Source organism: Aethalodelphis obliquidens, unplaced genomic scaffold (assembly GCF_003676395.1).
Source record: "Aethalodelphis obliquidens isolate GAN/ISIS:26980383/991018 unplaced genomic scaffold, ASM367639v1 scaffold52, whole genome shotgun sequence".
Classification (NCBI taxonomy): Eukaryota; Metazoa; Chordata; class Mammalia; order Artiodactyla; family Delphinidae; genus Aethalodelphis; species Aethalodelphis obliquidens.
Window position 1 is genome coordinate 14,286,460 of NW_020837996.1, and position 70,693 is coordinate 14,357,152.

The window sequence follows — 70,693 nt, forward strand, 5'->3', positions numbered from 1 at the left end:
ATATTCCCACCAACACTATATATTTGTCAATCCTGTGTATTGTGTTCTTAAAAATTCTTGACAAAGATATACCTTGTTTCTAAAACATGTTTAATGTCTTTACTAGTATGAGCATTTAAAAAATGATAATTGTCCATTTGAATTTCTTCTTTCTTTTTAAAAATATTTATTTATTATTTTTGGCTGCATTGGGTCTTAGTTGAGGCACGTGGGATCTTCGTTGTGGCATGTGGGCTTCTCTCTAGTTGTGGTGCAGGGGCTGCAGAGCACGTGGGCTCTGTAGTTTGCGACACACCGGCTCTCTAGTTGAGGTGCTTGGGCTCAGTAGTTGCGGCACACAGGCTTAGTTGCCCTGTGGCACGTGAGATCTTAGTTCCCCGACCAGGGATCGAACCTGCGTCCCCTGCATTAGAAGGTGGATTCCTTACCACTGGACCACCAGGGAAGTCCCTGAATTTCTTCTATCATGCATGCCTGTTCATCCTTTTCTGCATTTCAGGTATTAGCGTTTTATAACATGTATTGATTTACAATAGGTCTATATAGTAAGATCAACCTTTACCATGTTTGTTAAAAACATTTTCTCCAATTTGTCATTTTCCCTTTTGGTGATATTTGATGTCTAAGTCTCGCATATTTATTAAAATATATATACTCATCCTGGCCTTTTGTTTCTTCCTATGCCTTAAGCTCTAGGCCTTCTCCTCTGAAATAACCTGCGTTTTCTTTTAGTTCTCTTGTGATTTTTTTTTTGGGGGGGGTGTTGATATTTCTTTGTAGTTCTTTGGGTTTGAAAAAGTTAAATTGTATGTTGGGACCCACCAAATGAAGGCTGCCCCAGTGGCCTGGCCTACATCACAAATCTAAACCTAAATCAGCCTGCCCTTATGGGAAACACCTCGCTGTCTAGGAAACCTAACTACACCAATCACAGTCCTCCAGCTCAGTTAAAGCTGGCTCACCTTACCCTAGAAAACAGGACCTCCTAGCCAATCATGCCCTGTTTCCTCATTGCCTCTTCTAATGCTCTATAAAACTCGCTTTTGCCCCAAATCCCTTGGGAAGAATGTTCACCGCTTGTGAGGCACTACACTCTCCCAATTCATGAATTGTTTTCCCTTAAATAAAGAACATCAAACTCATTACTAAATTGTCTTAGTTTTGTCATTTGACAAGTTCTTATATTTATTTTGATGATGCTTTAAATAAATCCCTAGTTTTACTTTTTTCCCCCAAGTTAACTAATTTCCCCTGCCCAATTTATTGAAGAATTTATCCTTTTCCCCTCAAAAGTGAAATGCCACATTTCTCACACAGTTAATTTTTAAGTATGTAGAATGTTTCTAAACTTTCAATTATTCCACTGATACTTATCCATCCATTCTTCTTTTTTTTTTTAATCCATCCATTCTTGTGTCAACACCACTGTTTGAATTATAGCTTTGCAATATGTTTTAAGATTTGGCAATATATAGATCTATACCCCATTTTTAAAATATAAAAATCTTAGCGTTTGCCATAGATATTCCTCCATTTGAGTGTTACAAAAAGTGTCATCCCTCCCCCACCCCCATCTACCCACAATCGTTAGAATTTTATTGAATTAATTTGAGTAAAGTTGATATTTTCACCTATTTCTATTTCTTCAAGCCTTTCTTATTATGTTTAACCTTTATAATTTCTTTATTAAGAGCCTGCACTTATTGTTTATTCTTAGTTTTCACTTTCACAGTAGTTTTTTTTTTTAAACTAGATCCTTACTCTATCTACAATTTCCCCTTTCTTCTTTTGCCTTTAATATTTATTTATTTATTTTTGGCTGTGTTGGGTCTTTGTTTCTGTGCGAGAGCTTTCTCTAGTTGCGGCAAGCGGGGGCCACTCTTCATCGCGGTGCGCGGGCCTCTCACTATCGCGGCCTCTCTTGTTGCGGAGCACAGGCTCCAGACGCGCAGGCTCAGCAGTTGTGGCTCACGGGCCTAGTTGCTCCGCGGCATGTGGGATCCTCCCAGATCAAGGCTCGAACCCGTGCCCCCTGCATCGGCAGGCAGATTCTCAACCACTGCGCCACCAGGGAAGCCCCTCACGGTAGTTTTTTAAATTTATTTTTTATATTAAAACTTCTCTTTAAGCACCTATTGAAGCTTATTAAAGCTGATTTAAAAATTTTTTTTCCAGGTGGGTACTTGGGTACCAGTCAGAAACCAAAGGCTCTTTAGTGGCAGCTATTTGTTGTTTGTTTTATACTTGGCATGGCGATTATCCCTTTATATGAAGTATCTTATTTAATGATTATCTCCAGCAGGTTGGTGCAATTTTTATTCCCAATTTACACATGAGGGTTCCAAGCTTACAGGGTCTGAGGAACATGGCAAAAGTCACCCAGTTGCTAGCTGGATTTGAAACAGATCTGTGAACGTCCAGAAGAATCACAAAAACCAATCAATCTTCTGTGCCATCAGAGGAGCTAATTAAAGGGCGTGCCTTTCCGAAAACAATCAACTCAATTAAAAAGACAATGCCTTCCATCCAGCGGGCCCTCCAAAAAGACTGGTTTTCTCCCAATGTAAGGCGTACAATTTATACCTTGCAGGAGCATAAAAAAATATCCGTTGATTTACTGAGCCTCCTTTAGAATCAGGGACTCGTGAATAATCAAGAGCGGAATTTCTGGCGATTTCGTGGGAACTGTCCGTTTGGAAATCCACCTCCCCATTGCAGGGCCGGTTAAAAAAAAAAAAAAGAAATAAAAAAACAACCAGGTGGAACCGACGGGAGGTTGGCTAGAACAGCGCACGCGGGAGAGAGAACTTTCTGGGGGCATTCTGCCCGCGCCCTTCACGAGTGGCGCGCGCAGGTGGCGCCGCGGTGCCGGCGCCGCGGTCCCAGCGCTGCCCGCGTGAGTCCGCGGGGTGCCCAGGAGGCCACCCGGCGCCCACGCGAAGGTGAGAGGAAGCTTTCCACTGAGGCGGGGGAGGAGGGCTGACAGGAAACGCAGCCAGCGCCGGCGAAAGAAAGACTCCAGTTCCCAGCCCCCCGCCCCGCGGGGTGCGGGGGCCGGCGGCGCATGCGCGAGGCCCGGCCCCCAATTCCCCCGGCGAGGGAGGAAGGCCCCCGGCGGCCCCGAGGCTGCGAGCCGCGGCGGGACCCGAGCGCACGCAGGGGCGCGGCGGTGGCGGGGGCTAGCCGGGCTACGGAGGCGGCAGTCAAGAGCGTGGAGCGCCCAGCGCTAGGGCCCATCCGCGTGCAGGCACCCCAGGGCACAGCCAGCTCGGCCCTGGGCCGGGGGGGCCTGGCGCCCGCAGCCCTCCACGCCCGGAGAGGGATGCGTGAGTTTCGCCCCGGCTGGAGGGCAGGATGTGGGAGCAGGACAAAGGCTGGGCGGCGGGGGAGGAGTTGGGGACGGCGAGCCGGTGGCCGCTGCCTGAGCCCTGGCCTCTGGAGAGCTAGCGAAGTCGGCAACTTTCTCTGTAACTTTTGCAAAAGGGAAGATAAAAATTCTGCAAGTTGTTGCACAGCTCCAGGTCGCCTCAGGTCCCGCGAATAGAGGGGAGGGGGCACTGCAACCTTCCCGGGATGGGAGGCGACCGCCAGCTCCGCTGAGCGGGACAGGAGGGGGCGCCCGGCAGAGACCCCGGCCGAGGACGAGAGAGGATGGGATGCCGGGGGTAGCGCTACGGCCGCTGAAGTTGCCCGTGTCCACACAGGGTGCGCCCTGAGAGCCCGGTAGCCTCGCGTCGCGGCGCTGTAGACTCGATGATGGATGAGCCGTGGTGGGAAGGGCGTGTCGCCTCGGACGTCCACTGCACCCTGCGCGAGAAGGTCAGTCCGTCCCCGCCCTTGTCACTCGCAGGTCTGGGTATTTAAAGTCCCTTTCGCTCTCGACTCCGTATCCTCAGGTCGCCCTGCGTGGGAACTAGGAACTCTCGGTGCTTTTCTTTCCTCCTGCTCTTAGCCTCCTCCTGGGACAGTCGTGAGGTGAGAAACGAGACTGGAGAGCTTAAATTGGTTTTTCTGCTTAGGAGCCCAGAGTTCTCAGACAACTAAACTGTACCCCTTAAGGTGGTATTTCCCATAGTACTGTCACCCGAGATTATTTTAAAGGGTACGTGAATGAACTTAAAAAAAATAATCATCGTGTATTTACTTTAATGTGCAATTTAAAAACATATATATCGAGCAAGTTCTGCATAGGCTAACTGATGATGATTTTCCATATATTGTAACGATGTAGTTCCTTTTAAAATAAATTTAAGTAAAAGTAGTGACTTTACATAAAGAATAATTAGGTAAATGATAGTATAAGGCATACGTAGTTAATGCCCCCACCCCAAATATATCTAGGATGGGACTGAATAAGATTTACGAAACATTGAAGTAGAGGCTACACAGCACTATTTACAATAGTCAGGACATGGAAGCAACCTAATCGACAGATGAATGGATAAAGAAGACGTGGCACATATATACAATGGAATATTACTCAGCCATAAAAAGAAACGAAATTTGTAGTGAGGTGGATGGACCTAGAGTCTGTCATACAGAGTGAAGTAAGTCAGAAAGAGAAAAACAAATACCGTATGCTAACACGTATATATGGAATCAAAAAAAAAAAAGAAAAAATGGTTCTGATGAACCTAGGGGCAGGACAGGAATAAAGACGCAGACATAGAGAATGGGCTTGAGGACATGGTGGGGAGGGGGAAGCTGGGGCGAAGTGATAGTAGCATCGACATATATACACTGGTATATATACATATATACCAGATGTAAAATAGATAGCTATGTGGCTAGTGGGAAGCAGCCACATAGCACAGGGAGATCAGCTCGGTGCTTTGTGACCACCTAGAGGGGTGGGATAGGGAGGGCGGGAGGGAGACGTGAGAGGGAGGGGATATGGGGATATATGTATATGTATAGCTGATTCACTTTGTTACACAGCAGAAACTAACACACCACTGTGAAGCAATTATACTCCGATAAAGATGTTAAAAAATAATAATAATAAATAAATAAAGGAGAGGCTACAAAACTAAGAGAATGTGGGGAGACAACAAACACTCCCCTGCCAGTTTGCCGCTGGTGGCAGAAGGTGGAGGCACCTGAAATGTGATCTCTGCTTTCCCCTCACCTCAAAGGGAGAAGTGCTGATGGGCTCCCGGAAGGTGGAAGAGTCCAGGTGGGTTAGAGATGTGGCCTGTGTGTCTTGTCTCCTGCCCCTGGGTGGTTTGGGGAACAGGTGTGAAATAAAGGTGTGTCTTGGTTTCCTAGGGCTGCTGGGACAAAGTACCATAAACCTGGGGATTTACACAATAAAAATATGCTCTCTCACAGTTCTGGAGGCTAGAAGTCCAAAATCAAGGTGTTGGCAAGGCCATGCTACTCCTTGGCATTCCTTGGCTCGTGAGGCATCACTCCCATCTCTGTCTCTATTGTCACATGGTGTTCTATCTGTATTTTCTCTCCTTATAAGGACACCTGTCATTGGAATAGGGGCTACTTTAATCCAGTGTGACCTCATCTTAATTTAACTAATTACATCTGACAAGACCCTATTTCCAAATAAGACCACATTTTTAGGTTCTGGGTAGACATGAATTCTGGGGGGGACACCATTCAACCCAGTACAGGGAGGGAGAGGTCTTCTTAGTGGATTAGCTGGCTCCCTACACAAACAGGTCTCATCCAGTGCATTTGCACCCGATGTCTATGGAGTTCTGCTTAAAAAGTCACCAGCTTTTCAGGGTTTTTTCCTCATCAGGGGGTAGCTGTCTTCTAGTAAAATTATTTTTTCTTTTTTCCTGTACCTAGTCTATCTCCATCTTGCATTGCTTGTCCGGGCTGTGGCTTTCCTCTGCTCCCCTTGGTCTTCTTCCCAGAACAGAATGGCCCAAGGTGTATGCATATTTTAGGCATCTGGGGAAGAAATCCAGGTCTTGGTGTTTCAATTAAAAAGCTGGGGCAGTGGGATGGTGGACCAGGCAGTAAGGTCTTGGTCCTTTTCTGGAGGCGGGGCTAAATAAATTAGTGAGGCCTGCCGTGGACATTGGGCTTCCTTGTTCATTGTAGGCTCGAGTGGTTGTTAGTTCTGCTCATAGCTTAGGAGGAATGGCTTTGACCTCATTGGTCCTTTCTAGCACGAAGGATTTCTGAGAGCAGTATAAACTCAACCAGCTCCACTACCTGAGAATCCTCAACCTTTTGTATATAAGCAAGATTGTTCTAATCTCTCTTCCAGCCACTCAGAGGAGCAGGGCAGGCAGTTCCCCATTAATTGTGCCTCACCCATGCCATAATGCCATATTGGTTCACTGTTAGGCTGCCTACCTTGAAGGAGGACGGGTTTGTCCAGGTTTTTAAGGTTAGAGATAGAAAACTCACTCGGGTTGATACTCGGGGTCACCTGTGACTTGAAGCTGGTCTTATTAGGGTAAATCCTGGGTTTCTTTTTTTTTTTAATTGAAGTATAGTTGATTTACAATGTTGTGTTAGTTTCTGGTGTACAGGAAAGTGATTCAGTTATACATACATATACATATTCTTTTTCATATTCTTTTCTGTTATGGTTTGTTACAAGATATTGAATATAGTTGCCTGTGCTATACTGTAGGACCTTGTTGTTTATCTACGCTATAGGTAATAGTTTGCATCTGCTAATTCCAAACTCCTAATTTATCCTTTCCTCACCCTCTTCCCCCTTTGGTAACCATAAGTTTGTTCTCTGTTTCTGTGAGTCTGTTTCTGTTTTGTAAATAAGTTCATTTGTATCATATTTTAGATTCCACATATAAGTGATATATGGTATTTGCCTTTCTCTTTCTGACTTACTTCTTTTAGTATTATAATCTCTATGTTCATCCATGTTGCTGTAAATGACATTATTTCATTCTTTTTTATGGCCAAGTAGTATTCCATTGTATATATATGTCACATCTTCATCCATTCATCTGTTGATGGACATTTAAGTTGCTTCCTTGTCTTGGCTATTGTAAACAGTGCTGCTGTGAACATAGGGGTGCCTGTGTCTTTTCTGTTCATTTCTTTTTTTAAAATTAATTAATATTTTATTTTTGGCTGCGTTGGGTCTTCGTGGCTGCACACGGGCTTTCTCTGGTTGCTGCAAGTGGGGCTACTCTTCGTTGCTGTGCGCAGGCTTCTCGTTGTGGTGGCTTCTCTTGTTGAGGAGCATGGGCTCTAGAGCGCAGGCTCAGTAGTTGTGGCGCATGGGCTTAGTTGCTCCGCGGCATCTGGGATCTTCCCGGACCTGGGATCAAACCCGTGTCCCTTGCATTGGCAGGCAGATTCTTTATGACTGAGCCACCAGGGAAGTACTGCATGTATCTTTTCAAATTAGAATTTTCTCTGGATATATGCCCAGGAGTGGGATTGCTCGATCATGTGGCAACTCTAGTTTAAGTTTTTTGAGGAACCTCCATACTGTTTTCCATAGTGGCTGTACCAATTTACATTCCCACCAACAATGTAGCTTTTCTCTACGCTGGCTTTCCTTGCTTATAATGTCATACTCTTTGTTTGTTGAATGCTGCCAGATGAATACAAAGTGTGTTTCCATCTAGGCTGTTGAATTGTCATCACAGAACCAGGAGCAGTTATCCTCACTTGACTGGTGTAGGAAGCAAGCCTGGGATGACAGAGATAGTGGGAGCCCCCCCCTTTGTCAGATATGAGATTCCAGTATAGTGTTATACTATAGTATATAAAATGTGACACTGGGGAAACAAACCTTGGTGTTGAATGCAAGCTACTAATGGCAGTGAAACCTTGAGGTGCTTATTTAGACTCTCTAAACCTCTTTAAACCTGGCCCCATCGTTCATTCTTCCCACAACAGGCAGAACCTAGATTGTGTCACTTCTCTGCTTAAAGACCTCTACCGTCATCCCATTGCAGTTATAATTTCCAGTCCTTATCACCACCTCTGTTACCTGACACAGTCCAGCCCTGGCCTGCTCTCCTGCCTTGTCTCCTACCCCATACCATTCTGACCTCCTTTCTCTTCCTTGAATAAGTCAAGCTCCTTCATGCCTCAGGGCCTTTGCACAGGCTGTTGTTCCCTCTATCTGGAGTCTCCTTTTCTCTATAACTGTTCCTCTGTGTCCCTCAATCGAATCATCCTGTTTTGTTTTCTATATAGCGTTTAACGAGTATCTGGGATTATTTTCTGTTTGCTTATTATCTTTTCCCCCACATGAGAATGTACATTCCACAAGAACAAGCCTGTGTTTGTCGTGTTCAGTGCGGGGCCGCAGTGTCCAGAACAGAGCCCCCCTCTGCAGAAGGATGAGATGAGTGAATCTTCTTTAATTTCCTCTTCTGTAAACTGGGGGAAATGTTTTCTAGGAATGTTAGGATTCAGTGAGAGAACCTGAGAGCCGTGTGAGGCACGTGGCGGCTACTTGCTGTGCTTTTCTATGTTTTTCCACTTAACGACCACTCCGGGGGAGGCCGACAGCCCCTTTTGTGACATGCGTGGTTAGGGTAAGGCTTGGAGTTTGTGACCACCCTCTCTGAGGGGTTCGCGGGTGTGACAGGGTCTTCATATATAATATAATATATATATATATATATCATATATATGATATATATATATCATATATATGATATATATATGATGTGTATATCATATATATATCATATATATGATATATATATATAATATATTATATATATATATATACTTTTTCATATTCTTTTCCACTATGGTTTATTACAAGATATTGAGGGACTTCCCTGGCGGTCCAGTGGTTAAGACTCCACGCTTCCACTGCAGGGGGTGTGGGTTCAGTCCCTGGTCAGGGAACTAACATCCGGCATGCCACGTGGTGCAGTCAAAAAAAAAAAAAAGATACTGAATATAATTCCCTGTGCTCTACAGTAGGTCCTTGTTTATCTATTTTATTTGTAGTAGTGTGTATATGTTAATCCCAAAGTCCTAATTTATCCCTTCCCACCCACCTTTTCCCTTTGGTAACCGTAAGTTTGTTTTCTACGTCTATGAGTCTGTTTCTGCTTCCTAAATAAATTAACTTGTATCATATTTTAGATTCCACATATAAGTGATATCATATGGTATTTGTCTTTCTGTCTTACTTTACTTAGGATGATAATCTCTAGGTCCATTCATGTTGCTGCAAATGGCATTATTTCATTCTTTTTAATGGCTGAGTAATATTCCATTGTATATATATGTACCACATCTTCTTTATCCATTCCTCTGTTGATGGACATTTAGGTTGCTTCCATGTCTTGGCTATTGTAAATAGAGCTGCTGTGACCTTTGGGGTACATATACCCTTTTGGACCATGTTTTTCTCCAGATATATGCCCAGGAGTGGGATTGCTGGATCATATGGCGACTCTATTTTTTCATTTTTTAAGGAACCTCCATACTGCATACTGTTTTCCGTAGTGGCTGCACCAACTTACATTCCCACCAGCAGTGTAGGAGGATTCCCTTTTATCCATACTCTCTCCAGTATTTATTATTTATAGACTTTTTAATGGTGGCCATTCTGACCAGTATGCGGTAATACCTCATTGTAGTTTTGATTTGCATTTCTCTAATAATTAGCAATGTTGAGCATCTTTTCATGTGCCTGTTGGCCATCTGTATGTCTTCTTTGGAGAAATGTCTGTTTAGGTCTTCTGGCCAATTTTTGATTGGGTTGTTTGTTTTTTTGTTATTGAGTTGTATGAACTGTTTGTATATTTTGGAAATTAAGACCTTGTAGGTCTTAATTTGTTTTCAAATATTAAATTACTCCTTTGATCATCCTACCTGGCCTTACTGCTTCTGCTGGAGCAGAGCTAGAGCCCTCCTCCTTTGACTACTTTTCTGCTGGGGCTGGGGGTGCCAGTCAGTACAGGGGAGTCAGGATTCTTCCTTATCACACCTGTGCCCTTGAACTTCTTCACTGAACATGGGGGGAGGAGCAGATCATCCCCACCATGCTGGTGGTGACAATGAGGCTGTTGGTGTTTTCCTAGTAACCAGCTGTATGCCCCAAGGAGTGTTCAGATTAGACTGACAGCCACTTTTTTTTTTTTTTTTTTTTTGCCAAAAGATGCATCCACCCAAGTTTAAAATTAGCAGGTTCTGGGTACACATGATGAAATTAGGTCATGGGATGGCTGTCAACTTGAGGGCCAACTTCCTGGTCCTTCAAGCCTCTCTCCCTTCCCCCATGTGTCCTGGCCCCAACCTCATGCTTCCTTCATTGTCCTTGTCACCTGTGTAGTAACTTGTCCTACTCACTAGATTGTGAGCCCCTCGCAGGCATGAGGTGTGTGTGATATCTCGGGATTCCCAGACCAGTGTGATGAGGTGTGGAGGGAGCACAAGGGGTGTCCATCCCTTCACCTGTTGCAGACACAGCCACTGGGGGAGCACAGAATGGAAGGACGAGGCTTAGGTGGACTTGCGGGGGCATGGTGAACGGTGGTGCAGGAATGCTTCCCAGGAACCCTCCGTTGGGTCTTGGGCATGTCCCAGGAGGTGGTATTTGTCTTTTTGAAGAAAGTAAAATTGCCCCCCACAATCCCACCCCTTGGAAGTAATTTGTTGACATTTTGGTGTAGGTTCTTCTGTTCCTTTGTGTGCCTGTCATCACAATACATTTTTATTTTGGAGTTTTTTTTAGTAAAAATGGAAAATATCTTTTCTCAGAACACTTTGTTGATTTTGTAGTATGTCACGCTCACATTTCCATATCATTCTTCTCCACCCAACTCCTGATTATTGGACTTTAGCAAAAAATTAGAAACGATTGTGTTTATTTAGAATAGACAATATAAGAACATGGCAAAAAGGAAAAACACCCAGGTTATATGAAAGGGTGGATGGTGAAGAGGCTCTAGTTTTCCTCCCTGAAAGGTACCACTGATCCCAGTTTCTCATGAATCCTTCCAGAGTCGTTCTCCGCATGAACAAACCAAGTGTGTGTGTTCTAACACAAGTGGTAGTAGCATTTACACACTTCCCTGTACCATTTGATGTTTTTAAATGTGTACAGTTTAATAATTTAAATATTTTTTATGAAACGACCAAACAGAAGCTCCATGACGAGAAGGGATTTTTATTTTGGTCTTTTCTGCTCATTGTAACAATAAAGGTATAGTGTAGATACTCAATATATTTGTGTTGAATGAATGAACGAAATATTTCTTTTTGGTAATTTTTTATCCAAATATATACATTTTATTTTATATAAATGTTATCATAGTATATTATAGTTTCATAACAATTTTTTTCTTAACTGCATATACTAAGTAACTTTGTATGTCATTAACTATTCTTCTCCGGTATCATGCATAATGTTTTATTGTATGGATACACCATGATTTAACTCATTTCTTTGTTAGATACTTAGATGGAGCTGCGTTTTCATTTTTTTAAATTGAAGTTAATTTATATACAATACAATGTACAGATCTTAAGTGCATATGCAGTTTCGAGTATACAGTGAGTTTTGACAAATGTATATACTCATGTAACTACCACCATAGTCAAGATACAGAACATTGCCATCAACCTAGAAAGTTCCCAGGTACCTTTTCTCAGTCACTCACCCCATCATGCTCCCAGCCCCAGGCAATCACTGATCTGCTTTTCTGTCTGTGTGGATTAGTTTGTGTTTTCCAGAGTGTCATATAAATGGAGTTATATGTATGTGCTCTTTTCTGTCTGCCTTTTTTAACTTAGAGATTTACTTTTGAGATTCACTTTTTTTTTTTTTTTTTGCGGTACGCGGGCCTCTCACTGTTGTGGCCTCTCCCGTTGCGGAGCACAGGCTCTGGACGCTCAGGCTCAGCAGCCATGGCTCACGGGCCTAGCCCCTCCGCGGCATGTGGGATCTTCCCGGACTGGGACACGAACCCGTGTCCCCTGCATCGGCAGGCGGACTCTCAACCACTGCGCCACCAGGGAAGCCCGTGAGATTCACTTTTGAGAACATTTTTGAGATTCACCTATGTTGTATCTATTAGGAGTTTATTTCTTTTTTATTGCTGAGTAATATTCCACAGTCTGTGTATTACATAATTTGTTCATTCATCTCCCTCTTGATGGTCTTTTGGGTCATTTCTCCTGTACCATTTGATTTTGCACAGCACTGCAGTGGTGATCCTATTCTTCTGTCTGCGAGTGTGCTCATGAGAATAAATGCCTGAAAGGGAATCGCTGGTCTTGGGGTGTGATTTTAAGAACTTTGAGTTTCACCAGTTAATAAATTATCAAAACTTGCACCAGCCTGCACTTGCACCAGTGATGTGGGAGGGTGTCAGCTTCCCAGTAACTTTGCTAACCCTGGATATTAGCCTTTAAAAAAAAAGAAAAGTCCATGCCGGGCTTCCCTCGTGGCTCAGAGGTTAAGAATCCACCTGCCAGTGCAGGGGACACGGGTTCAAGCCCTGGTCCGGGAAGATCCCACATGCTGCAGAGCAACTAAGCTCGTGCACCACAACTACTGAGCCTGCGAGCCACAACTACTGAAGCCCGTGCGCCTAGAGCCCATGCTCTGCAACAAGAGAAGCCACCTCAGTGAGACGACCACACACCGCAATGGAGAGCAGCCCCCGCTCACTGCAACTAGAGAAAGCCGACACGCAGCAACAAAGACCTAACGCAGCCAAAAATAAATAAACTTATTAAAAAAAAAAAATTCCATGCCATTTCAGTAGGTCAAAATGGTGTCCCTTGGCTATGTTTAAAAGAATCAGGAACCCAGAATGGGAAAAGCGCTAACGGATGGAAAGGAAGGGGTAGAGAACTCTGAATACTTTCCAGGATCTGGGGAGGCCCATATGCAGCAGGGAACCAGCCTGAGTCCTGTGTCAGGCTGGGTGAGGGCTGCTGACCTTCGGCCCTGGCCAGAAAACTCCCCAGGCTCCCTCTGAGCCCCATTGTTGCAGTGTGTGCTTCCCTCTACCCCCAAGTGGCAGTTACTTGGAAACTTGAATCTTGAGGCGGAATTTGAATTGTCCTGCGGCACTGGCTCCCTTGCAAGGTCACTGGAGCAGATGGTACCAGGGCCTGGGCCTTCTTTGTGGTAGGGACATCTCCCCTGGTAGCACCAGCTACTTACTTAGTCCAAAAACAGTCATCCATTGACTTGCGTGGGTGGGTTGGGATGACAAGGAGTGAGGTGGATTGTAAGAACAGAGAAAAGCATCAGGAATTGGATGGATTCAGTTATTGTAAGGAAAACTTGGAGAAAACCTAAATGCCCATCAGAGGGGAATTGGTTTCACTGTGGTTCATGCATACACTAAACTAGGTGGAGTTATCAAATATGATGAGGTAGATAACTTTCTGCTTAATAACAATTAAATTCCTGATCCTTGTAAAAAAAAAAAAATGCAAGTAAATCAGTACTGCTGACTGTTTGGAGTGCACCACTGTGTTTTCCTTTTTATTATAGAAATTTAAAAAGATACACAAAAGTAGAAAGAAAAGTGGAATGAATCCCCATGTACCCTCCACCCAGCTTCAGTACCTGTTTCATCTTCCCCAGATAGCATGTTATTTCACCCATAAATATCTACTAAGCAATAAAAACCTCTTTTTTTTGACATAACAACTATGCCATTATTACAAAACTCACTGTCATTCATTAATAATATATTGCTCAGTCCATAATTCAGTTCTCACAGCTGTCTCAGAAATGGCATTTATAGTTGCATTGTTCAAAATCACAATCCAGATAAGATCCATGCATTATATTTTTTTTAATTGAATGTAAGTTTCTTTAAATTCTATAGTGCTTTATAATTTTCAAAAGTTTCACATACATGATTTCATATAATCCTGTAATAACCCTTTTTTTAAATCCCCTGCTTCTATATTGTCCCACCCCCTTTCCCTCTCCCCACTGGTAACCACTAGTTTGTTCTCTATATCTGTAAGTCTGCTTTTTTGTTATATTCACTAGTCTGTTGTATTTTTTAGGTTCCACATATGATATCATACAGTATTTGTCTTTCTCTGTCTGACTTATTTCACTTACCATAATGCCCTCCAAGTCCATCCATGTTGCTGCAAATGGCAAAATTTCATTCTTTTTTATGGCTGAGTAGTATTCCGTTGTATATATGTACCACATCTTCTTTATCCATTCATCTGTTGAAGGACACTTAGGTTGCTCCCATACCTTGGCAATTGTAAATAACACTGCTATGAACATGGAGGTACCTGTATCTTTTTGAATTAGTGTTTCTGTTTTTTGGGTTTTGTTTTTCCACATATATACCCAGGAGTGGAATTGCTGGGTCATATGGTAGTTCTGGTTTTAGTTTTTTGGGAAATCTCATACTGTTCTCCACAGTGGCTGCACCGATTTGCATTCCCACAAACAGTGTAGGTGGGTTCTCTTTTCTCCACATTCTTGCCAACATTTGTTATTTGTGCTCTTTTGATGATGGCCATTCTACAGGTGTGAGGTGATAATCTATTTCGTTGTGGTTTTCATTTACATTTCCCTGATGATTAGTGATGTTGAGTGTCTTTTCATGTGCCTGTTGGCCATCTTCATTTCCTCTTTGGAAAAATGTCTGTTCAGTTCTTCTGCCCATTTTTTAATTGGATTGTTTGTTTCTTTGATGTTGAGTTGTATGAGCTGTTTATATATGTTGGATATTAACCCCTTATCAGTCATATCATTTGCAAAGATCTTCAATTCAGTAGGTTTTTAAAAAATTACTCTTAAGTCTTTTATTCTGTAATGGTTTCCCTGTCTCCCAGCTCCTTAAAATTGTTTTTTTCATGCCATTGGGTTTTGGAGAAACCAGGTCATTTGTCCTGAGGGACACCCCCTGTTCTTAATTTGGCCTATTACTTCCTCATGGTATCCTTAACTTACGTTCACTGTTAACAGTTTGGCTTGTATACTTCCCTACTCTGTGGGACTAGAATATGCTGCAATCTCCTTGTTCTCTAGTTGGCCGTCAAACATCACTTCCTCAGAGGAACCTTCTCCCACTCGCACACAAGGTCAGTCTGCACCCCTGTGACGTTCTCAGACTACCCTCGATTATGCCTTCAGCACCCAGCATGACTTGTAATTGTACACTTCTTAGTGGGATTGTTCCATTTGGATTTGGCTCCCTCTCTGGACGGCAGGTGCGTGAGAGCAGGCTGGGGCCGTGTTTCCCCAGTTCTGAGCAGAGTAGCCACAAGCCCCTTGGTGTGTGCTCATCACGGATGCCTGGTCTGGGGTCTGAGCCTTACCCACACGCACATCGCCTTCCTGGACCTCACTGTCTGGTGGGGTAGGTAGCACGGCTGCCAGTAACTCCATCTATTGGGAGAGAAACAGCCTCCAAGGGCTTCAGCACTTGGCCAAGGCCCCCATTAAGTGGGGGAGCTGGGACCTTAAAACCTCGCGGTCTGCTGTCCGGAGTCTGACTTTGAAAAAGCAGAGGAGTCGCACGCAGCCTTGAAGGCAGCGATGTGTAACAGGGACTTCCCCTCAGGGGCGGTTCCACCCCGGGGCGAGTGGTACAGAGCTGTTGGCTCTGAGTGGAAATCTCTTGTTGGTCTCTTCTTTTAGTGTTAACTTTCTGTTTTGAAATATTATCAAACTTAGCAGAGTTGCCAGCACAGTACACAGTTGTAAACACTTTAACACATTTGCCTTATCATCCCCTTTTTCTGTCAGGCGGTTTCTTTCCCCTCCTGGACCAAGATGCAGACATAATACTCCATTATCCCTTAATATTTCAGGGTTTATCTTGCATGGCTACTTTTAAGATGGGCCATAAAGCACTTTCTGGGGGAACTTCAGTCAAACCCCTAGCGACACCTTCCCAGGTAGGAATCCTCCCTGGAAGGCTGGTTCAGGTGAAGGGGATTCAGCATTTGGATCAGGAGGGAGGAAGCCGGGTGGCCACAGGTGGCCTGGCCGTGAATCTGGGAAGGCAGAGTTCTGGCTCATTTCCTTGGACCATCCCCGTGGCTTACTGGCAGACGGCTTCTTCATTAGGCAGTCATTTGCTGAACTCCGTGTATGACCTGCAGACCCTGAGAGGCTCTCCCAGGAGATACCACAGCCCCAAGCCCCACTCCGGTCCTGGGGGTTGGGAGAGGGGGGTGTTCTTAGCACAGCTGAGGCTAATCATCTCAGACCACTTCTGGCCATTCTATTTGTTAATGGTTGTAACAGCCAGTGAAATGTAGCAATGCTATTCCCTGTTAATGGGTGCTTGTTGTGTGCTCGACAGTATGTTCCCTCCTGTTATCTAAATCCTCCGGCAACCCCCTCTAGTAAGTACTAAATTTTCCTCATTTTATCCCCACTTTCCAGATGAGCCTGCTAAAGTACAGAGAGTTAAATAACTTCCCCAACGTCATACAGCAGGTAGATGGCAGAGCCAAGACTTGAACCCAGGCAACCTGGCTCCAAAGCACACACTCTATTTTTGTGTGTGTGGTACGCGGGCCTCTCACTGTCGCGGCCCCTCCCGTTGCGGAGCACAGGCTCCGGACGCACGGGCTCAGCGGCCATGGCTCACGGGCCCAGCCGCTCCGCGGCACGTGGGATCCTCCCGGGCCGGGGCACGAACCCATGTCCCCTGCATCGGCAGGCGGACTCTCAACCACTGCGCCACCAGGGAAGCCCCAAAGCACACACTCTTAACCACTGTACCAGCGGTGACACCCCATTGCCTAGGGAAGTGTGAAGAGCTTCCAAGAGAAGGTGAGATGTGGAGGAAGTTCATCTACCAGGGCTCAGGGCCCCGTGTGATAGTCACACATCAGTGACCTGCCGGGGCGGTCTGGTGAGTAGGGAAGGAGGGGGAGATGGACCAGGAGCATTGGCTCTGGGATGCAGGTCTCCGTAGGTGTTTACACTTACCCTGAAACACATGGAGAGCTGTGAGGAGCGAGGGCTGAATCACTGGAAAATGACCTTGGCCTTGGAGACCTGGGTGTTAGTAATGATCCAAGGAGATGGTTTCTGAACCAGGGCAGGAAGTGGGGAGACTTGAGAGTTTTAGGAAATAGGGTCAAAAGGACTAGTTAACAAACAGTGAAAGATTTCATGTTTCTTACTTGTTGGAACAAAGAGATTTTCCATTGCTGAGGGATTGGCCTTTTTCATGATGAGCAGTGTTCTTAGAAAGCTCCTTCCAGCAATTAATTGCTAGTTTCTGTGTAATCTTTCAAGACTCCCACTGCCCTCTAAATTAAGGGAGTAGGTGTTTGTTGGGCACAGTATGCCAGACGTTGTTGAATGTTTGTTGCGTATTATCTTATTTGATAATGAAAGTTGCCTTAATGTCCTGATCAAGCAAGGCACTAGTAGTTCTTGCACATCGGCGCAGGTTCATTCTTGCATTCAACACATGTTTTTTAGCAGCCGACCACATGCCACACACTGCTAGCTACTGGGGATATAAGCGATGAACAAAACAAAATTGTCTTCACGGAGCTTATAGTCAAGCATCAGGCTCACATGAAGTGCTTGTAAAGCATATTTAGGTGCCCAACTCCATCCCAGGACGTCTGATTCAGTAAGTCAGGAAATGGGGAGTGTAATAGATTCCTAGGGCTGCCTCAAACTGGATGACTTAAAACAACAGAAGTTTATTCCCTCACAGTTCTAGAGGCCCGAAGTTTGAAATCGAGGTGTCTGCAGGGCCGTGATCCCTCCAAAGGCTCGCAGGGAGGATCTTTCCTTGTTTCTTCCAACATCTGGTGGTTGCCAGCCACCCTGCGCGTTCCTTGGCGTGTAGCTGCATCCCTCCGTTCTCTGCTTCCATCCTCACCTGGCCCTCTGCATGTGTTTGTCTTTGCCTGGTCTTCCCTTTGTATGTCTGTGCGTCTCTGTTTTCTCTTCCTATAAGGACACCAGGCATTGGATTAGGCTCCACACTAATCCAATGTGACCTCATTTTAACTTGATTGCATCTGTAAAGACTGTTTCCAAATAAGGTCACATTCTGAGGTTTTGGGTGGACATGAAACTGGGTGAAACGCTATCCAACTCAGGACCTGGGGGCAGCCTCCATGTTTCAGTAGATCCCCAGGAGATTCCAGTGCCTGTGATCAACTGACCACAGTTGCAGAAACCCAGGTCAGCAAGGGACTGGAGTCCCAGCTGGAGTGACCGGGGGTTAGTGGTGGTGGTTACCCTAACTGACTCGTTTTGGGCTGCACGGTAGGGTCTGGGTGCCCAGGAGAATCCATCAGAAGGAATCTGGAAACTGGGGAGGGGAGCTGGAAGTGTGGAGTGAAGAGCTTTTGAGACCACAGCGTAGGAATGGTGACCCAGGGGAACAGGAAGAGAGAGTCCAGGGTTGGACCTGTTGCAGAGAACCACCGTAGAAGGGGGCACATCATGACCCCTCCCCCAGGTGATGGAGGGTGTGGGAGAATGAGGGGTACCCCCAGTCGAGAAGGTGTGGGGCGTGGTCATATCAGGAAGCTGCAGAATGGAGGAACTCTGGGGGCGTTTAATAAAAAGGTTGTGGGTGTTTTCGGTTCTGGGAATGAGGAGGTGTGTTTGGAGCTGGCCTTCCTGCCATTTGCAGAGTTCAGGGGGCCCGGGAGAGATGGGGTGGCTGGGGGTGACCTTTCTCTCTGCTGGAAGGAAGCTGCAGGCCAGATATCAGCAGGAGAGGATGTCACCAGCATTGTTGGCTTCATGTACTGCAAGCCACCCTCTCGAGAATGTTGAAATAGTGTTCCCGCAGAGAAGTTGATTCTTTACGGAAAATGTCTCCTCGGGGTTTATGAAGCAATCGGGCAAGAGAGGAAGGGAGGGTGAGTGATCCTCCGGCTTTGCAGGGCCTCCCAGGTCTGTGGTGTGTCCTCCTGAGGCCTCTGAAGAACCAACCCACCTCGTCCCCTTTCTTTTTCCCTTTCAATTTGCATGTCTCCACTTCCTGTTGGTCACCTTGGTTACCCATGGCGTTTCTTCACGTCTTGCTGCTCTTTGTTCTCAGGCCGACTCAACCCCTGGAGCTGTTTCCCAAGCAGCTGGCCCAGAGCCTGGAGGCCCAGCCTCCCTCGGGAGGTAGCCGTTGGCAGCAGGGAGGATGAGCATGGTGGGAAGCACGGGAGGAGGCCCAGAGTGGTTTTCTTTCAGTGGCTGGTGTGGGAGAGCAGCTCAGCCGTGCTCCGCACCTTGGGCTGTATGAAGCAATTGTCACACTCAAAGCAATGTCACACCCCGGGCCCGGCCAGCTCCTCTGATGTCCAAGCCAGGATTTGCCACTAACCCGGAATGTGGCCTTGGCCACTGAACTTCTGTGCCTCAGTCTCCTGGGTACTATTGTTAGTGGCAGTACCTCTGCCCGGGCCCATGTCAAGAGGGTGGGTGTTGGGATAGAGAGCCTAAATTGGGTTAAATTGTCGGTGGTGTCTGTGTGCAGAGAAACAGTGTCAGAAGGGCATATATCGACACTCATACATACTCACAGTTATCTCCTGGTGGAGAGGTTGCTGGTGATTTAAATTTTCTTTGTATTCATCGTATTTTCTACAATTTCTGTAGTGATGAGATATTTTATAATCAGTTAACTATAGCATTATTTTGGAAGGAAAACACAAACCTAAACTATCCCATGGGGACCCCAAAACATAGTGTTAAGATCACGGAGTCAGAAAGCCCAGATTCACATCCGTCATTTATTTTATTTTATTTATTTATTTATTTTTGCGGTACGCGGGCCTCTCACTGTTGTGGCCTCTCACTGTTGTGGCCTCTCCCGTTGCGGAGCACAGGCTCCAGACGCGCAGGCTCAGCGGCCATGGCTCACGGGCCCAGCCGCTCCGCAGCATGTGGGATCCTCCCAGACCAGGGCACGAACCTGTGTCCCCTACATCGGCAGGCGGACTCTCAACCACTGCGCCACCAGGGAAGCCCACATCCGTCCTTTATTAACTAGGAGCCCTTCGGCAGGTTACTTAGCCTCTCTGAGCCATCCTTGTCTGGAATACTGGCATGCTGACGATCCCCATCTCCTGGGCCTGTTGGAGGATGAGAGGACAAAATGCATGGGATGCAGTGTCTGGCAAATGATATAGAAGCTTTCCAATTATAAATATGATACGTATATATAAAATGGTATATATAATATACATACATATAAGCTTTCAAATTATAAATATGATACATTCATCATAATGAGCAAGTCCAGATACTCATGAAGACCAGAGGGGAGGTATAAAACTCAGGGAGCTGAATTCCAGGGGAAAGAGAAAGCTCTGTCCTTGCCTTGGGGTGACATGTGCCTCAGTCTACCCAGTAGCAACAGAGGGTAACCAAGGAGGAACCAGGTCTGTGGTTTACGGAGAATTGGGAGCTGCCAAAGTTATAAATATATACATATATATATATATATATATATATATATATAAGAGATGGGACAGGGGCAGGAGATTTAATCTTGGGCCCAGTCCCTGGACCCCTCAAGGCAGGGCAGCCAGCACGTGGCTGCCCGGGGCTTCTGTGGCTGGCGTCTGTGGCCTCTTGTGCCCCTCCTAGGCTCCTAATACCACAGCCATGTGGAAATTCTTACCAGGGGCCATTCTTCAGGTGGAAGCTGGGGTTTTTAATCTCAGCAGGCTTTTCAGTTAATCTCTTGATTTCGAATCATCACATTATTAGGCAGTGAGCCAAGGATTTTCACCAGAGTCTTGCCTTGCAGATGCGCCGGGGTTTCATTTTCCCCAGCGCACCGGGGCCCAGCTGCCGGCACCCTAAAGCACCATTTCACAGAACAAGCTCTCTGGGATGTTGTTAGTCTGCCCCTGAAAAAGGACAGCGGGTGGTAGTGGTCTGTGGATAAATAAATTTAACCTAGCGTTTCTCAAGACTATGTAAGTTTTTTCCTGAACAAATGTTTCAGGGCCTCTAATGGGCTAATGTGTATGTAGTGTTTCCCAAACTAATGGCCCAGAGAACTCTTTTTTCAGGGGCTGGGGTGTCATGGAACACATGTTGGGAAGCATTACCTTTGGGATGATCAAGTGTGGAGGGCATAATTTATGATTCTTAAAGCTCCCAGCCCTCTGTAAACACTGACCTTCTTCCTCCTCGGTCACCCTGTGTTGCTGTTGAGTAGACTGAGGCACACACCACCCCAAGGCAAGGACAGCTTTCTCTTCCCCTGGAATTCAGCATTTCCCCCACCCCACCCCCCATCCTCACACTGCCAGGCTTTGTGGGTAGTTGGAATTGCTCAACTAGATGAATAATTTTATTCAACCTGAGATCAGGAGCAACTCATTTTTTCTTACCTTTTCATTTCAAGTATTTGCGGTTGCCCAAATTTGGAGATTTGGGTAAGTATTGAGTATCTCTTTTGTGTCAGGCGCTGGGGTCACAGAGCCGAACAAGATGAACCCAGTCCCTGCCCTCCTGATGCCCAGTCAGGGGTGAAGAAGGTGGTGCTTGTATGAGGGGAGGGAGGGAGGGGTGGATGGAGGGATGGATGGATGGCTGGCTGGAAAGTCCTGGATGCTCGGGGACTGACAGGGGCATGACCAGGGAACACTTTTCAGAAGTGACTTTTAAGCAGAGATCGGAAGAAAGAGTGGGTTAATAGTCAATTAGAAAGTAACACAGTGCAGGACACCAAGGGGTCAAATGAAGACTTCCCTTTCTCCCCTAATATGAGAAACCAGGGGTGACTGGCTGAACTTTCACAGTACGCATGACCTTCAGAGCCCTCTGAGGTAAGCCTTCAAATGCCGGCAGAGGCTGTTTGTGAGGGGCACACACTGAATTTTCTTCCCCGTCTCTCCTGCGACAGTGATGGGCTGGGGTCCTGGCTACGGGCTCAGGGTCTGTTGAAGTGCACTTGGGGCTGGCCTTGCCCATGTTCCCACGCACATCTGAGCCCAGCATAGGTGCAGAGGGTTTGCCAACCTCTGCCAAGGTCAGCACCTCGGTGCTGGGGGGAGGGGAGGGGGAAGCATGGAAACCTCCAAAGCCTCTACAGGTGGCCCTGCTGCCTCTGTGTGTAGCTCAGTTTGGGGCTTCATGTGGGTCATGATTCGCTTGCCCCTGGCCTCTCTTGGAGCCCTGCACCTCTCAGGAAGTCCTCTTTCTGCTTTGAAAGCCTCAGGCAGAGCCCTTAGGCAGCAAGGAGAGTGTTTCTAAAGGACTCAAGCCTGTCTTGACACCTACCGCCTTCCTCTCCCCCAAAATGGCACCTCTGGTATCCCTGGGGTTTCCCACTCGGGGGCTGTTCCCCCACCCCGTTGGTTACCCCAGGGAAGGGTGCAGGACCAGGTAAGGGAGACTCGGGGGAGGAGGTTAGAGAAGGCCCCAGGTGGAGGGAAGTTCCCCCAGTTGGTGTTTGCTTGGGTCGCACCTGTGTTCATCACAGAACACTCCATTCATTCATTCATACATTCATGCCCTCATTCAACAGATACTCATTCGCCCTCACTGTGTGCCGGGTACCAGGGGTACAACCAAGACCTGGAAAGAGGTGGCTCCCTCCCTCCCGGAGATCACATTGTGGGTGGTAGGGGCAGGGCGGGGGCGACAGATGGAACACTTGAGTCAGCAGTAACTGCTGATTGTAGGGCTGCTGCAGCAGAGGGGGTCAGGGAAGGCCTCTCAGACGACACCCGAAGGAAGATAGGAGATACAGCCCAAATGTCCAGAATCGGGGGTCTGGTTAAGTCACAGCACAACCTCACAATGAAACTCCAGGCAGCCATTGAAACCACAGATTCCTGTGAAAGGGACGTGCTTGTAGATGAGGCTCCTGTTCTGTGAAAGTTTGCACAGAGAAACATCCGAAGAATCCGTGTGAAACTTAATAGTACTTCTCGCTGCACCAGGGATTATCAGTGATATTTGTTATTCTTTTTTACTTTAGAAAATGTATCAGTGAGCACATAATTTATAATTAGTAAAAAGAAGAAACAAGGAAAAACACTACTTCTGGGTAGTGCCTTGGTGGGGTCTTTGCATCTTGTGAGGATGAAGCGGGATATTTAGCCCAGCACTGGCAAGGGGGATGCTATTATTAAAGAGCTGATTTTGTCAAAGTGATGATGCAGGGTTGCCAGGGAATCCTTGGGGATAAGGTTTGAGCTGGGCCTTAATATAGTGGGTATCTAGTCCCTCTCTCCATTTTTTTTCAAACTGGAAACACAGTAATTGAAATAATAAAGCGGATTTTTTTTTTTTTTTTTACAGTGAATGTTTTTTAAAAATCTGGGCAGTGTTGAAAAGCGTGAAAGTAAAAATCATGTGGGATCCCAGCCCTCTGAGATAACCACTGTAACCACTTTGGTATACATGTAATAGTTTTTTTCCTAGTCCATTGTTATTATTTTAAAAAATATGGTAAACTACTGAGATAACAAGAGCAGGGTTTTTTTTAAGGTGGATCCCCCTGCCCTCACCCTATCATGGCCATCTGTCCCTGTGCTCGCACCTCTAGATGTACCTGAGGCACAGGTGCTCTCCCGTCTGGCTCAGGTGATAAAGAGCCAGAACTGGGGAGGGAGAGTTTCAGGAAGCTTCTGCCCGCCCCTCCGCCCCTCCTCTCAGTGCCCTCCCCGCAGCTTTTGTGCCGGCCACGCCGATGCTGCCCCTGGCCCCAGCTCTAGCAAAGTCACCCTGCCTGACTGGTTCCTGCCCCCTTTTCGCCCGCGCCAGCTGCTGCGTGCCTGCCAAGTGCCTGCCTAATCCAGGAGAGCTTCCTGAGCCGCCTCTCAGCAGGCTGCTCTTTGGTTTTTGGAATCCAGGCCACTCAGCACTCAGTGGAGGGTCTGGCTTCATGCACCCGGAGCTGACTTAGGTCAAGAGTGCTTGGGGAGGAATGCGATCCTTAGAGCAAAGCCCTTGTAATGAATGCCTTTCCCCGCTAATTGGGTTAGGGGAGTAATCGGCTGGACTCTCAACTAAGCAGGGTAGGCATGCTGGCATCCCGCATTGTTGTTCATTTGCCAAAGAATCGCCCTGCTCTGCTTTTCGCCCTGCAGGAGAAAAGCAGAGGCTCAGAGCTCCTAATTCCCTTTGGTTCCGGGGCTCCGCAGAGCACGTGGAGTGGTCAGGCTTCCTTTTCTGCACAGACCCCCAGGCCCAGCTATAACCCCTCAGGTAGAATGTCTCGTTCCACCGTACAAAGCAGCTTCCTGTGAGAGCCCGACAGAGGCAGATAAGCTCAACTTACCTGAGATTTGATTGCCCAGTTTGAGGGAAAGGCCACTGACGCTTGCTTGAGTGCTGTTAAGTGCCAGATGCTTTACATTATGGCACTATGACCCCCGTTTTTTGCATGAGGACCCGGGTTCAGAATTCACATGCCCAAGGTTAGTAAATAGTGGAGGTGAGACTCCACCCCAGAACTGCCTGACTTTACAATCTGTGCCAAGTTGCTCCCCCATATATGGCAGGGATGGGTGTATTTGGAACAGGGAGGGATGTCCTTGTGTTCATTCATTTTTTTTTTTTTTTAAATTGACTTTGTTTTTTAGGGCAGTTTTCGGTTCACAGCAGTACTGAACGGAGGGTACAGAGATTCCCCATGTACCCCTGCCGCCCCCTGACACACACACAGCCTCCTTCACTATCAACAGCCCCCCCCAGAGGGGTCCATTGGTACAGCGAATGAACCTACATGGACAAGTTATTGTCACCCAAAGTCCACAGTTTACATTGGGGTTCATTCTTGGTGTTGCACATTCTGTGAGTTTGGACACGTATCCATCATTATAGTATCATACAGAGTAGTTTCACTGCCCTAAAAATCCTCTGTGCTCCCCCTATTCATCTCCTCCCCACCAAACCCCTGGCTACCACTGATCTTTTCTCATTCTCTCCATAGTTTTTCCTTTTCTAGAATGTCATATAGTTGGAGTCATAGTATGCAGCCTCTTCAGATTGACTTCTTTCACTTAGTCATATGCATGTAAGTTTCCTCCATGACTTTTGATGGCTGTTCATTCCTTTTTGCTCATGCAGATATTTTTTTGAGCACCTGCCCCTGGGCCAGGCTCTGGGCGCTGGGCAGATGGTATCGGCAAGATGGACATGGCTCCTGTTCTCTGAAGCTAGTGTTTAGCAGGAAAAGACACATAAATAAGTAAATACCTGGCTGCGAAGAACAGCGTGCTAAGAGAGAAAACAAGGGGCACCTGATCTGGAATGATGACAGGTCAGAGAAAGCCTCTCTCAGGAAGTGACCTTTAAACCCGTGTCTGAGGGAGGAGAAGAAATGGGGCTGTGAAGCATCGCAGGCATCTGTGCTAGTGTTCAGAAGCCTGCCCACCCTTCTCCAGGAAGCCCTCCCTGCTAACTCCTTCCGGAGCTATTGTTGCCTGTTCTGAAGGTCCATAGCTTTTTCTTTTATGCACCGATGGCCTTCTGTGAGAATCTGCTCAAGCCAGTGGGCCCTTTTCCCGGGGGAGTGTTCAGAGGAAAGACCTACAACGTATTGCTTTGAGTTTCTCTTGACACAAGGGAAAATCCAGAGGGAGGGAGTGAAGCTTGGCTGGGCTGAGCTGAGCCGGGAGGGAAGTCATGACATTGCATATCTGACTTACTGTGTTTGGGGCCTTTGAACCGCCTTGATGAGGGCAGCGCGGCCTGGGCCAAAGGTCGCTTGGCTAATTTCCCCCAGCTGCTGCCTGTGGAACACCAAGGATCTGTGACTGCTTGCTTCTCGTCAGGAGCCGTAGAGCCCTCTGCTTAGAGGAAATGCCCAAGTAGGCTGCAAGCTTGTGGAGGCTGCTGGAGGGTGGGGAGAGGGCCCTGTCGTTGAGGGGCTGCAGCCACACGCTGGCTGCTGATTCCAGCTGTCTGGCTGTAGCCCAGGACGAGCCTGGCTGAGCGGTCTTCCCACGTGGCTGCTGCACCCACGTCAGTGCCCTGCTCTCAACCCTTCGCTGGCTCCCCATTGCCCTCAGGGCAGGCCGGATATCTTAGCAGGACATACAGGCTGGGACCCTGCCCACCCTCGCAGCCTGCTTTGTTCAAGCATACCCTCCCTCTCCGGCTGTTCCAAGGGCTCCAGATTCCCCAGACAGGACACCAGTGTGGCCTTGCAGGTGCTGTTTTTCCTGCTGAGCTTCCTTTCCTTCCTGCTTCTTCAACAGGTTAATTCCTAGACATCCTTCCAGAATTTGGCTAGACAGGTCTCTTCTCCTTGAAGTCCCCACGGACCTGCTACTCTACACAGATAGCCACACCTTCCTCTGGGCCCTGGGTGGTTGATACTCATCACTGCAGTCCCTCCCTTCCTGTTCCCCTCCCTTCCTTCACTCCTTCACTGTTTAGTTTCGGGCACCTGACCATGTTCTCATCACACCAGGGTGGTGGCAAAACAAACATAAGCAAGAGCAGACCCAGACCCCCACATTCAAGGAGCAGCATGAATCCATCAAACAATGCAGATGAATAATACACAGAGAAGTCAGATCTTTTCCATAAAGAAGTTAAGATTTTCTCCATGATTGAAAAAGTCTACAAATCATAAATGCTGGAGAGGATGGGGAGAAAAGGGAACCCTCCTGTACTTGGTGGGTATGTGAATTGGTGCAGCCACTATGGAAAACAGTATGAGGGTTCCTTAAAAAACTAAAAATATAATTGCCGTATGATCCAGCAATCCCACTCCTGAGCATATATCCAGAAAAGACAAAAGCTCTAACTCAAAAATATATATGCTCCCCAATGTTCATAGCAGCACTATTTACAATAGCCAAGACATGGAAGCAACCTAAGTGTCCACTGACAGATGACTGGGTAAAGAAGATGTGGCACATATATACAATGGAATATTACTCAGCCATAAAAAGTATGAAATAATGCCATTTGCAGCAACATGGATGGACTGACCTAGAGATTATCATATTAAGTGAAGTGAGTCAGGTAGAGAAAGACAAATATGTGATATCACTTATATGTGGAATCTAAAGAACAATGCAAATGAATTTATTTATAAAACAGAAACAGATTCACCGACATAGAAAACAAATTTATGGTTACCAAAGGGGAAGAGGGGGCGGTGGATAAATTAGGAGTATGGAATTAATAGATACGTACTACTATATATAAAATAGATAAACAATAAGGATTGTTTACTGTATAGTACAGGAAACTATATTCAATATCTTGTAATAACCTATAGTGGAAAAGAATCTGAAAAAAATATATATATATGTTAACCGAATCACTTTGCTGTACACCTGAAACTAACAAAATATTGTGAATCAAGTATACTTCAATTAAAAAACTGTTTATTAAAAACAGATTTTCTCCATGATTAAAAAATTAAAAGGTTGAGAAAAAGGATACGTTAAAATTCTTCTAGTCTCAGATCTAATATTGCTAGTTAGTTAAGCCCTGGGGTTTTGTAGGACTTTGTCAAACTCAGTTCTTCATGTATAATGTTAGGAACAGGAAATAATTGATTCAGGCTTTGGGCATCTTCCTTGAGCACAGCTCTAGGGCTACTGAGAGAGCTGTGTTGTGGACTCAGGGCTCTCGGGGAATAAGCCAGAAGAAAAGAGATCCCAGCATGAAATCTCCACCAGGCTTCGCTTTCAGAGGAGCTTTCCCAGAGTCCACAGCTTTCCTCCGTAGTGTTGATCGTGGTTTGGAACTCTGCAGTTGCCTTATTCTTTGATGGCCATCTCTTTCTAACTGGGCCATAAACTCCATGAGAGTGGGTGATGTGTCCATCTTATATTTTTATAACAGCTTTATTGAGATACAAGTCACACACCATAAAATTCACCCTTTTGAAGTATACATTCAATTGCTTTTAGGGTATTCACAGAGTTGTGCAACCATCCACACTATCTAATTTCAGAACATTTCCATCATCCCTAAAAGAAACCCCATATCCATTGGCAGGTCCCCCTGCCACTAACCTCCCCAACTGCCCCCAGCTCCCAGCAGTTGCTAATCTGCTTTCTGTTTGTATGGATTTATTACCGAAAGGGGGGCCGCTTCCAGGGCCCAAGAGTGGACTCTTGTCTAACGCTTGGAAATGTATTGTCCGAGGAGACACGTTATCCTTACAGGGCAAAAGACTTTATTGGGAAGGGGCGCCCGGGCAGAGAACAGTGGAATAAGGGAGCCCAGGAGAACTGCTGTGCCGCGTGGCTCACAGTCTCAGGTTTTATGGTGATGGGGTTAGCTTTCCAGGTTGTCTCTGGCCAGTCATCTTGCTTGTGCCCCTGTTTGGTCTGACTAAGGTCCTTCCTGATGGTGTGTGCATCTCTCAGCCAAGATGGATTCCAGCGTGAGGGTTTCTGGGAGGTTGGCAGGACATATTATGGGCCAACGTCTCCTCCCTCCTTTTGGCCCCTCCCGAATTCTCCTGGTTAGTTTTCAGCGGCAGTGTGCCCTATCGGGACCTCCTGTTGTGACACAACTCGTGCAAGTGGTTATTATTGTGCCTGGCTGAGGCAGGCAGTTTTGGTCAACAGATTTTCCTATACTGGACATTTCATATAAAGGGAATCACAGGATATGTGGCCTTTTATGATTGGATTTTTTTTACTTAACATAATGTTTTCAAGGTTCATCCATGTCGTAACACATATCAGTATTTCATTTGTTATTGTGGCCTAGTAATATTCCATGGGATGGACAGACCATATTTTTCCATTCATCAGTTGATGGACAGTTGGGTTGTTTCCATTTGGGGACTATTATGAATAATGCCACTATCAACATTCCAGTACAAGGTTTTGTGTGGTCCTGTGTTTCCATCTCTTGGGAATACACCAAGGATTGGAACTGCTGGGTCATGTGGTAACTCTGTGTTTCACATTTTGAGCAGCTGCCAGATCGTTTTCCACACTGGCTACACTATTTTGCTTTTCCACCAGCAGTGTATTGAGGCTTCCAGTTTGTTCCATTTTGTCCACATTCTCGCTAACACTTGTTTATTTTCTCTTTTGGTTTTGGTTTTTATAATAGCCATTCTAATGGATGTGAGGTGGTATCTGATTGTGCTTTTGATTTGCATTTTCCTAATGATTAGTAATGTGAGAATCATTTCATGTGCTTATTGGCAATTTCTATATCTTCTGTGAAGAAATATCTATTCAGTCCTTTGCCTTTTTTTTTTTTTCTTTTTTGCGGTACGCGGGCCTCTCACTGTTGTGGCCTCTCCCGTTGCGGAGCACAGGCTCCGGACGCGCAGGCTTAGCGGCCGTGGCTCACGGGCCCAGCCGCTCCGCAGCGTGTGGGATCTTCCCGGACCGGGGTACGAACCCGTGTCCCCTGTATTGGCAGGTGGACTCTCAACCACTGCGCCACCAGGGAAGCCCTTTTGCCCATTTTTAAATTGGGTTGTTTGTCTTTTTATTGCTTAGTTGTAAGAGTTCTTTATATATTCTGAATCAGAGTCTCTTGTTGATATATGATTTCCAAACATTTTCTCCCATTCTGTGGTTTGTCTTTTCACTTTCTTGATGTTATCTTTTCTTCTTTTGTTGTTTTTCTGTTTGTTTGTTTGTTTTGCGGTACGTGGGCCTCTCACTGTTGTGACCTCTCCTGTTGCGGAGCACAGGCTCCGGACGCGCAGGCTCAGCGCCATGACTCACGGGCCTAGCCGCTCCGCGGCATGTGGGATCCTCCCAGACTGGGGCACGAACCCATGTCCCCTGCATCGGCAGGCAGACTCTCAACTACTGCGCCACCAGGGAAGCCCTTGATGTTATCTTTTGAAAGTTTTAAATCTTGAAGTCTAACTTATGCATTTTTTTCTTTTTTTGTTCCTTCCATCTTGGATGTCAGATCAGAGAAGCCATTGCCTAATCTAAAGTCATGAAGATTTGCTCCTGTGTTTTTTCCAGAGTTTTATAGTTTTAATCTTATATTTAGGTCTGTGTCTATCTCATTCCAGATTGTACCTCCTGTGCCTAGAATAATGCCTGATGTATAGGAGGTACTTGATACTGAGTGAAATGAATGAACTGATATCTCTTGAATGAGTGAGTGAACAGATATCTTCTCATCCCAGAGCTGTTGCTATTTAAGTAAAGCCCCAGGGTTAAGAGAGGGCATTAGACGGAGGATGGGCACCAATTTGTTTTAATCTCCTCCCCCAGGGACGCTGCCCTTAGTGAGCTCTCACAATTCCCTTTCTGCCAGCATTTCTTTTCCTGTTTTTCCTCAATTTTGTTTCCCTATTTGACAAAATGTTGCTAAGACATTTCCTAAATAAATTGTGTCTTGTCTACTTTGGTTAAATTATAAATATGGTAGATATACAAGAAAAATTTTTCCGTCATAAAAATCTTGGTTGGGTGACATTTCTCTTGTTGGTTTTTATTGCGTTAGACTAAATAAATTCAGGTGACACGGCAGTGTATGAATTACAAAGGAAAAGTCACCTCCTGGGGGATATATGATGTCTAGAACTTACTTTTAGAAAAAAGCACATATGTCTGCAGAGAGAGAAAACGTAATATGTCAACAACTAATGAATCTGGGTGAAGGCTATTTGGGAGTTCTTTGTACTGTTATTTTAACAACTTTTTTATGGCGAATTTTTTCAAAATAGGTGCTTCACATCCATTTTTCATTTAATCCTCTGCTGTTGAGGAAGAAATGAAGGTGAAGGCAGGCTGACCAAGGTCCGTCAAACTGGTTGAGTAGAGGAACCAAGATTTGGATGTGGGTCTCCAACTCAAGGCCTCCTACATGTTTTATGGCCTTGTGCATCTCAGATAGTCGAGCTTTTGCTGGGAATGACCCGCTCCTTCACCTGCCTCTGTCTTCATGTTCTTGACACTTTACGAGCCTATGCTCAGTGAGGGCAGGTGGGAGACGGTCCAGGAGTTTCTAGAATAGAGGAACTGCCATCCTGGGACTTGAAGGAAAACGAAGAGGGTGTGGAGGGAATCAATGCTTCCTCACCAGCCAGCAGGTGGGCCTCTGAGGCTCTCGGGAGACAGCCCTGACCCCCCTTCTGCCCTGCCTGTTCCAGGAGCTGAAGCTGCCCACCTTCCGAGCCCACTCCCCGCTCCTGAAGAGCCGCCGGTTCTTTGTTGACATCTTAACCCTGCTGAGCAGCCACTGCCAGCTCTGCCCCGCTGCCCGGCACCTGGCCGTCTACCTGCTGGACCACTTCCTGGATCGCTATAACATCACCACCTCCAAGCAGCTCTACGCCGTGGCAGTCTCCTGCCTTCTGCTCGCAAGTACGTGGAACCCACTTCTTTCCCCGTGCTGTTTCCTCACCCGGTGAGCCCGGGCGCTCCCGAATCGTTCTACATTTCCATGGTCTTTGCATGTCTTCCGTGTTCATCCTTAGCTGAATGCGAACCATAGTAATAATAACCAACATTTTCTTTAGCATCTATAACGTACCAGGCCAAGGGATGAGGATTTTAGCAGCTTGATCTTAATGAATCCACACAGTGACACTAGAAGACAGATACTTTTAGTACCCCCATTTCACCGAGGCACAGAGAGGTTAAGAAACTTGCCTTGGGTCACCCAGCTCATCTATAGCAGACAGGATTTGAGCCCAGAACTGCATGGTGCCAGAACCTGTGTCTTAACCCCATGTTACCTGCTTTCTGACATAGGGCTTCTGAAATTGCTGGCGGGGGGGCAGGGGGGGAGCCTTAGCAACCACTGTTCTTAGAGGTGTTTAGAAATGTGACTGTTTGTGTGGGCCCCAAGCAGGACCCATTGTGTAGTCTCCAAGCCTGGGCACAGGCCTCTTGGAGTTTGTATCTTCCAGTGAGGCCTCACTAAACACATGGCATGGGGACTTCCCTGGCGGTCCAGTGGTTAAAACTTCGCCTTCCAATGCAGGGGGTGCGGGTTCGATCCCTGGTCGGGGAGCTAAGATCCCACATGCCTCACGGCCGAAAAACCAAAACATAAAACAGAAGCAATATTGTAACAAATTCAACAAAGACTTTAAAAATGGTCCACATCCAAAAAAAAAAAATCTTAAACAAAACAAAACACGGCATGGCTTTGACCATCTGTCTGCCTAGGTAGGAAATGAATATGCTACTACTCTGGTCATCTGCTTAAAGCACAGTCTGCCATGCCACACTGCAACTAAAAATTGCCCCCTGATTTACCAACAGTCTTAGAAGGACCGTCCATCAGGGTCCTGCCTCTCTGACCTCAGGCCTTTCTCATCTTCCATCCCTAGGTTCCAGCCAAGCCCCTCCTGTCACAGATCTTTGCACATGCTGTTCCCTCTGCCCACAGCACCTCCCATTCCTTCCCCCTGCCCATCTGGTCCTGGTTAAATGGCGCTTGGGCCCTGTACTCACATCCCTGAGAAAGCCTCCTCTGCCGCCTTGGGAGTGGGGTGTACATAAGGCCTCCCTGAGGTACAGCCGCACGGCTTCATGGACTTTTGATTGACACTCACCTCCCCCCGCTAAGCAGTGAGTTTCAGGGAGGGAAAGGAACACATAGTAAGGCCTCAAAAAATAAGATTTGTGGACTCTCGTGCTTCCAGAGCTGGGGGCGGGAGTTCTATCCCTGGTTGGGGAACTAGGATCCCACATGCCGTGTGGTGTGGCCAAAGAAAATAAAATGAAATAAAATGAAAACAATATTTGTGGGCTAAAGGAAATGAATGGAGCCAGAGTTTCCCTTAGAGCTGGGCCAAGTTGCCCTTCATGCAGACGAGTGGGACACCCCAAAGTGGCCAGCTGCAGTCACATTTCCTTGACATCTAGTCCTTTCTCCTTAAAATTCAATCACATCTTACATTCTCCGCTACAATATGTTATTGTCCTATTTTATTTTATGGGTCCCTTCCCCATTCCCCAGTGCTTGATTCCCTCTGATGCTTTGAGACCACCATGCCCATTTTCTCCTGTGGCTTTGTCTGTCCCTGGCATGCTGCTACAGACCCTCCAGCACAATCACCCAGGTCCAGACACATGGCTTTAGAGTTTTCAGAATTCTGCCTTGTTTTCCACCCTGGCACCTGCCACCTGCTGTTATCTTAATCCCTTTGGCTGCTCTGGGTTTACAGCCTCCTGACTTGTGATTTTCTCTACCTTGAGCCAACTGGATTTCCCATGTTATACAGGGTAGCCTGTCTTGCTGGGAGTCCAGCCTGCTCACTACTTCAAAGTCTCAAATCAGCACGCAGCTCTGTTTCGTCTTGGGAGGAGCTGGGGGGTTTGTCCCCGCTGCAGCGGCCCTCGAGGAGTCTGCACCGTGGCCTCTGGCCTGCTGCAGTCTGTGATCTGCGGGTTGCCTCGAGGGCCCTGGGGGCAGGGGACTCGGATTTCCATGGGTTCACCGAGGCTCCCAGCATCTGTCTGGGGAGCTGGGATGAGAGGTGCGCACTGGGGACTCCTTTGTGCCTGCTGCCGTGGCAGAGGGAGGGGGCCTTTCAGAGGGAGAGGCAGAGGCCCTCACCCACATGTCTGAGGACAGCAGCCAGCCTTGGGCAGCAGGAACGGATTTTTCAGGACACCTGCCATATGCTCAGAGGCCCCAGGAAAGAAAAGTTTCCATGACAGCCTGAAATCCTATTCATTCCTCCCTCCCCTCTCCCCAGGCCGACTGTCAGCCACAAGGGGGTTCACCTTGCCTCAGGAAGTTCTGAGTTCTGCTAATTTTGTTGCAAATAATTAATTCCCAGATAAGAAGGGGGATAGTCCTTCTTGCCCCCATCTGTCCATTCTTAGGTTTTTAAAGCTGCTTCCAGGTAAGGGCCTTTGCATAGGTGGAGCCCTCTCACCTACACATAGCCCCTTCTGCCCCCATAAAACAGGAGCCAGTCAAGGACGCATGTCTCCAAGCCTGTGGAAGGGGGCAGAAAAGCAAGAGCTTGTGGGTTGTTCCTTGGGGGACCACTGGCAAAGCCACCCTTTGCCTTTCTAGGACCAAGTTAACTGCATTTCCTACCTTGACACAGGAGAGAATTCTAGTATAAATATAATCTAGATATAAATATACCATAAATAGAGAAGAGCCACTCTCTTCTTTAGTCTTTCATCTCACACAGCACCCCCCCCCCAACTGTCTTTTGCTTGTTGGTGTTTAACTAAAAGGACAATTTGACAACACAGAAACCCCACCACTTGCAGGTGAGTTGGCTTTCACGGTGCCACGTAATAATCGTCGTCCCGGCGGGGGCAGCTTCGTTGCTCACTGGTCCCCTTCTATGCGCCCAGCCCCGTGCCAAGCACTTTACACACACATCACTTGGAAGCCTCACAACCAGCCTGTGTGATTGTGCTGTCATGTGACCATTCTGTAGGCTCAGAGAGGCCCAAGGTCACACAGTTTGGAACTTTGCTTTATTTTTTTTTAATTGAGGTAGAAGTCACATCACAACATAGACTCTACCATTTTAACCACTGTCAAGTATATAGTTCCGTGACAGTACATTAACGCTGTTGTGCAGACATCACCTCTCTCTAGATCCAGAACATGTTCATCACCCCAAAAGGAGCCCATGTATCCATTAGGCAGTAACTCCCCATTCCTTCCCACCCCTGGCCCTTGGCAACCACCAGTCTGTTCTGTGTCTGTATAGAGTTGACTCTTATGGGTATTTCATATGAAAAGGCATCATACAACATGTGACCTTTTATGTCTGGTTTCTTTCACTTTCTGTTTTCAGGGTTCATCCGTGTTGTAGCATGTACAGTATTTCATTCCTTGTTATGGCTAGATAATCTCTGTTGTATGGATAGACCACATTTGTTTTTATCCATTCATCTGTTGATGGACATTTGGGTGGTTTTCACGTTTTGGCTATTAGGAGTAGTGCTGCTGTGAATACTCGGGCACCAGTTTGTTTGAACATCTATTTTCAATTCTTCTGCGTAGCAACCCAGGAGTGGAATTGCTGGTCATATATGGTCATTCTATGTTGAACTTTTTAAGGAAACTTGGAGTTTTACTTTTGCCTGGTTGTCACTGCTCAGAGATGACTGGGTGCTGAGTTCTTAGCTGCAGGGCATGGACCAGCCTGAGGAAGGAGAGAGGGAGGGAAAGAAAACCAGAAAGACAAGAGGCATGCTTGGTGGTATTGCTACGGTAGCATGGCCTTAAATGTGATGATACAAAAAGTATGAGATACATTTTTATTGTTAGAAACATAGAAAAGATACAGAAGGACTTAGTGTAAAAAAATTGTTTCCCCCCAAATCCATAGTCCCATTCCCAAAGTTTGGGGTGTATCCTTCCAGTTCTAGATGTACTTATGTATTTTCAGAATTGGGAAAACAAACCTATTTTCATTTCCGGGAGTGAGAGGAGGGAATGAATCATAGATTAACAGCCGTATAAACCGCCCGTAAAGGGACTTCCCTGGTGGTCCGGTGGTTAAGACTCCTCGCTTCCAATGCAGGGGGCACGGGTTCGATCCCTGGTCGGGGAACTAAGATCCCACATGCCACGTGGTGTGGCCAAAAAAAAACCCCAAAAACTGCCCTTAAACAAAATTGCCAGATTCCCTCCCTTCCTCCTTTTTCTATTCTTTTTTTTTCCTTTCTAATCCCAGTTCCGTCATACTTTCTCTTTACAGACTTCTGTTTTCTTTCATTGTGACTTCCAGACCCCCACTCCACTCCCTGGGAAAACAAGGTTTCTTTTTCTTTCCTTTTTTTTTTCCCCGGTACGCAGGCCTCTCACTGTTGTGATCTCTCCTGTTGCGGAGCACAGGCTCCGGATGCGCAGGCTTAGCGGCCATGGCTCACGGGCCCAGCCGCTCTGTGGCATGTGGGATGTGGGATCTTCCTGGACCGGGGCACGAACCCGTGTCCCCTGCATTGGCAGGCGGACTCTCAACAACTGCACCACCAGGGAAGCCCCTAAACAAGGTTTCTTAGTGCTGAGTTGTTGGTGAGCCCTGTCCTGCTCCTGGCTTCTGGCTTGTGAAAAGCTGTGGAAAGCTCAGGGGGACAAGTCCATCTGTTTCTTGGGATAAAGTTCTGACTTCCATATTTTTGTAGGTGAGCCTGAGTCCAATGCTGGCCTTCATCTCAGCCCTCATCCTCCTCTCCAGGAGTGGGAAACATCAAGCAGGAGGGTGGTCCCACGGCCTCTGCAAGGGAAGGACCCCTCGCTGCACATAGGTCCTCCTGCAGGGCAGGGTCCCGTAGCCTGGCGTGAGTCTGTCATGCTCTGCTGTGCTTACCTGCAGAAAGGCCCATCTTCCTCCTGTAGAGTTTTAAAATTAGAAATGATGTGCTCACTTGTAAATGAGATTCAAAGAATAAAATAAAAAATCTGTTACCCATCTCATTCTCCAGAGATAACTTCTGGCAACAGTTCCTTACATCTTTTTCCAAAATGGATCGAGTGTATTTTCTAGAAATGTTCTGTGCATATACAAACATACAGTCAGCCCTCATGAGTCCAAGATTCCATACTTGTGAATTCGCCTACTCACTAAAATTTATTTGTAACCCCAAAATCAATACTCCCGGAACTTTTCGGGTCATTCGTGGACACGTGCTGAGCAGCAGAAGATGTGAATCGCCTGGCGTGCTTGTTCCTAGCTGAGGTTGAACAAGGCAGCGCTGTGCCTTCTCAGCTCTCATACTAATAACAGGTGTCCTTTTTTTGCTGTTTAGTGCCATGTTTTCTCATTTTTCTGCTTGTTGGTGTTTTTGCTGTGTAACACGGGCCCTAACCATCGTGCTGAATTGCGGTGTCGTGTTCCTACGTTTGGGAAGGCTGTGGTGTGTGCACCTTAGGAGAAAATGTGTGTGTTAGGTAAGCTTTGCTCAGGTATAAGGTGTAAGTGCTGTTGGCTGTGAGTTCAGTGATCATGAGTCAACAGTACAGTAAACAGAAATACACAAAAAAGGTTATGTGTTGATCGGGTGTGATCAGAGGCTCAAAGGAACCTAACCCTGTATCTTCCTCTAGGAGCGTGGTTCTGTATTCACCAGATCAGTGTGCACAGTGAATAATCAGAATCCATTACATTTGCACAAGTGGATTAATACCAAAGGTGTTTTCTTCGTGGTACCTTAGGGAACATCTTTCCCGTCTGTATGGATTTACCTTACTCTTTTTACTGACTGCAGAGTTCTCCATATTATAAGCACTGACATTTATAGAATGATTCCCTGTCAATGGATATTTACATTGCCATCTTTTTCTTTCTTTTTTTTTTTTTACTGCTTTAAACAATATGACAACAGCTGTCCTTTCCTCTGCATCTTTGCACACTGAGGTATGTCTGTGGGATTGCTTTGGTCAGAGGTGTGTGCATTTAAGGTTTTGGTGGGTAGCACTGAATTGCCTTGCAGAGGTTTTGACCAACAGCTGAGCAGATCCCTTTTTTCTTAAATTGAACTTAATGTGTGGGAGCCTTTGGAAGCACGTGCTTCTCCACGAGAGCAACACACCATCAGAAGAGGAGCATTGTCTCTCCCCCATCCTGGCCCCTCATCCACTTTGAGCTTCTGTCTATGCTCCCAGCAGAGAGTACATTTGCATTCTGCCTTTCTGCCTTGTCCTGTCCAGGGTGTCCAGGTGAGAAATGAGTTCCCAGACCAACTGCTTTTAAGGATTCTTAAGCCAGAAATCAGTAGCCTCATTTCTTAGGGCAGGTACCAAAAAAGGCACTGCCTCTGGGTCTTGGGAGATTCTAGGAGAGGCCTGTCTTTCTCCTAGGAAAGTGCCTCACTCCCCCTCTCTCATCCCTGCATCCCTCCCCTCCGCTCCCCTCCCCCTGCTTTGATGACTGAGAAGCAGCTTCTTTGACAGCAAAGTGGGGGGAAGCAGTCCTAATCCCTCCTGGATTTCCCTTCTGGGCAAGGATGAAGGAAGGCACCCCAGCTCCCCCCAAAGCTAGGAATGCTTGGGACCCCTCTGGGGCACTAATTGTAGGCAGCAGATGCAAAGGGAGCAATTTTTCCAGGTGGCCTTGTTCAGGGGTGTACTTCAGACAAAGCCTAAGATTTATTTATAGGATTAAACCCAAATCTGTGAGGAAATGTGGCTGCCCCCGTGCAGAAAATAATTTAACACTCCCTGCCTCTCATGCAAGAGTGGCCAGCACTCAGTTCCCTCCCTGCCATGGTTTCACATTTCAGAAACCAGGATAGGTCTTACCTTTGATGTGTGCGCTTCAGATGACCATAGTTTATTATTTCCTCCAAAAAGCTGCTGCAACATCAGTGGTACATCTTCTAATCGGTGACATTTTGGCAGTGGCCACACAGCATGGGTGGACTGAAAACAGTGGTCTGTCACGTGAGGGCCACGCTAAGCAGATCCGGGCTCGGGGCTCCAGCGTTATGGCACAGTGAGTGAGGACACGGTGATTTTCCATTTCCTGTTCCCATCTCTGCAGACTGGCAGGCTTAGAACTATTTGGGGGGAGGAATTTTGTGTGACGTGCCGGTTGGATAGCTGGCTGGGCTGGAAATTCAGAAATCACACCATTTGCCTTAGCAATTCTAGTGCCCAGACCTGTTTGGCCAAGGCCTGGGGTTTTTTGAGAGGAGGGGGAATCTTGAGCTGCATGGGTTCATTAATCATGCAGTGTTCAGGAGCCCTTGACCCTGCATGGGTAAACCAGTCAAAAAACATTTATTCCACCTCTGCGATATGGCAGACTCTGTGTTCAGCCCCGGGGAGATGGGGGTAAACAGTAGGGGTGCCTACAGGCCCTTTCGTTGACGATGGTTCATTCCACACACATGTACTTACTATGCGCTGAGCCTGGGAGACTGTAATGTACGAAGTAGATCAAGTCCCCGTCCTAAAGAAGCAGACTTCAAGCCAAGCATGACCAGCAGGTCTCTGGGCACCTGCCTGGAACAAGCCAGTTGCCCTTCTGAGAAAATCCAAGTGTCCTTACTGTTAGGAGAACAGCCCGGCTCACACAAAGACCCGGACATTGACGTTGGGCAGCCTGTCCACTCCTCACGCTGTCTGCAGTTTGGCTGCTGGGAACTAGGCATTCATCTTTATTTTCTTTTTATTTGCAGTAGCCTTGAACCCTCTCTGTAGTGAATACTCGTGTCTTGTAGTACCTTCTCCGCTCTTATGGCCAGAATTGCATTATACGCATTCTCCTGCTGGTGCTGAAGTCTGAGAGGGCAGAGCTCAGAGTCCTTCATTAGGCACCCGTTCCCCACACCCAGAGACTGTCTTCCAGATTAGAGCCCCTCCTTGCCTTGCCTAGGAGACTCGGGCTCCACGTGGTGGGTGTTCACTCCCCTGGTCACAGCACCCTGCCCTCCACGGGACACCCACCGCCTGGTCAGCATTGGTCTCGATCGTACCAGCAAGGCACCTTTCAGTTGGTTTTAAAACCCCTTCCAAATAGATGACTAATAAGAACCTGCTGTAGAGCACAGGGAACTCCACTCAATACTCTGTAATGGCCTATATAGGAAAAGAATCTTAAAAAAAAAGAAGAGTGGATATGTGTATATGTATAACTGATTCACTTTGCTGTACACCTGAAACTAATACAACATTGTAAATCAACTATATGGTGGTGCAGTGGTTAAGAGTCTGCCTGCTAATGTAGGGGACACGGGTTCGAGCCCTGGTCTGGGAAGACCCCCACATGCCGTGGAGCAACTAAGCCCATGAGCCACAACTACTGAGCCTGCGCTCTAGAGCCCGCGAGCCACAACTACTGAAGCCCGCGCGCCTAGAGCCCGTGCTCCACAACAAGAGAAGCCACCGCAATGAGAAGCCCGCACACCGCAACGAAGAGTAGCCCCCGCTCGCCGCAAGTAGAGAAAAGCCCACGCGCAGCAACGGAGACCCAACACAGCCAAAAATAAATAAGTAAAATAAATAAATAAAATAAATTTATTTTTTAAAAATTAAAATAAAGATCACTGTCCTCTAAACAAAAACAAAAGCCCCTTTCAGGCCCAAAGGAAATATGCCAGCCTGTCCCCTCTCTGGGTGGTGAGATGAGATTATTTTCATGTTAGGAGTGGATTTTCAATTGGTCTTCAAGGAGCATGCCTTGCCTTTCCCTGTGTCCTAGTCCCGGACTAGGGCAGATCCACATTCAGGAACCTTCTCTGGAAGTTACTTTGCCGGTTCTGGCTTCTAGGGGCCCGTCTTCTGAGAAGTTGAAACTGCTTTTCCTCAGCAGGAGAGTGGTGTTTGTTCCTTGTAGAAAATTAGAAAATAGAAAAAAATATAAAGAATAAAATAAAAACTACTTGCAAACTCACTGCATTTTTTTCTATAATCAGAATTTGCGGGTGGAGGGCAGATCCTGGCCTCAGTGATCATGGAACGGTTAGTATTTATTGTTTCTATGCCAGGCAGTGTTTTGAATTCTTTGTGTGGGTTTGCTCATTTAATCCTCAGAACAATCCTGTGAAGTAGGCACTTATTTTCCTCAGTTGACAGAGGATGCAACCGAGGCCCAGTAGTTGGGTAACTTTCCCATGAGCACACAGCTAGGATGGGGACCCAGGTGGCCATCACCGCCCCCCAACCCTGCCTCCCGAGTCCTTGCTCTCAGCTGCTACACAACAGCAGCATTTGTCCCACAGCAGATCACTTTCTTCTATTTATTTATTTATTTTTATAAATTTATTTAATTTTGGCTGCATTGAGTCTTCATTGCTGTGCGCGGGCTTTTCTCTAGTTGCAGTGAGCGGGTGCTACTCTTTGTTGCAGTGCGCGGGCTTCTCATTGCGGTGGCTTCTCTTGTTATGGAGCACGGGCTCCAGCTGTAAATGAAGCTGGCCGCTTCTGCCCCACCTAATGGCCACTGCTCTCCCCTTCGATGAAGGAAGGATCTGAAGAAGGAAGAATTAGTATCAGAAAGGTCTCCACTCAGCCTGGCCCAGCCTGGGGACTAAAGGGCCCAGTGCTTTCTCTCCCAAGTACTGGTGAAAAGCCCTTTCCACCAGGGCTTTCTCTTTCCTCTTGGGTCCTCAGCTCCTCTACCGCCCAGCTCTTTTCTACAGTCAGCTCAGAAGATGTCAGGTCCACCTGGAGGGCCAGGCAGCCACTGGGGTGGCTCTTTACCCTCTGACCTGCCTCCCTCCCTTCCCTTTATCATCAGCAGCATACAGAGTAGGGCAGGGAGTTGCGGGAAGGGGGAGGGTAGCCATGGGGTCTCAATTCCTCATCAAATTTTGTTTCTCTTTCTCAGATGAAGGGCGGGGGGAGGGCTTCAAATAGGAGAGAGGCCTTTCTTCAGAAAGAGCAGCTTTGACTCTTTTTAAAGGCATTGTACTTCTTTAGCAAAGAAGAATAGTTTTAATAGCTATTGCATTAAAACCTGGTTCTCTTTAGCCGGGGAACTTTGGCCTCATGTCTGAGCCTAGGTTTACCTCCTGAATGGGCAGCAGGTAATCCTGAATGAGTCTATAAATGGGCATCTTGCCAGGCATGAAGGACTGTTGGGGGGATTAACTGGGACCTGTCTAGAGAGTGGGCAGCGCTGGGCCTGGGCTTGAGAAACGGGCAACACTGGCTTTTTGTAGACTCCCATTCTGTGCTGTTTTTGTTTTTATTTAAGAATTTTTCTAAAGTCAGTGTAAATGTGGATGAGTGTTAGAGTTGCATAATGCATTTATGGGGCTTCACTGTAACATTTTCTCTACTTTTTTGGTATTTAAAAATTTTTCCAAAATAAAGAGTTTGGTTTTTGTTTTGTTTTTTAAGCAATTGAAAATACTGCTTCTCCTGACCCTACTTCAGAAAAGTCAGGAATCTGTTTGGTCTGTTTTAAGGCTTGATTGTCAGGACAGTAGGTAGAAGAAGAAAGAGCCAGTCTTTAGTCAATTCATAGAGACAGAAAGTAGAAAGGTGGTTATCGGGTTGGTGGAGGGAAACAGGGAGTTGTTTAATGGGTATAGAGTTTCAGTTTTGCAAGATGAAAAGAGTTCTGGAGATTGGTTACACCACAGTGTGAATGTACTTAATGCTACTGAACAGTACAGTTAAAAACGGTTAAAATGGTACATTTTCTGTTATGTGCATTTTACTATAATTTCTTTAAATGCCATTTAAAAAAAGAGAGAGAAAAAAAAAAGCCAGTGTGTGAGTGTCACTCCTGAGGCTTGCTGGCTTACAGTGTCTGGCCACTGTGGCCTAGTCTGTGGTTAAGAGTTTAGGTCACTTGGTGGCCTCACGGTCATCAGTCCACTAACTAACTCTGTGACCTGCCAAGTGTGGCTCAGGCTCTCTTTGCACCAGCCCCTGGGAGTGTGGGAGCAATCAGTCAGCTGGTGTGCAGAGCATCCTCAGAGGTGTTGTTTGTATGTTTCACCACTGCCACCAACACTAGGGGCTCATGTGCGTGTGGCTGGCCTCCCAGATTCAGGGTGAGTGCTCTGATAGGCTTAGGATTTTTTTTCTTAACCTTAGTATGTTGACAGTGCTCCCACTGTTCAAATTTGGGACAGTGTGAATATCCAAAAAGAAGAATGTAGATGAAATGGTAGAATTGTTAAAAATTCTTTTTTTCAACCCCAATGTAATAATTTATTCAGGAAAGGATCCTCCATGGATGCGAAACCATTGAGTTAAAGGCTGTTGGGAAACAGGATATTCACTTATTCTTGAAGTGTCACCTCACAGATGACTTATTAATTTCACAGGAGAATGGTACCTTTAAAATGGAGAGATCTGATGTCAGCACCTTAACCAAGCGATCAAATGTAGCATCGCTATTGCTGGGACAAACTGATGTTGTATAATTCCTGATGTGATCTGTTAAGAGGGACAAAACGTCACCTCTGTAGTTTTCTTGCTCAAACCGTTTGATCATGAGGAAACAATCAGGGAATCCAGAATATGGGACATTGTACAACTGGCCTGGATTCATCCAAAGAGTCCATGTCATGAAAAACAAACAAAGAATGGGACCAACGGGATGTAACAGACACCATGTGTAGCCTTTTGGATCTGGATCAAAAAAACAAAGGTTATAAAGGCATTTTTGGGACCCTTGGGGAAAGTCAAATATGGATTGAATGTTAGAAAATGTTAACTACATTAATGCAGATGTTCTTGCAATTGCTAGTAACATTATGATTAGGTAGGAAAATGACCTCAGGGATGGATGCTGAAATATCCAGGGGTGGCATGTCATGCCTGCAACTTAATTAAAAAATGGTCCAGTAAAACCAATATTTATATACCACACACACACACACACACACACACACACACACACACACGGCAATTGTGTGGCTCCGTGTCAGCTGTTGGTGAATCTGGGGAAGGGTCATCGGGGTTCATTGTTCAGTTCTTTCTTCTTTCCTGTGGATTTGAAACTTTTCCAAGTAAAAAGTACATCACACAAGTTGAAGACAGTCTGTGGCTCTTGTCTGACTTGCAAAGACTCGGACTAATGTACCCCACCCCTCCTGGGGGACCTGCCTAAAGACTCCCAGGCATCTGCTGTCTGTGCCATTTGTCAATAGGGAGCAAGCAGCTGAGTGGCGGTGCTCAGTGGTGGCGGGCTGGGGACAAAGGGCTGCCCGGCTCACGGTCATGGGAGGAGGGGAGGAAACGTCTGTCGGGCACGTGCAACACCAGGAAACTCATAAAATCTTTGCTGGCTGTGAAATGTGTTGTTCGCTAAGAGCAGGGGCTGTAAGGTCACTCCTAGGTGTGGAGCTGAGTGCTTGCGTGAGCTTTTTCTCTGAGCCTCTGGGGCTCCGAACAGAACCTACCTGGGAGGATCTGTTGTGTGTCCAGCACAAAGCCTGGTGCCCAGCCCCAGCATGGGAGCTCTGTCCATATCTGTGTGCTGGGTACTTACAGCACTTTGCATCCTGCATAGCTATGCTTTCTCTGTTGGGGCGGATTCCTAGAGAAGAAATGAACAGCCTGTGGAGTTTAGTGCTTTTAGGTCCAGGGTCAACTTGTCGAGGATTCAGACCCAGCTCCGCCCTGCTCTGCAGTGCGGTGGGTCGCCATGTAGCCTCCCCAGTGTGGGGAGCAGAGAGAGCAGATGAATCAGATTCCTCAGTAATCCACGGCCCCTTCCATCTGAGGGTGATCCCTTTTGGGCCTGGTGGCTGCAGAAAAGGCAGAACTCTGAAAGGTTTGAAAAGCACTGAGGGCAGGGAGAAATTAATCTGATTGAGCACATCTGCCATCGGAATAGATTGCTGGCTGCCGGCAAGACCGTGGAAGGGTCTTGGTGCCACCGCCGGCACGATGCACTAGCAATGCTGCATTTGCTCGCTTGGTTAAGGTGCTGACACCAGATCTCTCCATTTTAAAGGTACCAGATGCAAAGGTTTCTGCCAGAGCGGTGACCTTCACCGTGCCACCCTCTGCTCTGGGAAGAAAAGAGCTCTAGCTATCGAGTGCCTGCGAACAGCCTTGGCTCAGGTCAGCCCAAGGTTCAGGGAAACCTTGACAATTTTGCAAGAAAAATATTATTTTCTTTCTTTTTAATTTGCATAAAGACTAAGTGAATTGTTGGAGAAAAAAATAGCAGATACAGATAATCAGAGAGCGTCGGAGAACAATTCAAATGGCCTACAATTCAGCTATCCAGAGAGAACCATTCATTCTCTCAACAAATAGGCATTGGGCATCTACTGTGTGCCGGGGACTGTGCTGGCACCTCGGGGCACACCTTCGAATATGTGGGACATGGTTCCTATCCTTCTGGGGCTCACACTTGTTAATGACCTATTCGTGGTCAGGTGCTGGCCACTGCTACTACTATTTGAGATGAAACAATCCGAGTGTGAGAAGTGCGTTGATGACACCGGGCGGCCTCTGAACTGAGCTCTGGAGGACACATGATAAGGGGGTGAGGGGATGAGCATGCCCGCTGGAGGAGGGGCCAGATTCCAAGTGTGGCTGGATCCAGTGCTTGGGGAGGGCGAGGGGCCCTGAGGCTGCGGAAGGCAGCAAGGCCTGGTCAGCAGGGTCCCCCCTACCCAGGATTTCAGCGTTCAAGAGCCTCTTCCCCTTGGGCAAGGGGCAGCACTGTCCTCACCTTTTCCTGCCTGAGTTGCCCTGGTACAAGGCAAGGGAATAAGGTGTGTGCTCCGCCGGAGGGGCCGTGGATGGGGCTCTGGAAGATGAGTCTGGGTTGCTTTGCTGTAAGCCGCTTCGGGACCGGTCAGCATCGTCTCTGCTCCTCCGTGGCAAGCACTAGAGCTTCACGTCACCATCTCTGCCCACCCAGTGGGCTGTTGCCTGGCTCCCTGAGAAGAAGGATGCAGGCTTCCCAGAGTCAGTGTTTCATTTCTCAGTGACGTCTTTTGAGGCCTTCGTGAGGAATGTGTTGTATCTGCTGCAGGGCCGCCTGCCTGAAGTGGTTACTTCCTTATCTCTCAGCGAGCCTGAGCGTCTGCTGAGAACTGGGTCAGGGGGCGCTGGCAGTTGAGCACAGGTGTGTGGATGATTTGTTGGCTGTTCCCTTCATCGGCACAGATGTGTGCTCGGAGCGTAACTTGGTCGCCCACTGCCTCTTCCGACACCTGCTCCCGCAGCTGTTCTGCAGCCAGTGAGGTTAGGCTTGGAGGCCAAGGTGACCAGACCGAGGCCACCACCATCCGATGTGGGCATCGGGCAGCACGTGGGGACCATGGTCAGGGAAGGTTTCCAGGGGGCAGTGGCTTCGAGGTGAAGGACGGGGTGAGCTTGGCGGAGTGAAGAGGGGATGGGGAAGGGTGCTCTGCGCAGAGGGGCTGTGCGGACAAAGGCTCGTAGGCAAGGAGGGCACGGTGCCTGCAGAGAACTTCCGTGGCCGAGGCTACAGCCAGGTGTGCGTGGTTCCCCCGAGTGAGGGTGTGGTGGCTGCACGCCCCCTGCCTGCAGAGCCCTCCACAGCAGAGGCTGCCACTAGGGCCTTCCACAACTGACGACTGCCAGGGGGACGTTGCTGTGGAAGTCCTCGGTTCCTTGACCCTTGAGTGGGATAACCCCAGGCTTGTGTTTTATTTCTGTTTGTTTGTATCTAGCGTCACGCGGATTTATTTCCTGCAGATTATTTCCAGGACCTTCCAGTATGAGGTCATTGTTCCTTCAGTACTTCCCGAGCTGTGTGACATGTCTGTCTGCGGGGTTTCACATCTTTTTGCCACTGTGCATTGATATGAATGTATTCCAGTTGTCTGTTCCTGCAAAGCAAGTCACCCCAAAACTAAGTGATTTAAAACAACAACGATGTGGGTCGCTTGGTGGTTCCTGTGCTGGTATTACCTGGACTCCTTCATACAGTTGCTGGAGGATCCGCTGGCCTGGAAGGTCCAGGGTGGCCTCATTCACATGTGTGAGAGTCGGTGCTGGCTGGGCTGTTGCCTGGGCATCTTGGTTCTCCTCCTTGTGGCCTCTTCACCTCCAACAGGCTAGACTTGATTCCTTGCACAGACGTCTGGGAATGGCACTCCAGGCGGGGCAAAGGCAGAAGATGCAAGACCTCTTAAAGCCTCGCTTTGGAAGTTACATGACGCCACTTTTTTTGTTTTCCAGTTTTATTGAGATACAGTTGGCAGACTGCATTAGTTTAAGGTGTACAGTGGTTTGATATATGCATATATTGTGAAATGATCACCACCGTAAGTTAACATCCATAATCTCACATAGTTGGACTTTTTTTTCTTGCAATGAGAACTTTTCAGATCTACTCTTTTAGGAACTTTCAGATATGCAATACGGTTAAGTGTAGTCAGTATGCCCGACGTTGCATCCCCAGGACTAATTTATAACTGGACGTTTCTCCTTTCTGACTATCTTCACATCCCCCACCCCCTCCGGCAACCACCAGTCTGCTCTCTGTATCTGAGTTTGTTTTTTTAAGATTCCACATGTAAGAGATATCATAACAGTATTTGTCTTTCTTTGACTCTCTCATTATTCACTTAACATAATGCCCTCAAGGTCCATCCATGTTGTCCCAAATGGCAGGATTTCCTTCTTTTTATGGCTGAATAATATCCCATTGTATATAAATACCATATTTTCTTTATCCATTCATCTGAAAGGGGACACTTAGGTTGTCTTGGCTGTTGTGAATAATGCTGCAGTGAGCATAGGGGTGCAGAAACCTCTTCAAGATCAAGTGCCCTTTTGGCTTTTGTCCCTTTCCTGTCTTTTCCTACTTACAGATCTTTCCTAGGCTCACATCCCAAGCAAACTGTGTCTGGGGGAATCCAAACTAAAGAACCCATTGACAGAGTTTAAACTCAGTATTGAAGATACTGGGGAGCCACTGAAGGGCTTTTCCACGTCTGGAGGGACAGGACCAGATTTGCAAGGTCACCGTGACAATGGCCCCCTGACCAGTCCTGAGGCTGAATTAGTGAGGACCAGATGGGAGGGCCACCTTACTCCCCAGGCCCTTGCTGCTGTTGCTAACTGCTGTCGATCACCTTCTGGGATCCTCATTGCTGGTCTGAACATTTGGTGTGAGGTTTCCCATTGAATCTGACAAAATCTTTAGGATGTATAAGTTCCATTTTACATGTGAGAGAACTGAGGCACAGAGAGGGTGAGACACCTTTCCATGACCACACAGCACAGCTGGAAGTGATGGCCTGGGGATTCGAGCCCAGGTGTGACAGATCTGGAATGTGTGCCTTTGGGCTTGCTCTTCTCCCTGCCAGCACCGTCCAGGTACTTTAAGGTGGGCTTTTACAGCAAGTGTTGTAAAAGTCCCAGTAACCTCTGCTTCTCCCTCAGGTAAGTTCGAAGATAGGGAAGACCACGTCCCCAAGCTGGAACAGATAAACAGCACGAGGATCCTGAGCAGCCAGAACTTCTCCCTTACCAAGAAGGAGCTGTTGAGCACGGAGCTGCTGCTGCTGGAGGCCTTCGGCTGGAACCTCTGCCTGCCCACGCCCGCCCACTTCCTCGACTACTACCTCCTGGCCTCCGTCAGCCAGAAGGACCACCACTGCCACAGCTGGCCCACCACCTGCCCCCGCAAGACCAAAGAGTGCCTCAAGGAGTACGCCCACTACTTCCTAGAGGTCACCCTGCAAGGTGGGGCTGATGTCAGGGCCTGTCCGCCCTTCCCCCCCCCCACATGGGGGCCGGGGTCAGGGGCCCTGAGAGACCTGCCCCAGGGAGTCCTTGCTGATGGGGGCCCATCCACCCAAATCACCAGATCACTCCACTTGGCAGGGATCAGCAGGGAAGGAGCGACGATTCAACCATGTGTTAGCAGTAACGTGTAAAAGAGAAGTAGCAGCTTGTATGCAGGCAGCTGGTAGACTATTTACTGATCACCTGGTAGTTTTTGTTTTGTTTTTTTTTTTAGCGGTATGCGGGCCTCTCACTGTTGTGGCCTCTCCCATTGCGGAGCACAGGCTCAGCGACCATGGCTCACGGGCCCAGCCGCTCCGCGGCATGTGGGATCTTCCCGGACCGGGGCACGAACCCGCGTCCCCTGCATTGGCAGGCGGACTCTCAACCACTGCGCCACCAGGGAAGCCCTGGTAGTTTTTTATACACTAATCTGGAACACAATGCAAATCCACAAGTAGGTCACTCTGGAAGAGCTATCATTATACAGGTAGGGTGGGAGAGAGGATTATGTTTACATCTGCTTTAGCAATAAACTTTTACCCTGTTTGGGGACTTTTATTTGAAGTATCTAAAGATTTAGGTATTAAGTACAACACTAGGTCAGAAATACTGTTGATACAACCACCTGATAACCCACTGCAAACCAAATATCAATAATATCAGTAACAACATCAACAATTGTGATATCAAGCATTAAATGAACACTTACTATGTACCAGGCACCTTATTTTAGTGCTCTGCATGCATTGTCTCATTTGAACCTCACGACTTCACATGAAAATCATTTGTGCTATTCTCATTTTACGAATCAGTTTCCTTAGTTGTTACTCAAGACGTGAAGTAACTTACCCAGGGCCATTGCTGGAATTTGAACCTGGGGAGTCTGACTCTGTGTCTGTAACCGTACCACCCTGCCTAATTCATACTTTAACAGGCAAATGTTGAAATCATTGAAAGTCATAAACAGTTTAAGACAGCATAATAATGCGCTGATAACTGACTGTTCTTCATGAGAATTGTGGAAATTTCAACGGTTTGCCTTTGCACATAAGTAGTCCCAGCTTTGCCATGTTGCCAGATATCAAAGTAGGACGTTAAGATTTCTCAGATCATTTTCCAGTGTGTACATGTACCAAAACATCACGCTGTACACTGTAAATATGTACAGATTTTATTTGTCAATTATACATCAGTAAAGCTGGGGTGGTCGGGGGGAGGATTCCCCAGTAAACATAAGTTCCAATTTTAGTTAAGACTATCAAATACTTACAGACATTCATTCATTCTTTAGTTCTTTCAACAGATTGTTAGTGAGTGCCTACTGAGGGCCAGGCTTTGTTACTAAGTAGCCTTCAGTCATAACCTCAAAAAGAAGCCTTTGAAACAGTGTGTCGGTCACCCCTAACAGCCAAAGGAAGGAACAGGTGTTTGGCAGTTCTGCTTGTAGCCCATCAGCAAGCCCACTGCAGCCCCTAGAAGCCAGGGATGGTATTTTGAAAACTGCTGCTCTAGGCTGACATAAGAAATCCCAGACTGAGAGAGCCAAGGTGTTTTAAGATTCAAGAATGGAAATTCATGCTGTTTTAATTTTTCAGTGTGTGTATGTGTGTGTGTGTGTGTGTGTGTGTGTGTGTGTGCGGGAGCAGTGAACAACCTTGGACCTAATCATTTGTCTGCCGGGGAGCACAAGGCAGGACTCCAGGACCAGGCTTTCTGATGCTGACTCTTTCTCTGTGATTCTCTTTCAGATCATATTTTCTACAAATTCCAGCCTTCTGTGGTGGCCGCAGCCTGCGTCGGGGCCTCTAGGATTTGCCTTCAGCTTTCTCCCTACTGGACCAGAGACCTGCAGAGGATCTCAAACTACTCCCTGGAACATCTCAGCACATGCATCGAAATCCTGCTGGTGTAAGTTCCCCTCCTGATCCTTTGTGTTTCAGAAATACCGAAGTTCCACTTGCTCATAAGACCCACTTCAGGCAATTTCCTGGAGGCTTATGGTGGGCTGATGGCTCACGGAAAGTGGGCCATGGTGACTCCTGAAAGAATTGGGATTCGGGGAGTTGGTCCTTCCTATTTTGAGTAGCTTTGGGTTTGCAATTTGTAGGTCAAGAGTGCAGCAGCAGAAGGGCTCTGTGCACATCTTTCTGAGTGTCTTGGGCTCTTTGACCCAGTGTATCAGTCAGTCTTCTGGGTGATTATATTGAGACACTCTCATTATGAGCTGCTTTTCTCAGACATGGCCACAAAGCTGACTCTTAGCCAGCTAAGCCCAGAGTGGCTTCACGTAAGAGGCCACAGCCTCCTTGCAAGGGTCCTTGGGGATCTTGGGGAGGAAGTGTTCAGTGTTTCAGAGAGGATGCTTAAAGGCATCATAGACAGAACACCCTGAAACTGATGTCGGAAGCAAAAGAGCTCAGTAGTGACTGCAGGGAGGAGGGCAGAGAGGACAGAAAGCCCTCGCCTGGCTGCACCTGGTCTCTCTTCCACCCAAAGCCTGGTGGCATCTCCTGGATGCTGGCCCCGCTGACCACGGGGCCAGCCCCTGAAGAGCCACCTCTCAGCCTCCTGGTGCAACTGCCTTTGTCCCATTCCTCTGGAATCAGTCCTGCTCCCTAGCCCTTATTTTAGAGTCTTCGCCTTCTAGAGGGTGCCCAAAGCTGGAGAACACGGTCTAGCCTGAGTGAGGATGGGTGCCCCTGGATACTGAGCCCCCAGCCCTGCCTCTTCCCCGAGGCTGTCCCTCTGGGGTAGCCCCCTGCTCAGACCTGCTGCAGCTTCCACTTGTTCCTTTCTTACCGAAGCCTCTAATTGATTTGTTTTCCCAAAAAGATTTAGTACAGGAAGCTTTTTTTTTTTTTTTTGAGATGGCAAAAGACCTGTTCCATCCCCCTTTTCAGATGGAGACACTTAGGTCCCTGGGGGCAACCTGCTTGAAATCTGCTAGCTCAGCTCAGATGGAGCTGGCTGGAAGTGCCTGGAAGGCAGAGGTTGTGCTCACCTAAGCACCGGGAGCTCTGCCCTCTCAGGGCGGGCGCTGTGCCCAGTGTGGGGATGCAGCGATGAGCAAAAGCAGGTGGGTCGAAGCTCGAACTCTGCACGAGGGACCAGGTAGTGACCGGAAGTTATCATCTGCCGTGTTGACCGCCAAGGTGGGGCAGTGCAGAGGGGCTGCAGGGACAGCTAGGCTAGTCTTGAGGGGTCAGAAGAGGGTTTTTGTAGGAAGCAGATCCAAGCTGAGATCTGAGGCCTGAGTTTAGTCAGAGAACAGCTGAGGCAGTGCTTCAGGCAGTGAGCCCAGGCTGGGAGAGGCCCAGCAGTCACAGCACATGGGTCTCCTGGCATCCCCCTCAGCAAGGCAGGTGTCTGGTGCTGGAGCCTCTGACCTCCCAAGTCTCACCCAAGTCCTTTCCTTTCAGAGCTTATGACAACATCCTCAAGGATGCCGTCGCGGTCAAGAGCCAGGCCCTGGCGATGGTGCCCGGCACACCCCCAGCTCCCACCCAGGTGCTGTTCCAGCCACCCGCCTACCCCGGCCTCGGCCAGCCGACAGCGATGGCCCTGGCCCAGTTCCAGACCCCCGTGCAGGACCTGTGCGTGGCCTATCGGGACTCGCTGCAGGCCCACCACTCGGGGACCCTGCTCTCAGGGGGCAGCGGCTCATCCCTCCATGCCCTGTACCCCACCCTCCAGCCCCTGGACGTGTGTCCCGTGCCGCTGCCCACGTCCCTCAGCATGCACATGGCTATTGCAGCTGAGCCCAGACACTGCCTCGCCGCCACCTACGGGAGCAGCTACTTCAGCGGGAGCCACGCGTTCCCTGCGGGCTGTTTTGACAGATAGGGCACCTTTAGCCACGCAGGGAGGCCTTGGAGATCTGGGCAGAGGAAGAGGATGCTGACGAAGGGAGCTCAGCCCAGTGAGGCGCCTGGGAGGCTGTCCCCGCAGAGCCTCAGGACCCTTGAACGGAGAGGGTGCATGCTCTTTTTAAATAAAACTGACCTGGGGCAAAACAGGCAGTGACATACCTCACCCAAGAGCATTGCTCTGGAAAACATCTTCCACGTGTGGCTGGGATGCAAGGGGATGGCTCGGTGGCCAGCCCCTGGAGAGGGGCCCAGCGGGTCGAGAAAGACCTGGGAAGAGGCCAGGAGACTGGGGACTGGATGCAGACCAGCAGTTCATGAGCACGTCCAGGTTTTAGCATCAAAGACTCCTTTATTCTTTGCCGATGGCAGCTACACCACTGAAAAGGGGGCAGCCTGATGTGTCTCCAGACCCCCGGTAGATGCTATCTGGGGTGCTTTTCTTTCCCTGGCTCCATCCACAGGGGCCTGTGTGTGTGTTCGTGCCCGAGCGTCTGTCTGCCTTCCGAGGCACAGTGGGCAGCTGTCTTGTTGCTTTGTTATGGAACCTAAAACCCTCTTCAGCCTTTTAGATATTTCACATGCTGCTGCTTCCCGAAGTGACCTAGCTTTCTGTTCAGTAAGATGTCTTGTTTACATGCTGTATCAGGGATTTTGTGATACTTGAAAAGTCCTTAGGAGAAAGATGATGGTGATTGCCACACTGCCTGTCCCACGCAAGGGCTGTAGATTTTTAACCCGGCTTGGGGCAGCCCTGTGGTTAACCACAGAGCGCCCTTTGCAAAAGCATATAGTTGGGGAGAACCACTTTCCAGGCTCTCGGTTCTGGAAGATTCCACGTCTTGGATGCTCTGTTCCCCTGTAGAACTTCGATAACCACCCAGAGGAGGAAGCTTGTTGAAAAGTAGACAAAGATTTAAACCCAGCAATTCTCACGTCCTTCCACCGCATGCATCTCCTGCTTGAGGCTAAACCCAGCCTCAGCCTCAAGTTTGGCTCAGAGCAGAGGCTCGTAATGTGGGATTGTATGCCTGATGCCAACTGGCTTTGGGGATTTGGGGCTGTGCAGGGTCTGTTACACGACTGACAGCCAGTGACAGGATGGATCAGAAGCCAGTATTTGGGTCTCTGCAGTGAGAGGGCTCTCAGGAAGACTCTTGGAAGCATGTGCAATATGTTTTTATTCTGACTCACGGCTTGTGCTCAGCGTGTTTTATTTTTTGGTTGGTTTAGGGTCAGAGGTCCCATTATTCACCCCCTAGGACTGGGAGGTGCAGAGAACCACGAAGGCGGTTTTTGGTTGGTTTTTTTTTTTTTTGAGAAGAACCCATCTTGGTTTTCTTGACTTGGTTGCCAGTCCAGGAGACTGGCAGGGGGGCTGCCAGGAGTCGGATCTGAAGGCGGTTTTCAGAGCAGATGGGAGCCTCAGCGTGGAAGCTGAGTAAAGAAGAGCCTGGACGTGGGCGGTGCGGGGCCGCTTTGTCACACTAGCATAGGAAAGTGCACATTCATTTGTTGTTTTCTCTTTTTCTTTTGCCAACCTCCTTCTATTTATGTGCAACTGGTTTGGATTCCAAGTTATTGTGTTTGTCTTTTCTGGGGCTGGGCGCTTGGGAGGGTCCGTCCATCCGTGTCGTCGTCACCCCCCCAGTAGAACCTCACAGCCAGCCCAGCCCCTCAAAAAAGTGGTCCCGCAATAAACACATCACCTGCTCGTGGCCTTTCTGGGTTCTCTTCCTGGCCTTCTCTCAGCCAGCCCTCCCTCCCTCTCCCACGTCAGCCTCCGGGGATGGGCACCCACACTGGTGCCAAGAGGTTGTGGGCTTGGGTGACAGCAAGACGGGCTCCTGCCCTCGGAGCTGGAGCTGGGCCTCCCTGGGACACAGGCTGGGCAGTGGGAGTGGGTGAGGCTTGACATCTCAGCTCTGAATCGGGTGGGGTTCTCCAGAAAAACAGAACCCATTATGGAGGTAGTGAGAGTGATTCAGTTTAAGGAAATCGGCTAAACATCACAAATGCCTGGATTAAGGTCAGGGTTAAGGTTCCACTTCCTCGTACCCTCTGGGTTCAAAGTCCATCTCTCCAAAGCCATCTATTCTGTCATCTGAATGCTCCCCTCTCTCAATCCCTTATATCAGTGATTCTCAGTGGGGCTCATTTGTGCCCTCCAGGGGACTTTTGGCAATGTCTGGACATATTTTTGGTCGTCACAGTTGGGAGAGGGACACGGTTGGCATTCAGTGGGCAGAAGCCAGGGATGCTGCCCAACATCCTACAACGCACAGGACAGCCCCCACACTAAAGAATGGACTGGCCCCAGATGACCGCCGTGCCATGGTTGAAAAACCTCAGCCCACAAGGTCACCTTCCAAAGAGGTCTCTGTCATCCCCCAGGTCCCTTTCCTTACCCCTTTGTTTTCATCATAGCTGTTAAATCATCTGGAACGATCTTGTTAGTTTGTTTACTGGGTTTGACGGCTGTGCCCTAAACCACCTGCAGCCAACAGAATATATAGATACCTGGTGATCGTGACACTAATCACCCAGCTGACGTTTATTAAGCGTTTGCTGTTTATAAAGCACTCTGCTAAGGAATTCGCTCATACTATTTACTATAATCATCCTAGTAACCCTACAAGGCAGCTGTACCTTACAGAGCAGAAAACAGGGCCACAGAGAAGTTCTTTGCCTAAAAGTGTGGTGAAGGAAGGAGGCACAATTCAAACCCAGGCAGCCTGGAGCTGCCCCGCCGCCCTCAGATGCCTCAGTCGAGTTTTGAATAAGTGCAAGGCTCCAGCTGGCCGTCCTGCTCGCCTGGTGAAGAAGACACGACAGAATAATGGATATGGGTTCGCAAAAGAGTGGCCAGGCATGCGTGCTGCTGACTGACGGGGTCAAGGGGATTCTCAGAGTGTGCTCAGCAGCAAATGTACAGAAACATCGCTTTTGCACAGCTGCCACAGGCTAACGTGATTTACGGCTCCATCTGCCTGCCCCCAACAGGCTCTGATGTGGGAGGTGTTCCCCCAGCCCCATCTGTGAAGGTGAAGATCTGGGACCAGGCTTGGGGCTTCCCCAGAGCATCCCCTGGGAGGGACCCCACCTCTGGGCTGCCTCTGGTAATCCCTGGCACCAAGTTCCTGGGAAAGAATCTTACCAATCTCATTAACCTCATTCTCTGTTCCTCAGGGAAGCCATTTGGGACGAATTTCAGCAGAAAGGCCATAGCGTTTGGCAGGCGTCTCAAATCCAAAGGCCCACCAGGACCAGGCAGGTAACATAGTGAGTGAATCCGCTGGATGACTGAGACAGCGCGAGGTGATGGGGACTGATGAAGCCAGTGTGTCCCCTGTAGGGGGTGTGGCTTCTGTTCAGCTCTGGCTAATTGCAACCTTTCAGGGATATAAGCCTTATGTTGCCACAACTTCAGATTTTAAGAGAAACTGGATATCTGCACTTGCTAGGAAATCTAATCTTTCGTGATTAAAATTTTTTTTTTTTTAAATTGCAACGCAATAGAAGACCAATAAAACACACTGCAGGTTAAGGTGGTTCTTAGGCTGGAAGCTTGCAGCTTCTAGTGTACGGACAAGAACGTTAGCCCGAGAGGTGGAAGGTGCGGGTCTGTCTGCTCTTAGCTAGATGACCTTGAGGAAAGCTGCTTCTCCACTCTGAACTCGTCTTCTCATTTGTAAGGTGAGAAAGCTGTCAGCCTGGGCTGCACTTCAGGTTTATGATAAGAAGACATGGAATATGTGGCATCATTATTCAGCAGTGAGTTCTGTGACAAATATTGTAGATGAGTGGGCCTCTCCCTTTTGAGGAGGGGCCCAGATGAGCCCCAGAGCTTCACCGCCCCCCGTCCCAGCTCTAGCTTTAAAGGAGGAAGAACTCAAGTGGTTAGCCATCTGCTGGCCCAGCTTGGACAATTGTTTCAGGCCCTGCCCTTACCAGAGCCACAGCAGGCAGTATATACTGGAGTCAGGCCTTCTGCTACTCCCTAGCTGTGTGGACGAGGGCCAGTCAGTCCCCTGTTCTAGATCTCAGTTTTTTCGTCTGCAAAATGGGAGGGTTGGGACTGGAATGGTCTCCAAGGTCACACCTGGCTGGGGAGTACTTCAGAACAGTGACATCTCCCTGGTCGTCATACCCAAAGTGTCCTGTTCTGCAGGTCTGCAGTGGGGCCTGGGCTATCCTTTTAATAGGACCCCCAGGAGATGCACATGCACAGCCAGGTCTGGCCATATCTCTCTGCTCTAGAAGCTCTGACCTAGTGTGTTCCCAGTCACACCAGTAGAACCTCCAAGAAGGGCCCTGTTTAGTGAGCACTTACTGTGTTCCATGCCCTGTACTTGACACTTTCCTCATGGTCTCTTATCCCCCCTGCTCTTCTTTTGTCCTCACGACAACATCATTATCACCATTTTCCAGATGAGGATACTGAGGTTCAGAGAGGCCCAAGGTCTCACCATGGGCAAGTGGTGTGGACTCAGTTTTGCACTTAGATATGCCGGACTGAGGAGCCTTGTGGCCTCCGCATTGCCCCCCGCCAGAGGAAACACACACCCACACTATGGCCCAATCACTTGGGATTTCACTGCTCACCCCCCTGCCCCACCCCCAGCATACAAACACCTCTTGGTATCCTTGGGGGGCCACAGGTGTGTGGTGGAACGCCACCTAGTGGTAGTCTTTAAAGATGCTTTGAGAAGCCCCCGTTTCACCAGATGAGCTTGGCAGGAGGGAAATGGTTGCTAGAGATGACTTCCAAGGGTCAGGGTGAAGGGCACCTGAACTGAGCAGGGAGTCACTACCGCACCTTGAATAGCACAGCAAAATGGTGAAGCGCCTCTAACTTTATGGAGGCCACTAGCGAGGATTTTTACCTTTAACTCTTGCAACTCCTCTGTCACCCGGGAAGGGAAGGTCTTATTAGCCTATTTTACACATGGACAAGACAAGATGTCAAGAAATACTGCAGCGTGCCCATGTGCCTTAAAGTGAGTGGAGGGGACACTCCTAACACTTTGATCACACTGGCTTGGGAATGACAGTGCTGATAATGGAATGATGGTGGTCGCGGTCGCAGTGGCTAGTATTTAATTTGTAGCATGACGACTCTATTAGGTAAGCGCAGTTGTTTTCCCCGCTGACAAGGTAGGAAACTGAGGCTCAGAGAAATGGATGAACTTACCCCAAGGTGACACAGCTTCTAGGTGGTAGAAGAGGGATTTGAACCCTGGCAATGGGACTCCAGAGTCGAAGCTCTTAACCACTGTCCCTTCTACTGGCTGAGGAAGCCTCTTTTCCAAGATGCCAGCAACATGGACACTTCACCCCATCTCACCTTACTCCACTTACCCCCATAAGCTGGAATGAGAAACTGTAGCCTCCATCAGCCAGTGATGCCCAGCCCTTCATTAATCTGCTGTGTGACCTTAGTGAATTTCTTCCCCTCTCTGAGCCTTGGTTTCTATATCTGTGTAATACAGAGTTTAAACTAGTTGAGCTCTGAGATCCTTCTATTCCATGAATCTGTGACTCTGTAACACTGGCTGCAGTGTTTGAATTTGTCCTTGAATCGGTTACCAAAGTATAAGCAATCTTTCTTCCCCCTCAGGTCTTTCTTTCTTTTCTACTCTTCTCCTTTCCTTCTCTCTCTCTCAATTTTCAGCCTAATTATGGTTACCTCTCTGTTATTTACAGACTTATTATCCAGGTTCATTATGAGTAACTATTCAGTCTGGAGGGGAAACAGCAACACTGCTAGTTTAATTTAATGCTTACCTAGTTAACTTAATTAGCAATAAGTCTTGGCAAAATGATGGCATTCACAGGGTCCTGGCTTGGTGGGTGGGTGCGGGAGGCTGAGTGCTGTCCTTGGAAAGCAACAAGTTTCAGGGCGCAATGTGGGGGGGGAGGCGAGGACTGAGCTGCCAGTGAGTTGGGCTGTGCTGTCCGTCCAAGTTGAGGCTGGCTCCTGAGAGTGAAAGGCCATAGATTACACAGGCTGCAAGGACCTGAGGTCAGGTAGCACTTGCTAAGCACCTGCTGTGTGCCAGACCCTTCGCAAGGTGTCGGGCAAACCTTATTTCTAATAACCCATATGTGGGACTTGTATATTCAAGATAATTTAGATCATTCAACTCTCTTTGTAGTATATGTTTCGGGTATACAGTATTATAATTCAACTTTGCCGTATATTTGTATACTTTGTATATTTGTATATACTTTGCAGTATATTTGTATATACTGAAGAGAGATCACCAGCACCAGTTTAGGTAGCATCCATTACCACCATACAGTTAACCCCCTTAACCATTTCACCCACCCGCCTAACCTTCTTCCCTTCCGGTAACCACTAATCTGTTCTCTGCATCTATGAGTTTTTGTTTTATTTTGAAATCATACGATATTTGTCTTTCTCCATCTGACTTATTTCACATAACATAATACCTTCAAGGTCCATCTGTGTTGTCACAAATGGCAGGATTTCGTTCTTTTTTATGGCTGAATAGTATTCCTGTGTGTGTGTGTGTGTGTGTATTTGTGTGTGTGTGTGTGTGTGTGACAGAGAGAGAGAGCAAGAGAGAGAGACATCTTCTTTATCCATTCATCCACTGATGGACACTTAGATAATTCAACTCTTATAGTGAGTGCATTCTTCTCTTTTCAAGGAGTCCTGCAGGATTTTTGATTAGGGAAGGAGAGAGTTTCCCATTTGATGCTACTTGCTCTTGTAAGGTTCTTACGCTTTTCACTAAGGGAGGCCTCAAAGTCATGGCTTTGGCAGCAGAATCCAGCTAGAAGTCAACATTGTTCAGCTTTGACTTTTTTAAGTAGTCTTAGTCTATTTATGGCAAATGATGTTGGCTTTCCATGAATATAAGTGATATAAAGTTTCCATTGTAGTAAAAATAAGTGAGTTGCCATAGAGAAAAATATGGGGTAAGAAGAAGTCAGGGTGGGGCTTCCCTGGTGGCGCAGTGGTTGAGAGTCCGCCTGCCGATGCAGGGGACGCGGGTTCGTGCCCCAGTCCGGGAGGATCCCACATGCCGCGGAGCGGCTGGGCCCATAAGTCCAGGGCCGCTGAGCCTGCGCATCCGGAGCCTGTGCTCCGCAATGGGAGAGGCCACAACAGTGAGAGGCCCGCGTACCACAAAAAAAAAAAAAAAAGTCAGGGTGAGGACTTCCCTGGCTGTCCAGTGGTTAAGACTCCATGCTTCCACTGCAGGGGGCACAGGTTTGATCCCTGGTCCAGAACTAAAGATTCTGCATGCTGCATGGCACGGCCAAAAAAAGTAATAAAATAGAAGTTAGGGTGGTACCCGGATGGGGAATACTCCCAAGGAGTATGAAAGAGGAGAATGAAAAAAAGCGCATCAGGATTAGCGATTATCTAGCCACGGGACAGGCAGACCTCCCTCCTCTTCTTCCATGCCCCGGACAGACACTGTAATCAGGCAGGGATGCCTGCTCAGTCCAAATGCTGCCTCAGAATCCTTCCTGATGCAGGGCTCCAGGCACCTACCAGGGGATCAGAGTGACCCTTCTGACCACCTTTCCCAGCCCACTGCAGCTTCTCCAAGTTTCTCCCAGGCCCCCCTGTCTAAGCCCTACTCTGACAGCTCGCTTCCTGCCTGGCACTCCCATAACCCCTTTGCCATCTCATAGACTCCCATTTCTCCTCAGTTCCTCATTGGTCCTCCTGGCCCCCTCTTGTACCAGCAGGTAAACTGAAACCCAAAGGAACGACTCCACAGCAGATTAGCAGAGAGCCACAGCCATGCTGAAACACCTTCCCTGGCTAAGCCCTGGTGGGTGCATCCCAGTGTCCGTGCAGCCTCGGGACCCAGCAGCGGGGAGCCCTTCCCCACCTTGCTGTGGCCCATCTGAGAGTCAGTGTGCCACCCCTCCGAGGTGATATTTGTCTCTTGAAAGGATGGTCTCCACGCAGAATGTGGATGGCAGGCTGGGGCGAGGGGTCCACAGAAGTGTGCCCGCCATGCATCCTGAGCACCGCCTTTGCCCTCTCCCCGGGGCCAGGGGTCTCCCGTCCATACCCGTCTCCCTCTGCCATGACACAGGTCCCGCAGAGATCTCAGGGCCAAGGTGTGGCCTGTGTAGCCATCGTCAGGGGTTTCCCACCCCCACCAGCCAGAACTGCCCCAAGACAGCAGAGAACAAAGGCAGAGGCTCTGGAAGGAGCAGAATGTCTGTTGTTACATCCGCTTTATTGGTGGCTTTGCGGCCCCCGCGGAGCCCTGCCTACTAGCTCAGGCCAGCCTCTTGCTCACGCGCTCGTAGGACACACCTGCAACGGTGGAGATCTGGAAGAAACAGCAGGAACAGGGGGTGTCAGTGCAGGGGCCCCAAGGTGACCATGGGGCCCAGAGAAGGTAGACCAGCTTCCAGTCCCAGCCCTGAGTGGGAGTGAGCCTGCTGCACTGCTTCTCCGGGCCTCAGTTTCCCAATTTGTTACAGGACTCATTGTGTGGACTCTACATGGCCAAAGTGCTAACAGATGTTGGCGTGATGTGGCTTTTCGTGGGATAATCTTCCACCCATCTGTCCATATCAGTTCACCCATGCCGGGCCCATCTGCACGACACCAAGATTGTCCCCATTGTACAGATGAGAAAACTGAAGGTTAGAGAAATCAGTCACCCCTCTAAGTCCGAGGGGCCATGCTCACCCTCTGCACCATTTAGCATTTATGGGGTCCCTGTGCTCGGTGATGGGAAGATACATTCTCTGTCCTCAGGAAGTGTAAGCATTCATGGAAGAGGCTGCAAGAGGATACTGTTCGGCCAAGGCCCACTGTGTGTGGTGCCCTGGGCTCAAGGCCAAGACACGCTGTCTTGGGATGTGTGCGTAGCATCAGTTGGTCCAGATCCCCAGCAGAGGAAAGCAGCTTTCTTGTGAGGAGGGGTGGGTGGCAAGTGGAGTTTGGTGGAAGCAGTTTTGTCAAAGGGCAGCAGTGTGAAGTGATGTGTGATTTGCATATGGGATGGATGGAAGATGAAGTGGAGGGGGAGGCTGGGGAGGAGGCTGGGGCACGGTCTAGAGGAGAGGTGATGAGAGAAGGGGTGCTGGTGGTGGGTGGAGATGGGAGGAGGGGTGCTTGCAAAATGCACCCATGTTGGTAGAGAAGAAGGGAGGTATCCAGAACGATTCTGGGCCTCCAGAGTTGGGAGATCTGCAACCAAGATGGCTTGTCTCTGGTGCCTGGTCTGTGTGCGTGTGCATTTGCGTGTGTGCGTACGCGTGCGTGTATATAATGGCCCTGAACTCTGGGCTCTGCTCACACCATATAGGCTCCACGGTCAGGCGCCTCTAGGAATTAGGAAATGGGTTTGTTCCATTTGGGAAGATCAGTTCAGTTGGGCACAAATGTGCTCCATTCTCCTGCCCTGTGTTCTCCCTGCACTCCTTACAGGCTGGGGAGCTTTGCCTCTAGCTTTCATCAGGTTCTCCAAGAGGTTGATTTCCATCCGGAAGAAAATGTATAGTCACTTATGTCACACACACACACACACACACACATATATACATACATATATATATGTATATATATGTGTGTGTATATATATACACATACACATAGATATATTTTTAAAACACTGTACATCTATTTATTTTTAGATTTTTTTTTTTTTTAAACTAAAATGAAGGGGAGAAAGAAGACCCATTGGCCTGGGAAGAGCAGGCAGAGAATTTAGAAGTCAGCTGATGCGATCTGCCTCCACCACAAAGTAGCTGTGTGACCTTGGGCAAGTTACTCGTGTCTCTGAGACTCTATGGCTTCTCTGTAAAATGGGAGTAATGCGAGGGCACTGAGCCTCTTGGGCCACGTGCTCCTTTTCTCTAGACTGGGCTTGAGATGAGGAAAACAAGGAAACAAGGGAGAGATTGAGAGACAGAGAGAGAGGACAGGGGGAGGCAAACCCTGCTTTCCTCATCACTTCCCTTCTGGAGAGGCTTGGGGAGGACAGACCAGACCTCCCCCAGGGGGACTCTAGCCCAGGACACAGGCTCACGAAGGGGAAATGACACGTAGAAACGCCTTCCTTTTCCTCTTAACCTCACACCGTTTCTTTCACCTGGGGAAAACTTTGGAGCCCCAGGGAGAAGAGAGGGATGTGAGATGAGGGCCCTCCAGGGCAGCACCTCCAACCTGTGTTTACAGAGAATGGCGTGTGGGAGGGGTCAGTCCACAGGTGTGTGAGTTGTCCCTGTCAGCGTTTCAATAAATGTTTAATTAGTTGGCAACGTTTGCTAGACTGGAAATTTCACTTGGAAGTGCCAATTTCCAGCTTCTCTTGAAACGCCAGAACATCTAGCAGCAAGGGCCTAAAGTCCCTTGTGGAAGTGGAATGGCGATGGCTACCCTTGCAGGGCCCACCCAGACTCCCCACTTCATTCACACTCTGGGAGGGGTCCAGACGTGCGTCCCTGCGGTGGCCGAGCGTGGGCACTGGAGTCAGACTGCCCAGAGCCAAATCCCTGCTTTGTCAAAAAAGCTCTGTGCCCTCCGGCCAAGCACTTAGCCATCCCGTGTCTCAGTTTCCTCACCTGCAAAATGGGGATAAAAATCCTTACCTAACAGGGTGATTGTGAAGGTCAAATGAGGTCATGTGCACCCAGTGCTCAGCACAGAGCCTGGCCCATGGTTGGGCGGGTAGGGGGGGTTGCCCATAAAGCCAGCTGCCCAGAGGACCACCTCTTGGGGGCCGTGGCTGGGGGCAGAAAAGCATTCTCATCGATTTTGCCAGGAACCAGTGGGACACTCACCTCCACCAGCTTGCCATCCACAATCTCCGCAGTGTAGTTGTAGTGGGGGAAGTTCACCACCACCTTCCCACCCTCCATCTGCACAGTGGCCTGGAAGAGAAGCAAAACACAGAGTTGCAGAGCACCCCCCAAACACAGGCCAGCCCCTCAGGGATGAAGGGCCTGCTTGCAGCCTCAGCAATCACCCTTTGGGAATTAATTTACCCTATAGACATCTGATCACATATATCCAAAGATACAGATAACCTGTGCAAGTCACTGAACCTTTCTGTGCCTCGGTTTTGTTTGTTTATTTATCTTTATTTATTTAGTTAGTTTTGGCTGCGTTGGGTCTTCTTTGCTGCACATGGACTTTTTCTAGTTGCAGTGAGTGGGTGCTACTCCTGGTTGCGGTGCGCGGGCTCTCATTGCGGTCGCTTCTCTTGTTGCGGAGCACGGGCTCTAGGCGTGCGGGCTTCAGTAGTTGTTGCGCACGGGCTTGGTTGCTCCGCGGCACGTGGGACCGTCCCGGACCAGGGCTCGAACCCGTGTCCCCTGCATTGGCAGGCGGATTCTTAACCACTGCGCCACCAGGGAAGTCCCTGTGCCTCGGTTTTCTCATCTCTAAAATAGGGGTAGTAACTGTACCTACTTCCTGGAGTTATGGGGAGGATTAAATGATTTACTATGATACATATAAAGTGCTTAGAGCAGTGCCTGGCTTGGTGTTGAGCACCCCTTGTTAACTATGGAGTCAGTTGTGATCATCATTTTTAGAAGGATGCTAACGTCATCCAAGGGTGTTGATTGCAGCATTGTTTGTAATACAATGCTGTATTATCCACTGGTAAATAACCTAAAAATCTATTAATGAGGGAGTGGTAAATAAATGATAGCATTTCCATACTATAGGATACTGTACCACCATTAAAAAAGAAGAGGCAAGACAATATGTGCTGACACAGAAAGACATCTGTGAGAAATTGTTAAATTTTTAAAATACCCAAGTGGCAGAATATGAATATTATGACTACGTATCCTCCACCTTGGCAGCCTAGAAGCCTGAAGGAGCAAAGTACTCTCTTGGCCAGGGTTGGAGGCTACAGAGGGGAATGGGTGGAAGACCTGGGGGACCAGTCTGGGTAAGAAGGGACAAACAACCACCTTTCAATTCTTTGCTACCCAAGACTGCAGTTTCAAACCCAGATGAGTCTGGTTCTAGGGCCTGGGCAATTAATCTCTAGGCCACGCTGGAGGCAGCATTAAAATGTGGTTATGGAGGCTTCCCTGGTGGTGCAGTGGTTAAGAATCCACCTGCCAACGCAGGGGACACGGGTTCAAGCCCTGGTTTGGGAAGATCCCATGTGGCACGGAGCAACTAAGCCTGTGCACCACAACTACTGAGCCTGCGCTCTAGAGCCCGCGAGCCACACCTGCTGAAGCCCATGGGCCACAACTACCAAAGCCCGCACGCCTAGAGCCCGTGCTCCGCAACAAGAGAAGCCACCACAATGAGAAGCCTGTGCACTGCAATGAAGAGTGGCCCCTGCTCGCTGCAACTAGAGAAAGCCCGCGTGCAGCAATGAAGACCCAGTGCAGCCAAAAATAAATAAATAAAATTAATTAATTAAAAAAAAAATGTGGTTGTGCTCTACGGAACCAGACTGCCTGGTTATACAGGCCCACCCCTGCTGTGGGATCCAGGCAGCTATTTCATCCTATGACTTAGCCCAGCTCCCCCATCTGTAAAACAGGGCAGTAATTGTAGCGACCTCATGGGCTTACCTGCATTAAGATGTGTGACAGATCCAGCAAGTGTCTGGGATATATGTGTGAAGGATTCAGCAAATGTTAACAATTTTTACTATCATTATAGTGTCCGTTATTGACGGTAGCATTAAAAACTAGGAGAGGCTAAACTGCCAAGTAACTCAGGCTGTTAAAGCTGGAGGCTAGACTCGAGAAGAAGCCTCAGCTCGGGGAGCAGCCCCCAGGGACATGGTGGGGACCAAGAAGTCAGCCAGAGTCCTGGCGAAGGAGGGAGGGGTGGCCAGCTGCCTCTCACCTTGAACTTCTTGCCCATCACGGTCTCCATGTCGCACTCTTTGCCGATGGTGAAATTGTTGGTAATGGAGGGGCCCCCGGGGTAGTTCTGGGACCAGGTGAAGTTCTGCCCGTCCTGCTGCACCTCTGAGATAGTCTTGAGGCCGCGACCCTTTTCAATCCTGTCGCTGGGGAGCCCTGGGCCAGGGGACAAGCAGAGTGGCCATGTAAGAGCTGCCTACGACTTGTGGCTTTGGGCACGAGCTTGCCTCCCCTACAGCAGGCTAGCCTGACAGTCGAGCACAAGCCCCATGTCGTGAGCCATGTGGCTTGGGCAAGTCACTGTCTCTCCCAGCCTCAGTGTTTTCATCCAAAAAATGGGGATAATAAGGCCCATTTCACAGGGCTGTTGCAAGGATTAAATTACAGTGTTTGTGTCTGGTAAAACTGCTGGCATATAGTTAAGAATAAATAATAGCTGCTCTTCTGATAGTAGTAGAACAGAAATTTGCCAACCTCACAAATTTCTAAGATGAATGAGACCTTCAAGACTGTCTTGAAATGCTCTTGCTTTACAGATAAAGATTGCTACATCTAGACTGTTGTAGGTGAAACCAAGTCACTGTTCCTTCAGGGCCAGTCCCAGTGATTGACTCAGAAGGGCTCTTGCCTTCCCAAGGCCCCAGGGCACATGGATCCTGCTCTTGGGGCCCATTTCCTACCAGGAGGTCGTAGGCCCTGGTCCCCTGGGGCTGTCCTCAATCTAGAAAACTGCACTGCCTCACACTTAGCTAGCACACCAAGATTTCTGCAGGATTGTCAAGTCCACTGTCTCTTTGGTTCTTCACAACCAGTGCTGCAAATCCAACAGAAGAGTGGGGTCTTTGATCTCCACCCAGAGTGCCTAGCACTGTAAGAGGCCCCCGTTTGCTCAGTGACTTAGTGAACGAGTGGCTTGTCAAACCTGATCTCTGTGCTCCCACCCCTTGGTCACCTCTCCCCAGGCAGGATGTGGTGACACCACTCATCATCTCATCCTCGGGTCCAGGGGGTCTAATGACATCTGCCACTGATGCACAGTGTGACCTCGGGCAAGGCTTGCTGAGGCACCCCATCAGTAACATTGGGTTGGTCTGCGTGTAGCAAGCATTCAGTAAATGTTTGAATGAATAAACCAATTAACTCTCCACCTCACCCATGACTGGCTGCGGGACCTTGCACGAGTCACTCAACTTCTCTGAGCCTCGCAGACTGTGGGTTCCCTGTGCAGAGCTGGCCGTGACAGCCCAGCCCCAGGAAGGTGCTTTCAGGAGCTCACTCACCCAGGCGCTTCATGAACTCGTCATAGTTGTTCTCGCTCTCCATCTCATACTTGCCGGTGAAGGACATGCTGCCGGAGAGCTGGAGGCTCAGGAGAAGAAGGATGAGGAAGCAGGGCTGCGGTGCTGAGGGGTCTGGTGCCTCAGCTTATAAACCCTCCCAGATGCTGAGGCTCAGCCCCAAAGTCACCCCACTTCTCCTTCCCACCTCTGAAGAGGAAGTACCGGCAATTTTATGATGTAGGCAGGCAGCAGAAACCTGAGGTTATTCACCCTGGGGACTCGTTGGCTGGAATCCCATTGCCACTGGCAAGGCCAGGGCCAGCTCTGCCACAGGGTTTGAGGTGTCATCCACCTCTGCCCAGCCCTCCCTCTATCCACGCTCCCATCTTCCCTCATTTACTCAGTCACCCCTGCATTCGTCGACCAAAGTGCCTCGGGCACCTCATTTTGGGGCCAGCACTGAGGAAGCAGTGAGACATGCCCCCTTCCCAAAACAGCCTCCAGTCTGGTCCAGGGACAAAACACACCTGCAGAGAACCCCTGTGCAAGCAGGATGGGATGTGTCCCGAGAGACGTGCAGATCTGGGGCCTGGGGCCTAGGGAAGGAGTGATGGTGTCCAGCTGGCTGGTGTAGCTTTGCATAGGAGATGGCATTTAATACAGGTCTTGAAGGAATTTGGATGTTTACAGAAGTGGTAAGGTTGGAAGACACTGAGAATGGAGGCAGGTAACATTCTAAGTTGAGGGAACAACGTGATGAAGGTGGGAAGGGCCACAATGAAAGGAAACAATGAGTTGTCTGCAGCAAAGAGCACTTGAAGGAGAATAGGCACGAGATGGGTGTAGATGGTGCGAGCAAAGGGAAGCAGCTGCCCAAGGGCCCAGGGAGCCGATCAGAGGAGGCATGCCGGGTGCGCTGAAAACCTACTATGTGCCAGGCATGGGCTGGGAGCGTGGTGAATTTCACTCTATTCCAGCTTCACCACTGGGAGGGCTAGTAATTCAGCCCCCACTTCCTGTCCCTGTTCTGATTCTGGCACCACTTCACATTAAGGACTCCCATCTCTTCGGTGATAACTCCTGCCCTGCCTGTCTCGTGGGACTGCGCTCTGGATCAAACCGATTGGCCATGAAAGTATGAAGCACTTACAAAGGCCGTCACTCTTATTGTTATAAATAAGGAAAGTTTTGCATCTGTCTCCTTTTCCAGAGTGGGCTCTCCAAGAATCCCCATCATTTCTATCCAAAGCAGAATTCACCACAGTTGCTAACCCCCCAGACCTGGGACTGAGTGGTTTCTGAACTGATGAAACCAGCTTTGCCACATTTTGCCAGTCTGCAATCTCCAATCTTAGAATTCCTCACTCCAGCCAGGTGTCTCACTTTAAAAAAACACAAAACCACACACCCACACTCGCCTCACCCACACCTCATCGTGGATTTTCTGATGCTGAATTGTATATATTAAAATTTCATAATTCAGAGCAAGTGACAGTTCTGGCAGAGATGGCCCTTGATAACGGTCGGTAGCTATCCTTCTAGACTTTTAAATGCACACCTATACTTTCTTCTATAAATAAGATTATATTGTTCTGTCATTTCTTTTTCATGTAATGATGTAAGTACACGTGGATATCATTACATAAAGGTATATCGTACATATTCTGTGGTATGTATGTTTCATAATTTATGTAACTATTGCCAGGTCTTTAGGTTGTTCCCAGTCTTTTTCTATTAATAACTCTGAGGGGCTTCCCTGGTGGCACAGTGGTTGAGAGTCCGCCTGCCGACGCAGGGGACACGGGTTCGTGCCCCGGTCCGGGAAGATCCCACATGCCGCGGAGCGGCTGGGCCCATGAGCCATGGCCGCTGAGCCTGCGCATCCGGAGCCTGTGCTCCGCAACGGGAGAGGCCACAACAGTGAGAGGTCCGTGTACCGCAAAAAAAAAAAAAAGAAAAAAAGAAAACATAATTTATGTAACTATTGCCAGGTCTTTAGGTTGTTCCCAGTCTTTTTCTATTATAAATAACTCTGAGATAAACATTCTCATTCACACCCTTTGGTGTACATGTCAGATTATTTACTGAGATTATTTGCTAAGGATAAATTCCTAGACATGCAATTCCTGGAACCAAAGGGGTTTTGTATGTAAAGTTATATATAAACTTATATATAAGTTATATCTATACCCTAATGCCTTTCTCAGAGGCTAGAACAGTTTACACTCCCACCTGGAGCATATGAGAATTTCCCCTCATTGATAATAATGATGAAATAACAATGACAATAATAGCTAACACTTATTGAATATTTATCATGCATTGGGCATGATGCTGAGTGCTCTATATGAATTATATCATTTAATCTTCCAAACAACTCTATGAAGTAGGTGCCATTATTGTCCCCATTTTGCCAGGGAGGAAACTTGAGGTTCAGAGAAGTTAAGTAACTTGCTCAAAGTCACAGTGCCCCTATGTATAGTTCATATTTACTACCAAGGCAACTTTCATCATCATTTAAACAGATTTCCAAAAGTCCTCCATAATCCCATTACCCTAACACTATAACTATTTTTACTTTTTTAATTGTCTTCCTGCCTCTTTCATTCATCTCTCTCCTCTCTCATCCCTGCTTTCTTTCCAACCACTCTAATTATAGCAGGTGTATAATAGCCATAGTCACTATATATAATGCAATATTCCATTCTTTTTTTCTTTGTTGGGTATTAGTTTGTAAACACAATCCCATGTTTCTATTAAGCTGCCATGTTTATTGTTAGAAATGGCTGCATAATGTTTGCTGTTGGACTTTTAGGGGGAGCCCAGGTTACCCCATTAAATGAGAGGCCACAGTGAGCTTCTTTATATGTAGATAATTTTTTTAAAGTATTTCCTTGAGCTAAATCCCCAGGATGGGATTACAAAGTTATGGGATCTGGAACATTCTTACAGCTCTTAATATGTTTTGCCATGTTGAGACTGAATTGGTTTAGCCCCAGATTGCCTGGGTGCTGAAGTTCTTGGAACTCAGAATTTAGAACATCTTTAGTTCTTTTCCCCCAAACATCCTGCTTCCCAACATCATGAATTGTGGCACCTTGAGATTCTCTTTCTTTCCTCTTTAAACAATCTTTATGGAGGAAAGGGTTTTTAATTTTCTGTTTATAAAAGCAATAGTTGTTCATAGTAGATACTTTGGGAAGAACAAAGCACAAATAAACTAAAACCTACCTATAATCCCACCATGGGGTCTTGTTTTTCAGTTGTAAAATTAATACATACTCAGTGTTTAAGAAGACAAAAGCTCAAAGCTGGGTAAAGTCTTATTTCTTCATGGAAACTGAAAACTATCCCATTAATTCTTTTTTTTTTTTTTTTTTTTTGCGGTACGCGGGTCTCTCACTGTTGTGGCCTCTCCCGTTGCGGAGCACAGGCTCCGGACGCGCAGGCTCAGCGGCCATGGCCCACGGGCCCAGCCGCTCCGCGGCATGTGGGATCTTCCCGGACCGGGGCACGAACCCACGTCCCCTGCATCGGCAGGTGGACTCTCAACCACTGCGCCACCAGGGAAGCCCTCCCATTAATTTTTAAAAGGGACTTTCCAAATGGAGAAATCCACTAATAAAAAACATGTCATACCGGTCTGGGCATGGGGAAACAATAGAGCATTTGCCATCTCCCTGTAATTTCGCAGAAGTATGGGATGTAGGTTCCATTTAAGATGGTTAAGGAGGCTAGGGAGGCTTAGGGAAAGGGGTGTAGTCTCCCGAAATCCCCTGGGGTCTCTAGGCTCGGAGGAGGTGTGCCCTTTGCAGAATCTCACCTTTATGCCTTGGCCTGCATAGAATGACTGCTCACTTTCCAGCCGTCTTTCCAAATTTGAATTGTCTTTCCAACTCCACCTCCTCCCGGGAGTCTTCTCTGATTACTCCAACCTGTAGATTGTCCTTTACTGGAATCCCCCAGGTGTATACCAGCTGCTTGTAATCGCTCAGGGGGAAACCTGGGCTTGTGAGTCACAGCATTAGCCCTGAGACTTCAGACACACAATCTTTAGTCGTTCAAAAAATACTGAGTACCTACTGTTCACTAGATTCTGGAACTACCAAGTATCTGTCCTCAAATCTTGTGAGAGAACCAGCCTAGTACACAGGCGATTGTAACACGGTGTGATAACTGAGATAAAGTCTGTAACATTGGGGTATTGTGGGAAAACAGAGGCATCACCCTGATCACCTCTTAAGGGTCAGGGAAGGCGGATGTGAGAGAGATTGGCAAATAAGCCAAATCCTTAATTTACTCATTATTAAATGGGGATAAAAATACCTGTTTTCCAGGATTTTAGTGTGATAATCAGTATATAAATAAAGGATTTAGCATAGGATCTAGTATTTTGTAGCTGCTTATTGAATGATACTGTTATTCCCACTCATTGGCAGTTTGTCCAGCCTATCTGCCTACTGTTTTGAATTATTCATTGTAGCATTAACTTAACTCTTCACAAAGTATGTCTTTTATCCCCCAATTAGATTTTTTTTTTTTGACCACGCGGCATGTGCATCTTAGTTGCCCAACCAGGGATTGAACCCATGCCCCCTGCAATGGAAATGCAGAGTCTTAACCACTGGACCGCCAGGGAAGTCCCTCCCAATTAGATTATAACCCCTTTAAGGAAAGAGGCTGCATTTCATACTTCCTTATGGCTGTGCAGCTAGTAGGCACTGGGATCCCTCTGATTTTGTTTTATTTGTTCAGATCAGTGTGGAATAGGCTGTGAGACA

The 70,693-nt window shown here is 47.9% G+C and overlaps 2 protein-coding genes across 3 annotated transcripts; one reads left to right on the forward strand and one right to left on the reverse strand.

Annotated features, from left to right (window-relative positions):
* Positions 1-3,010: 3,010 nt before the first annotated feature.
* Positions 3,011-53,499, forward strand: CCNJL (cyclin J like). 2 transcript variants are annotated; one of them, XM_027084392.1, is made up of 6 exons: positions 3,011-3,326; positions 3,705-3,819; positions 30,936-31,149; positions 47,561-47,863; positions 49,657-49,816; positions 51,328-53,499. In XM_027084392.1, exons 2-6 carry the CDS (start codon positions 3,754-3,756, stop codon positions 51,749-51,751), a joined length of 1,167 nt encoding a protein of 388 aa, XP_026940193.1. In that variant the 5' UTR covers positions 3,011-3,326; positions 3,705-3,753; the 3' UTR covers positions 51,752-53,499. The 2 variants fall into 2 exon arrangements, with proteins under 2 accessions (XP_026940193.1, XP_026940192.1); XM_027084391.1 differs by lacking the exons at positions 3,011-3,326; positions 3,705-3,819 and adding an exon at positions 14,874-15,132.
* Positions 53,500-58,987: 5,488 nt separating this feature from the next.
* On the reverse strand, positions 58,988-66,040 carry FABP6 (fatty acid binding protein 6). The gene is made up of 4 exons (XM_027084393.1): positions 65,913-66,040; positions 64,613-64,788; positions 62,569-62,658; positions 58,988-60,104 (listed from the first exon to the last, which is right to left on the reverse strand). The coding sequence occupies exons 1-4, from the start codon at positions 65,977-65,979 to the stop codon at positions 60,051-60,053; spliced, it is 387 nt and encodes a 128-aa protein (XP_026940194.1). The 5' UTR covers positions 65,980-66,040; the 3' UTR covers positions 58,988-60,050.
* Positions 66,041-70,693: the final 4,653 nt, after the last annotated feature.

Bases quoted from the DNA above. Each gene is read 5' to 3' on its own strand.
- CCNJL (XM_027084391.1), top strand. From the start codon at position 14,926: ATGCTGCAATCTCCTTGTTCTCTAGTTGGCCGTCAAACATCACTTCCT. The intron at 15,133-30,935 runs GTGCGTGAGAGC...TGCCTGTTCCAG, and splicing joins GCTCCCTCTCTGGACGGCAG to GAGCTGAAGCTGCCCACCTT. The intron at 49,817-51,327 runs GTAAGTTCCCCT...CTTTCCTTTCAG, and splicing joins TGCATCGAAATCCTGCTGGT to AGCTTATGACAACATCCTCA.
- FABP6 (XM_027084393.1), bottom strand. From the start codon at position 65,979: ATGTCCTTCACCGGCAAGTATGAGATGGAGAGCGAGAACAACTATGAC. The intron at 64,789-65,912 runs GTGAGTGAGCTC...CCCCTGGCCCAG, and splicing joins CGAGTTCATGAAGCGCCTGG to GGCTCCCCAGCGACAGGATT. The intron at 62,659-64,612 runs GTGAGAGGCAGC...CTTCTCTTCCAG, and splicing joins TGATGGGCAAGAAGTTCAAG to GCCACTGTGCAGATGGAGGG.